Here is a 72,089-nt window from a genome sequence, read left to right as displayed (position 1 = left end):
GTCTATGATGGGTTGCAGCTGCCGGCGAAGGAGTTTATGGTAAAGCCCAGAACTGTTGTCGCGGTCGGGGTCCATCCTTAATTGGTGTAAGAGGACCGGCGAGGATCCAGGGTCGGGGTTTGCAACAAAGAGTGGGTGTGCGAGGTAGCGGAGGAATATGATTGGCTATGACCTTATACCGGGCCTCACACCATAGGAAGTGTGGACGGGAAAGCTGCCCGGTTGGCACCAAGGTTAAGATCTCTTATGGGTAAAGCAACACACCTCTGCAGAGTGTAAAGAACCGTGACCTGTCACTCCCTGTTCTGGGATATGGAACTGCGAACGCGGCCGGAAAGGAGCTCCATGAAGTTCTCGTAAACCGGTGAAGGCTGACGGACATAGTTCTTCAGAATAAAAGCAACCTCTTGAAGAAATGTTTACCAAAACTTGCATTGGTATTAGACTTTCTGGTCTAGTATCGTAGCTAGTGCATTAAACACCTCTTTTCTACAATGAACTTGTTGAGTACACTCGTACTCATACCACTCTTAAATCCCCTGCTTAGATTGTCTGAACCATCTGGAGGAGGACAACGACAACCTTGAAGGAGCCGACATCATCGTCTATGAAGAACCAGACCTCTCTGGAGGTGTCGAAGGTGTAGACTACCTTATAGTCTACGGAACCGGGGAGGGTTCCGGTGGAGAACAAGCTTAGACCGATAGAGAGTAGTAGTAACCGAGCAGTACGAACTTCTAGTACTTAACTGCTCGTTGAAATAAATGTATAACCTAGTGAAACTTCTATATTGTAAGTTAAGATGGGTTCGCCTCGAACCCAGGAGTATCCCTCTTAGGACCCAAGAGGAGCTCCGAGACGATATGTATATTATGCTTGTAATAATAAATGAATGAGTTATGGACCTGCTATGTTCTGTTGTACTACTCTGAGGGATGTAATATTTGCGGAATGGTACTTCGTGAATGTTATATCAACGACTGGCATACTACAACATGCAGTGGTATGCAGGGTCACCACAGTTGGTATCAGAGCAAAAGCTTTGACCTTAGGTTGGAACCTAGTAAATGGGACCGAACGTTAGGAGTCAAATAGGATTAGTAAAGAATTCTCTAAAAATATGGTGTATATTCAATTGAGAATACAACAATCATATGTTTTAGTGCTATAATTCTTTATTATCACTATTATGATGCATTATTACTAATCTTATATTCTTTCTATTCTACAGCCAACTATGGCAAGCTCACGCCCGGGGAGAAACGTGAAAGTGAAGCCGTCAAACTTGAGTGAATACGATGGAGGAGTCGCAGATATTCTTCGTGCCATGTTGCTTGAATTTGGGTGCGATCCCCAAATCCAAGTGATGAAATATTGGTACTATGATGGACCAGTATTGGCAAAGTGTAGGGTAGGGCTAAGACTTCCTGAATCCTTAGGAATGAGCGTAGTAATGCCAGCAGGTGAGGCTAGGACTATCAACACAGCCTACCACATAGGCGTTATGAGAGCCATAACTGATATCCGGGAGCATAACACGAAAGAGCTTATGGGTTCCGAATTCACACACATTCCTCATATGGAGGAGGAAGATGATCCTATGCTTAACCACTTCAAGTTTGCAAAACGCAAAACCAGTAGAAGCCGCTAAGTATATGGATAACAGCCGCAACCTACTGTCATTGTTCTATCAGCTGAACCGTCATTTGACGGGAGCAATTGATACAATGATAGAGGAGTTCACTGAGCCGAAGGAGGAGACCAAGGAGAGTGCACCTATGGAGAATGAGGTTCACACACCAGTTTATTCGGCTGGCGGTTACATTAGCATTGATCATACCGAACAAGAAACCACACCCATGACACCTAGGTATTTTCCTAGTAGTTCCCATGGAGGATATGAGGGTGGAGAGGAATCCAGAAACAATCAGCGTTCCATGACTCCTATAGAAAACTCCACGGGTTGGCGTTGGGGATCTGATACTGGAACCCATAGTACTTCAGTTAGATATGACGGGGAGATGAATGAGGACGCCACGACCCAGAACCAGAGTTATCCGTGTAATGGGGAAGATGATGGAGGGTATCCGATATAGGTTGAGTCGGATACGAATATTGGAAATACCTATGGTGGAGTCACAGGGGAGTACACCCGATGGGTGGACTATGATGCACTGAATGACCAGTTCGTGAACACCAATTTCTCCCTGGGATCATCATCTGATTCCGACTACCAGCCAACGGGAAGACCTTATGTTCCAGGTTTTGTCAGGAGGACGACACGTTCGACCGGATGGAAGCCTGGGATGTACCGGGAGTAAAGAACGACTAGAGACCACCAAGGGAGGCGAGACTATAATACACAAGTACCACGTGTATTGTAGCGTGTAATATTTGTAGAAATTTGTACATATACTTCAATAAGTGAGTTTGCATACTCACAACGTCACTGAGTATTGTAATAAGACCACTTAAGTATGTATATACATGGTATATGTTTTGTATGATTTGGATTTGCTTCTTGATTTCCATTGTGTGACTAGTTCTGTGCACAAAGTTGAGCTCAGAAAACTTGCGCATGGAGTAATTATGAGTATCATCTTGTGTTGCAGAACTAGGGGGATATGTCGGGACCGGTAGGTGAGGAGAGTGAAGCGCAGCGCATGGAGCGCGAGGCGAAGCAGAAGGAAGAGGCTGACGAGGCAGCCAGAAATCAGTTTCCACCACCACCACCCATGACGCAGCAGAACTTCCTCCAATACATGCAAATGTTGGAGGAAAGGCAACGTATAACGTTGGAGCAGCAGAACAAGTTCTTCCAGGAGCTACTGCAACAGAACAGGGTGGAGAGACCCGAGAACCAGGGAGTCACCTTGTTAGACTTCCAGAACACAAAGCCTATATCCTTCGCATACGCGCCCGAGCCTATGGATGCGGAGGATTGGCTGATGGATACTGAGCGAAAGCTCAACACCGTCGGATGCAATGACCTGGAGAAGGTCAGATACGCAGCACACTTGTTGTGTGGACCTGCCGCATCATGGTGGGACAATATAGTAGTCGTTTATCCGGCTGAGAAGGTATTCACCTGGGAGGAGTTTAAGCGGAAGTTCAGGGAATCCAATGTCCCTGAAAGCATTGTGGAGCTGAAGCGTCGAGAATTTAAGAGTCTCGAGCAGAAAGATAAGGCCATCCTGACTTATGTCAGGGAGTTTTTGAAGTTGTCTCGGTATGCTGTTGAGGAGGTCAACACCGAGGACAAGAAGAAGAAGAGGTTCTTGCGGGGGTTAAGTCCCCAGTTCAAGGTACAGCTCCGAATGATGAGAGCAACTGAGTTTCAAGAGTTGGTGGATGCAGCCATCACTCTTGAAGATGACTTCAAACAGCTGCAGGAGGAGAAGAGGAAAAAGGCCAAGTTTGAGCCTAAGAGATTTGTCAGCAACAAGCCCAATACCAGCTTGAGTTTCAAGCCAAGGTACAACAACAACAACAACAACAACAACAACAACAACAACAACAACAACAACAACAACATTAGCAACTACTACAAGAGCAGGAGGAAACAAGCGTTTCAGACTGCAAATCAAATAGTTTGCCGAAGCTGTGGACTCTCAGGACATTTTTCCAAGGATTGCAAGAAGCCAAAGATAATATGCTTTGGTTGTCGCTAGGAGGGGCACATGCTGAAGGACTGCCCCAAGAGAAATACTGGGGGAAGTCAATCTGGAGGAGGAGGAAGCCGAGGAGGAAACAACGGAGGGAATTGGAAGAACAAGAAACCCTTTGGCAAGTTAAACTGCACCAGCTTGGAGGAGGTGGTTAATTCCGAACAAGCAGTGATAGGTACGCTCCAGATACTTACTCATCCTGGCAAAGTACTTTTCGATACTGGTGCAACTACATCATTCATTTCTCAGCAATTCATCATCAAACATGGGATTAGTTGCACTAAGTTAGATACACCCATAACCATACTTTCCGCGGGGGGAACGATAGTAGTAACCCATACCAAACAAAAACAAGTCATCATGATCAATAAATGCGCGTTTGACGCAGACCAGTTCATTTTACCGATGAAGGACATTGATGTCATTCTTGGTATGAACTGGTTCGAAGCTAACGGAGCATTGATCGACTGTGTGAACAAGACTGTGTCTTTGAAAAGCCCCGATGGAAGTAGAATGATCTACCAAGGAGACAAGCATACACAGATCGAAGTAGAGCTACAATTAACAAAGATGAATGAGGTGAAGTTGGAAGATATACCTGTAGTAAATGAATTCCAGGATGTGTTTCCTAAGGAATTACCTGGAATGCCACCAGATAGGGAGATAAAATTCACTATCGACCTAATTCCAGGAATAGCTCCAATTGCTAAAGCACCATATAAGATGGGGCCTAAGGAATTGAAAGAACTTAAGGAGCAATTGGATGACTTGGAACAGAAAGGATTCATACAAGAGAGTGTTTCACCATGGGGATCACCTGTGATCTTCGTAGATAAAAGAGATGGAGGTAGAAGGATGTGCGGAGACTACCGGAATTTGAACAATGTCACAATCAAGAACAAGTACCCACTTCCTAGAATACAAGATCTATTTGATCAAGTTAGAGGCGCGGGAGTCTTTTCCAAAATTGATCTAAGGTCCGGTTATCATCAGATAAAGATCAAGAAGGAAGACGTTCCGAAAACCGCCTTTGTCTCAAGGTATGGACATCATGAATACCTTGTAGTACCTTTTGGATTAACCAATGCCCCAGCAATCTTCATGAATCTTATGAATAAGATCTTCATGCCATATCTAGACAAGTTTGTCATCGTATTCATCGATGATATCTTGATATACTCCAAAGATAAAACTGAACATGCTGAACATCTGAGGTTATTGCTGCAAACACTAAGAGAACATCAACTCTATGCCAAGTTCAGCAAGTGTGAATTTTGGCTAGATCAAGTAGAATTTCTTGGTCATGTCATTAGCAAAGATGGAATAGTTGTTAACCCGAGCAAGGTAGCAGCAGTTTTAGAGTGGGAAGCGCCCAAGACTGTCAAGGAAATCCGAGGATTCCTAGGAATGGCAGGATACTATCGGAGATTCATTGAAGGGTTCTCCAAAATATCAGGACCTATGACGAAGCTGTTAAGAAAGAACACACCATTCGTGTGGTCAGAGGAGTGTGAGAAGAGTTTTCAAACTCTGAAAGAGAAACTCACCACAGCACCGGTGTTAGCAGTTCCGGAAGTTGGCAAGGATTACACCGTGTACTGTGACGCATCCAAACATGGATTGGGTTGCGTACTCATGCATGATCGGAAAGTAATATCTTATGGATCGAGGCAACTCAGACCTCATGAAGTGAATTATCCAACACATGACTTAGAATTAGCAGCAGTCGTATTTGTGCTTAAAACTTGGAGACATTTTCTCTATGGAGCCAAGTGTGAGCTCTATATGGATCATAAGAGTCTCAAGTACTTCTTCACTCAGAAGGAACTCAATATGAGGCAGAAAAGATGGCTAGAACTAATCAAGGACTATGATTTGACCATCAATTATACTCCAGGAAAGGCCAATGTTGTAGCAGATGCCTTAAGTAGGAAGAGCACTGGAGGAGTGGAACAAGAGTTATCACCGGAGTTGAGGAAGGAAATAAGCCAAGCCCAAATACAACTTTGGGAGAAAGAAGCTCATGAAGGACTATCGGCTTTACAAGTAGCCGATGAGCTAAATGTTAACTTAAAGAATGAGATAATGATGGGTCAGTTGGACGATCCATTCATCGTGGAGGAGATGAGAAGGATAGATGAAGGTAGACCATCATAATTTCACCGAGGAGAATCAGGATCACTATGGTTTCAGAAGAGGATTTGCGTTCCAGATATTGCTGAGATCAAGGAAGTAATACTCCGGGAAGCCCATCAAACACCATACTCCATACATCCGGGAAGTACAAAGATGTACATGGATCTCAAGGACTTATTCTGGTGGAATAATATGAAGAGAGAGATAGCATAATACGTGGCGGAATGCCATACCTGCCAAAGAGTGAAGGCTGAACATCAGAGTCTGGCAGGAAAGTTACAACCTTTACCAATCCCAGAATGGAAATGGGAGGATATAGGAATGGATTTCATCACCGGACTACCCATGACCAATAAAAAGAAGGACATGATATGGGTAATCGTGGACCGGTTGACGAAAAGTGCACACTTCTTAGTGGTAAATCAGCAGGATAAAGGAGAGAAACTCATCGATCTTTACATCAAAGAGATCGTGAGTAAACATGGAGTGCCCAAGAAGATCGTGTCGGATCGAGGATCTGTGTTCACCTCAGCATTTTGGAAGCAACTACATGAAGCTTTAGGATCCAAGTTGGACTATAGTACCACCTATCATCCTCAGACAGGTGGACAAACCGAGAGAACTAACCAGATCCTAGAGGATATGCTTAGGGCTTGTGCCCTAGATTTCGGAGGATCATGGGAGGAGCATTTGCCACTTGCAGAGTTTTCATACAATAATAGCTATCAAAGCAGCATCAAGATGGCACCGTTCGAAGCTCTGTATGGAAGGAAGTGTAGATCACCCATATGCTGGTACGAAGCTGGAGCAAGCAAGGAGTTTAATCCTGATTATGTCAAGGAAAAGCAACAAATCATTGACATTATAAGAGATAGGCTGAAAATAGCCCAAAGTCGACAGAAGAGTTATGCCGATCAGAAGAGAAGGACATGGGAGCCACAAGTTGGAGACATGGTATATCTCAAGGTGAGCCCGATGAAAGGTCTTCAGAGATTTGGAGTAAAGTGGAAGTTAAGCCCTAGATACATCGGACCTTTCAAGATTCTGAGTCAAAACCGAGGGTTAGCCTTTGAATTGGAACTACCCGGGAGGTTATCCCAAGTTCACAACATATTCCATGTGTCACAACTCAGAAAGTGTTTAAAGACCCCAGATGAGCCAGTATCACATGATGAGATCGAGTTACAACCAGATTTGACATACATCGAGAAGCCAGCGAAGATTCTCGAGGAGAACTGGAAACAACTCAGGAATCGAGCCATAAAATACTGCAAGATACAATGGAAGCATCATCCCGAGAGGGAAGCCACCTGGGAAAAGGAGGAAGACCTGAGGAAAACATACCCCGAACTCTTCAGGTATTACAACCACAACTTCGGGACGAAGTTTTCTTTAAGGGGGAAAGGCTGTAATGTCCCAGGTTTAGAGACTATCGAGGGGTAGATTTTAGAAATTGATGTGCATTGCATCGTAAATTCTGGGGAAATTTCGCGCTTTTAAAACAAAACTGCATCGAAGGGGGACAAGTTTCTCTCTCGACACCTTACAGGGTTAGGGTTTCGAGAGTGCGACAAACTTGCTCTTATTCAACTAAACTAGGGTTTTGGAGAAGAGAGAAGGGATATTGCATCACAAACTTAAGTTGCATGATTGAATTCAAAATTAAGTTGCATGATTGAATTCAAACCTAAAGTTGAATTTGAATTTCAAATTCAAACATCAAATTGATATCCCATAATTCAAACTTGAGATAATTCAATAAACAATTATAAGTAATCAAGAATATAAATAGTACAACAATTAGATAAAGCTCATTAAGGAAAATTGGAACTTTATTGATAATCACACAAGATACATTGTCTTTACAATATTCAGAATTGAAATATAAAATATTACAACACATTACATGAATTGAATAATGGAAAAAGAGAGAAAAATAAAGAAAAAATACAACTTAATGAAATTTCCTAAACTACAAATTGATCTTCATGAAAGCTTGGATCAAGATGAGCTTGCACTTCATCTTGATCATCTTCTAGTTTTCCCTGCACATAAACACAACAAGGCACCAATTATGCCAAGTGGCATTGCCACTTGGCAGGTTAGTAATAAAATGGCATGTTGGAGTGGATATTACCAAACCAGCCGAGCTGATCCACTCTCAGCTCAAGTCCCAAGCCTGGTACACTCACACACACAGCAAAGACACACAAAGATGTGTGCATGCACAACAGCAACACACACACAGTGAGTCACCAAAGTGAACTGGTGGAGCTGTTGACCAGGGAAGCAAGGAGAGCTAGGTATAAAACCTTTTCACCAAGCCAAAACCCTAGCAGCTCCATCGGCAGAATCTCCAGGGTAAGAACACAAGCACAGCAAGAACAGGAAGAACAACCACTGCTGTTCAACCTATCCTCACAGCCATAAAAAGTAACCAAGTAGCATCAGCTTGCAAGGAGGAGAAGGGCAAGCACAAGCACATCACAGAAGCAATCCTCTACACCAACACAAATCACTAGGAGCTGGAGTGAGGTATACCAATAGCTCATGAGCAAGCAAAGTTTTGCTCATACAAATCCAGCATATGCATAAGTCACAGAAGCAAAAGAAGGGTAGAACCCTGTTTGTGTCATCATCTGGTTACTAAACCATTTGGTGTAAGCAAATATGGAAGAAGCCAATAGGTTAATCAACCAAGGGAACATTGGTTGGATCAAAACACTGAAACCACCAAGGAAATCCAGCAAGGGTTGATCCTATCTAGTCAACCATGAACACTTAGCACCTATAGCTAGCAATACCATCAGACAATTAGACAAACTTTTGTCTAAATAAATTCTCAGCATCAAAAGCCACTAGAAGTCCAGTTTTGGATCAACCAGTGAGCAATTATTCACCACAGCAAGCCACAGAGAAAGGGGAGCTACCATGACAGCACCAAAGGGCTGTCAGGGCCACCTCAACCCACAGCCAACACTTCCAGCCATCACATCATCACCCAAGAAGGTTCAGTATGAGCTAGGGTACCCAACCAGTGGTTGGCATCCCTCTAGCTACATCAAATCCATCCATAAGATCATTACTGCTAAACAGTTCACATCATTTATCCATCTAATAAAGCAGGGAAATACAGATAAATGAAACAGACAAGTAATCAAAGCACCAACATCTTGCCAGTGATCCAAGGGATCACTGCAAGCATCAATTGATGCTTGAGCAAGCATCAACACACACCAACACATGTACGTGTGTCACACAGACACAAGGATAAGCATCAGAAAGGCACAGGCAGTAGGATGGTAAGCAATCAACATGCACCTGATAATCACTGGATCATCAGAGCCTGCTAGGGCATGCAAGTGCTTGTCAGAGACAAGTCTAGCATCAATTCATGAACCATATAAATGAAATAGCCACAGTTAAGCAACAATTATATCACAGATAATCAAATCAAGCATATCCTGAATCAAACCATCCAGGGATGGAACTAACCAGTAGCAATCATGCTCAGCATGACCTTTCCAAAAAGCATAGCACAATGAATCACACACCAAGGGCACTGGTACTTGCTAAAAAGAAAGAATCACTCACAGTAGTGAACTAGGGGAGCCAGAGCATAGCACAGCACAAGCAAGCAAGCAACAGCAATGGCTAGGGATGCTCAGATGAGCATCTAGACAGATAATAGCATGTATAACCACAAGGGTGAGCAGAGACAGGAAACAAAGGAGGCATACGCCATAGTAAGATTTGCACACGCGCATCGACTAGGGCAAGCGTGGTAGTAGCAGCACAGCAAATAGCATAAGCAAAGCCGTAGCACAAGCACAGCAGCTTGCAGCCATGGCGCGTGTAGGAAGCAGCAACTAGCGCATCAAGACAGCACCAGGACTAGCATGGCGCAGAGCCCATCGGCAGGGCCAGCATCTCCATGGGGGAAGCAGGCCAGTAGATAGAGCTAGACGAAGAGGAGAAGGAGAGAAAGGAGGAGAACGAGGGCACTAACCTGGAGCAGCACCACGGCGTCACCGTGGCGGCACGGCGGCACAGCCTGGCCATGGCAGCGCCAAGCCACGGCCAAGCCAGGCGGTCGCCGAGGCGCAGGGGCTCCAGCGCAACCACGGCGGGGCACACGGCCACGCCACGGCACCAGGTTCGTCGGCAACGACGAGATCGCCGCGGAACCCCCACGGCCATGTCGCAGAGGTGTTGGGGGAGAGCGGTGACGGCGAGGAAAAACAGATCGGCGCGGACCGATCGGTGCGCCGTCTTGCGGCCGTTCGATTGCGACCGATCTCTCCGGCGGGGATGGCCGGTGGCGGCCGGAGTAATTCGGCGACGGCGCAGGCGACCACGGCGTCGCGAGAGAGAGAGGGGAGCTAGGGTTCGCGAGGGAGAAGGAGAAGGGGACGGGTGCGTCCGACCGAGCCGGATGTGCGGCTCGGGTTAGGGTTAACCGCTGGGCCACCCTGATAGGTGGGCCCAGTGGCATTTTTGCCATTTCACAATTCATTTAAAATACAGAAACTTTGGAAAAGCACAATAAATGTTTAATAGCTCTAAAAAATAATTAAAATATGAAAACCACTCAGTATAAAAAACTCTATCATAATAAAATATGAAATAGAATTTTTGAAGATAAAGAAGAATAAGTTCAAATTTGAAGATTAAAATAATCATTTAAATCACATATATTATTTTCAATAATGAAAATAAGTCCATAAATTCTTTTGGACTTTAAAAACACCTTGACAACATTTCAAGGTTGTATTTTACCCTAAACATAGTATTCCTAAATTATTCTTAGTAATAACCTCTCACATGAAATGATAAGACATCGGAAGGGGGGAACAAACCGTAAAAATGGAATCATGCATCAATGCTTCTTTAACCATTGCCCTTATCGGACAATGATGCTATTTTTCAGAAACAGAGGACAAGGGTCAGTCCACACCATCCAACTGCAAAACTTTGCAGTGTTCAGGCAAGTTCATCGCTTGCTCATGTCATTCGAGTATTTTTATCAAATTACTTACAAATTACTATGTTTATCACTATTGCATCAAAACCAAAACCACTATTTTCATAACTATGAATATGACTATGTGGTGGACAATGGAACCATGGATTGTGTTGACATGGTGGAGGTTCCATTGCAAGGGTTTATATCCATCTAGGATTAAACAACAAATGTCGTCCAGTGATTCTTGTGCCGTAATACCCGTGTTAACCATAAGATCTGGAGTGGGACGGAATAGTCAATCGTATTTCCACCTCTTGTACATCAACGGATGCGCTTACCGTAGCAGTTGTATCTTGCGAGAACAACCGGAGGGTGGGGATCCCATTCTAATTCCCCACGGTAATGCGGTCTATGATGGGTTGCAGCTGGCGAAGGAGTTTATGGTAAAGCCCAGAACTGTTGTCGCGGTCGGGGTCCATCCTTAATTGGTGTAAGAGGACCGGCGAGGACCCAGGGTCGGGGTTTGCAACAAAGGGTGGGTGTGCGAGGTAGCGGAGGAATATGATTGGCTATGACCTTATACCGGGCCTCACACCATAGGAAGTGTGGACGGGAAAGCTGCCCGGTTGGCACCAAGGTTAAGATCTCTTATGGGTAAAGCAACACACCTCTGCAGAGTGTAAAGAACCGTGACCTGTCACTCCCTGTTCCGGGATATGGAACTGCGAACGCGGCCGGAAAGGAGCTCCATGAAGTTCTAGTAAACCGGTGAAGGCTGACGGACATAGTTCTTCAGAATAAAAGCAACCTCTTGAAGAAATGTTTACCAAAACTTGCATTGGTATTATACTTTCTGGTCTAGTATCGTAGCTAGTGCATTAAAAACCTCTTTTCTATAATGAACTTGTTGAGTACGCTCGTACTCATACCACTCTTAAATCCCCTGCTTAGATTGTCTGAACCATCTGGAGGAGGACAACGACAACCCTGAAGGAGCCGACATCATCGGCTATGAAGAACCAGACCTCTCTGGAGGTGTCGAAGGTGTAGACTACCTTATAGTCTACGGAACCGGGGAGGATTCCGGTGGAGAACAAGCTTAGACCGATAGAGAGTAGTAGTAACCGAGCAGTACGAACTTCTAGTACTTAACTGCTCGTTGAAATAAATGTATAACCTAGTGAAACTTCTATATTGTAAGTTAAGATGGGTTCGCCTCGAACCCAGGAGTATCCCTCTTAGGACCCAAGAGGAGCTCCGAGACGATATGTATATTATGCTTGTAATATTAAATGAATGAGTTATGGACCTGCTATGTTCTGTTGTACTACTCTGAGGGATGTAATATTTGCGGAATGGTACTTCGTGAATGTTATATCAACGACTGGCATACTACAACATGCAGTGGTATGCAGGGTCACCACATACTTCTGCTATTTTTTTAAAATAAAAATCATAGTTATATGCTTCAAAAAGATAGAAAAAAAATCACTGTGTAGCCAATGAATTATCCCATAAAGGTGCAAAATTTAAATTTTAAATACAAAATATTCTAGGCTACACAAAAATGACACGTATGGATCTGGGTATGCATATTTCAAATCTCCAAATTTCAACATATTTTTTCTTTTTTGTGTAGCCTACAATATAAAGAATTTCATATTAAAATTTTACACGCTTGTAGGTTATGTCCAGATTTACTTTTTAGATTTTTTTAAACAAATATGTATGATTTTTTATTTTTTAAAACAGCAGGAGTATTGGGTGTCCAAGAGCTAAAGACACTTTTCGCATATGTTGTTCTTATGTGAGTGTTCAAGAGAGATTTGGAGATATCTTGTCCTGGCGATCGATTAGGGACTGCCGATTCTCGAGGAATTGATCTGTTCGGATAAACCGGGTGGTGTGGAATTGCGCGAACCAAATGCAGCTGTAATGTGATTATGGTTGCATGTTGCTATATCTGGTGGGAACGACAGTGGAATGTTAATGAAAAGAAGTTTGGGAAAACTTAAAGATCAGCCCTGTCCATCCGTGGGGTAATGGCTAAGAGCATCTCCAGTCATGTCTCCCAAATCGTCTCCCAAAGAGTGCCGGATTGAGCGTTTGGGGAACATGTTTTGTTCATGCCACGTTTGGGGGACGTCGTTCCCCAGCCACGTCCCTCAAACACCGCCCCCAAACATTAAAAATACTTCTTTTTGACATTTTTTTTCAATTTCCACAAACTAATGTATAATTGGAAACGTGGTTTACAGGAAGACACAGTTTGAAACATGGTTTTCCACAAACTAATACATAGTTTGAACCATGGTGGACACAGTCTGGATGCCGTGTGGGTCGCCCTTGAGGACGAGGACGAACTCGAACAACACGGGCCCCTCCACATCCATCTCCGGCGATGAAGACGACGGCGTGGCAGGCGACGGCGAGTGTGACGCTCTGCCGCGGCCATGACGACGACCACGGCCGCGAGCTCGATCTCCGCCTCTACCAGACATGGCGTCGTCTCTTGTTGAGATGGTGGCGGCTAGGGTTGGGGAGAGAGGCGCTAGGGTTTGTGTGTGATAGGGACAACGAGAGACGACCCTTTTTATAGGCCAGAGGGAGGCGGGGGAGCGGTGGCGCTCATTAACGCCGGCACGCAGAGCTAGGCACGACGAGACGCACCGCTGCGCCTCTGCGGGAACTGCACCGTCGCTGCGCGCCAATAACTTCCGTCGCGAGGTAGGCGACATTTAGGTTAAAATTTATTGTGCCGCTGACGGGTCAGCCCCGCCACTCTCTGCCTCGCTTTTCGATGTGTCCGACATCCCTGGTGCGTCCCCTGTGGAGCGGGGACGGACTCGGGGCGCCGGACACCGTATCGGGACGCGCCGGACAAAAATGGGCTTTGGGAAACGCGGCTGGAACCTTTTTTTGGTCCGGCGCGCCCCAAATTGCTTTAGGGGACGCTTTGGGGACGAGACTACAGATGCTCTAATGCCTTGGGCGAGGAAGAAGAAGACACCGGCATATCTCCCTTGCTTCGGGTGTTATAGAAATGAACGTTGATGCGGCTTTCGATGTGGATTCAGGCACCAGAGGTTAATTCGGGAATCAAAAGGTATGTTTATTGCAGCAAAAAGTGATTTCATTCAATCTGCGATGGATGTTCAATCGACAGAGGCGCCAGCTCTGCGGATGGGATGGGATGTGGCTGAGCATTTGGGCATCCATTCGATCGAGAGTGATTGGATGGAAGTGGTACAGACTGTGCTTAATCCGGTGGTGATAGATGATTGCCGAAAGAAGATGAGTGATTTTGGTGGGGCGACTATTGGTCATTGTAATGGAGAAGCTGTCGGTAGCTCGTTTTTTCGTGTAGCGAAAGGCTTGGGGAGCCTTGGTTTCAAACAAAAATTGGATTAATAATCTATACAATTCTTTACACGGGAAGAGCAATGGTATATATATCACCTTTAACTTTATGTCACCTGACGCAGCATACATAACCGAACTAGGCGGCTAAGCTTAAAACTGCTACGACTATAAACAAAACGCTGGTCACTTGGTCTCTGTATATCACCTTTAATTTTACGTCACTTGGTCTATGTATTTACACGATAAGCTTCCAAACTGCGACCAATTATCAATCAACAATTCAGCATGCCCATCCCGCTTAGACCTTCAGCCATCCGCCAGGGTACACTTCGGTTGTCTTCCCGTTGTCTACGTTCTTTGCCCTCGAGTCGCTCTGAACTGACTTTTTAGAAAGTGAAGGTAAAATTGCTGTAAAGCTTGCCCCCTTGGTTCTCCTGCAGCACAAATGGATTGTTTCAGAAGATCTACTAATGCCGCGCTTGTCAAGTCAGATTAATCTCTAATGCTCACATACCTTAGATGAGCTATGAAGAACACCACCCCGACGAGCGTGATTCCTCCAGCAACTGACTTTAGCACCCCATTATTCCCAGGTTTGCGAGCACTGTTCCCGGTCTTATGACCATCGGTGTTTTTGTTCTCAACTGTATCTTGCGGTTTCACCGTTTTGTCTTCAGACTTGGTAGAATCCTGAATGGTAAGAAATGCTTAGCATGTTTCCGTAGCATCTCAGATTTAGAAGTTAGTACTGTAAGAATAGTATCTAAAAATGTTTAATATATAAGGAGGTACCATGTGATCCCCTATGCTGATTTCATGTTTCAGCCCTTGGCCCGCGGCATCATCTTCAGAAGCTGCTGGCAATTGGCCACCCATAGTAACTCCTGGGGTTAAACCTGACTCTGAACTCAACCTCGACTCAGTTGGCTCTCCGTTTAATCCCAGTTTCGGTTCTTCACAGCTTGAACATACGGATTCCCTGTCACAGGCGGGAGCATCACACTGTTGATCAGTGGTGCTAGTATCCTTCTGGAGGTCGTTGTCACCTTCTTTCTGCAGATTATCAGCGAATCTTTCGCCACTTCCCTCAACAGAATAATGCGAAGGTTCGATATGTCCATCACGAATCATTTCAGAAACTTCTGCCGTAGGAGCATCCAGATCAATCTTGCTACTGTCAAACACTAAATGACCGTTTGTTGAAGATTCAGCAGAACAACGGCGCAGTTGGTCGTTCTGAGAGGGTGCTGAATCCACAGAATCCATGTCCATACCGCCAAAGTCAAGCGATCCCACTGATTCAGCTAGCGACTTCTCTTCAGGGATGTCATGACCGTTATCTCCATAGCCTTCACGTGCTTCCTTGTGGGCTTTTCCTAATTGCAGAAGCTCAGCAGCATTGTCTTCGCCAACAGAGTTCTGAGGTTCTAGCGGAAAGATTTTGCTCTCTGCTTCATCAGAGTCGTACTGTGTGTCCCCGTTCTGTTCTCCAAATATGCTCTGTCGAAAATGGCGATGAAACGAACAGTATTAATGTTAAGCACATGATTAGTCAGCTAGAGCATGCAAAGCAAAATAAAGAAATCGTATTCAGAGAGTTTGCAAGATGATGCCATACTTCAGAATTGGCACGCGGACTGTGTCCACTCGACCAGGATGAACTGCGCTGCGGTTGCTCCAGACTTTTGCGGATGCCTCCAACAATATAGTTGGGCATGGCTATTGTGCGAGTTACAATATCAAAATCAGGCACCTGCCACCAGGAAGCAGAAATATTCGTTTTAACAATACAGCTTGCATTGATCAACGGTAATTAGGCTGAAAGAACTGTTTAGATAGGTTGCATTCAAATCTAGGACTTACATTAAGGTGCATCATGCTAGCCTTTTTAGATAGAGAACGTATGCACATACAGACTTTCCGTACATTTCTTTTATCGACCACGTCGGAAGGTGTAAACAAATCAATCCCAGCTAAACCAAGAATCTGGCATATCTGGAAAAGAAAAAATATTATGATAAGATGCCCTTTCAGAAAAGAAATATCAAGCCAGTAAATGATATGACATTGCTTCTTTCTGGGGAAAAAGAGGGGGACTGCTAAACTGTGCGGTCGAATCTTTGGACAGGTCTCCAATTATGCGCGTCGAGGGGTACTAACCAGCATCAAAGGGACATGAAATTACCAATACCTTTAGAAACGAGTCGACCTTTGGATAGGGCATATATTTCCCATTGCTTTTACCAAAAGATGTTCTCTCATACATATAAACTTTTGATTGTTTGAGCTGTTCATTGTTCTTTCTCAGCAGCCTTTTCCATAATAATTTCGAAACTTGAAATCTGTCAGCATACATATAACAAGCAGAATCAAAAAAACGTTAGCGATAGTTAATGAAATAAAAGAAGTGTCAGAACATGGAACTACTTGGATTATTTCCATATAAAATAAGGTAGCTAGTATGACAATTCAGCTAGACAAAGAAAATGCATGCATAATTCAATACTATGGAAACCACATAATTAACTCGGATCCTAAAGGGAAATGTAGATGCACAAAGCTGATTTTTTAGATAAATATGGTGATAACAGATAGAGATAGTTTCGATCATCAGTACTCCAACTATAAATTGCTTCAATGCATCTCTGTAGGTTTTTTTGGACATCTACTGTCGGTAGTTGTTGATAGATGCAGCATCTAGTGAATCAGTGACCCCATGAAAAACTATTAGGTATTAGCTAAAGAATATCAACCACTGAGATCATAGATATCAATTTTTTACAAATATAGACATCATTAGTTGCACACGACAGCAGTGAAATTCTTACAAAATCCTATGAAGTAATACCGAGTTCCATGCTAGGAAGTGCTCTACATACTAAAATTATGCAGAGCATTAAGCATTTGTTCATATATGAAGGACTGGGGAAGAAACAAGAATCTTACAGCAACTCTCCATCACCAAGAAGGTCAGCGACCAAAATGTCTTCATCAAACCTAAGATGGAGAACTTCACCAAGCCAGATTTTTGTTTGTTTCTGAAACAAAAAAAAAGATATAAAAAGTAAATCCTACGCAATAAAAAAATGAACACGAAGTCAACAGGTAATAAGTGAAAGTAGGACAGACTGTGTTCTGATTCACAGTAGTGGGAGCAAAAAAAGTAGTTGGTGTAGAGGTATATGCATAACCAACTAAGAAAGATATTTTCAGTAAAAGAAGGGAACATCACTATGCAGGCTAGCATTGGATACTAAGAAGTAAGAAAGTTTGTGGTTGAGTTTTGGATCCATATTTAGCACTACAGACATAGACATTATATTTTATTTTAGGAGTTGTAAATCCATAGCAAGATACAATTAAAATTCGTGGGAAATGAAGGTAGCTATATTCCATTCAGCTTTGATGCATACTTTTAATAGAAATCTAATGGAATGTACATCTCGTGTTTTTTGCCGAGAAAATTTGCTGTCCGAAATGTATAAATCAACATTCTGACAAATGTAGAAGTTTGTACAGGCTTGTAGTACAGATGTACATCTGGTGTACCATTGTGCTAGTTATACAATCGGGAAGCAGCTAGCGCATCCTTGTTCATCACTAACCTCGTTGAATTTTGCCACACGGGTTGTTAAGTAGCAAAGCACATATTGTAACCTTTGTACCCATTCTATTGAGCACAAGGACTTAAGTTGAAATGTTGATACTTACTAAAAAATTCCAGCATAGTGACATTTTTTTTAAGCTTGTCGCCTTATCAACTGCATTCCAATCATGGAGACATGATAAATCTATCGAATTACATGTTACATGAATACCGGTTCCTCGACACGAGTTGTTCACATGGCAGCATAAGTGTAAAATTCCTTGTCTCATCTGAGACAGCCAGCACTCGGGGTTTTGAACGAGCAGTGATGACAATAGGGTAGCGGAAAACCGGCACAGAGGAGTGAATCGTCTTGTGTTGGAATGTGACATATTCATTTGTTGGATAAGCTTGTATGAAAAAGTAAGCACGAAAGTATTGTATAATATCTATCATAATCCATCCATTTCGATTGCGAACGCGGCAAAGAAGGCCTGCTTCGTTGCCGCAAAATTCCTATCCTAAACATCAGGTGTTAATTAGTTATGAGCCTGTGTTATTCACAAAGCATGCAGGAAATCTCCCGAGCGGCTGCAGTGCAAAGAAGCGTTCTCTAGTCTAGAAAGAAAAGAAAAAAAAGAAAAAAAAAAACTGCGGCGGAGTAAGTCGGGAACCCAGCAGGCGGCGGCGGCCCTGGGGAGGACGTGCACGAGCAGAGCGGCCAGGCGATGGAAGTGTGGAACGCCGGCAGAGCAGGGAAACCTCAGACGTAATACTGTTGGATTGATCCTCAGTCCCTACGACTCGGAAAGATAAAGCGTGGCGAGGTGATTTTTGTTCGGGTGGCGGGTGACTGACCTGCAGGAAGGCGTCGTCGAGCTGGCGGAAGCTGGAGGCGGGCGACGCCACCACCCCCGGCGCCGGCGACCCCTTACTCTCCTGCCCGTACTGCTGCTGCGCCTTCCTCATGGCGATGAGTGATGGCGCGCGCCCTCCTCGAGGGCTAGCTCCAGCTCAGATCCTCGGGCGGCGCGCGCGCGCCAGGTCGGCACCCCTTTCCGCCCTCGGCCTCGGTGCTTGCTTCGGCAGCGGTGGTGGAGTACACGCTGATGGCGCGGGTGGGCGGTGAGGGCATGCGGCAACCGCGTGTCTCGTCCTGCGCCGGAATAAGCGCGGCCGCTACAGCTAGCTAATACCCCGCGCGATTTACTCACGCGCTCGCCTTTTTTATTGCCCCCGGACGGACGGACGGAACGGGCGCGGCACACGTGATGTGCGCTGGGATTTCGCCTGGTTTGCCGTGCGGCGGCGTATACAGTAGTACAGCCAGGCCTGCGAAGCCGAGACGAGAGGCGCGCGCGCTTCGTGCCGCGTACTGGAGTACTAGTTTTGATTTCCGGGCCGGGCTGAGCCGATGCGGTGGCCGTTTGGGGTTTTACGTGCGGTGTCGCCGTCGACCGTCGTCGCGCGCGCTGGTGTGGCTGGCTCTCACGACTTCCACGAGCAGGCAAGACAAAACCGCGAGACGAAGCAGACGCGACCGACCGCGACAGGGCTCGAGGCCTGGGCGCCCAGTCCGTCATCCGTATCGTATGGCCACGTACGGGCCATGGCTACGTACGACTACACTCTGTAGCCAGGCTACAGGCACGCGGTTGCTCATCACTTGTGGTGCAGCAGAAGACGAGTCCCTTTGGCAGCAGATGTATTGCTTATCTAGCTCGAACCATTCTTCGGAGTAGATCTTGATACGGAATTGCTAGTTCTTGATGACCAATTTCGTGTTCAGCAGATTTCTGCAACGTCGGACTTGTATCGTAATTCATGTAATTCAGTTGTAAGTTGGGTTAAAACTGAGAATTGTTCAGTTACAAGTTGAGTTGCAACTCCCCGCAAAAAAAAAGTTGAATTGCATCTAAGAAAAATATATCTAAACTGTTAGATTTACTTTGATACGTGTTAATTATGAGTTGCAACCAATGTTCAATGACGTTAGAACCAAGTTAATTTTTGATAGACCGAGAACTAGACAGACCCATCTTGATAATCCAAACTGGTCTCTCCAGTAGACGTGAGGTGGGCGGCTGAAATCCAGCAATGATGCGAATGCGATTCATGAGCTTTTCATTGGGATGTGCTTACCCCTTGCCCGTGGTACACTACGTAAATAGCGAGAGCGCCACCTGATTCTGTGTTTACCTGTTTGCAGGCCATGTATCCTTCGAAAGAACGCTTCGGCAAATCTAATCTCAAACTCCACTCCACGAAATTCAACGAATGGAGTAAAGCACGCTCTACTTACGGAAGGAATTAACCGACACTGTCCCCTGTTTAGTCAAACCGCAGTTATGCAGCGGCCGACCACCATGTGCAAATTAGTGCTACTTATGGACAGGTTAATCACAGTAGTAAACCAAATGGGATCTTGATCCTCAATTCCACTATTCGCTCCAGGTTTCAGGGTACCCTACTACCTGCAGGGGACTGCTTACAGTTAGCATCTCATTCGATGATACATAAAGCAGATTAGCCAAACAAAATTGCGGATAAGTGATGACACCAGAAAATTGCAATTTTCCACTCACTATATGAGTAAAGAATACCAGGCAATATAATGCTCCGGTTGATTTCAAGAGCCACATGGGGTAAAGAATGATGAGGTCAAGCATTTACAAACACCAGGTCATCCTAACATAACCGCAATTCCAACTATTTCCTGCTAAGTTGTACAAAATCTATTGATTGTCCTCAAGAAAAAAAAAAGGCTTTGCCTATGGAAAAAAATACATAAACAATCCAAGAAACATGGTCAATGCTCGAGCTCACCAATCCTATTTAACTACACAACCTCCTAACGTATGGCACCATGACTGTAGATCTTGAAGATCTGCAAAACAATAGGCCATCAGCTATGTGATAAAATGGAGCAATAGGGAGGCAAAGTTGGTGCTAACATCTAGGAAGCTTATCCATTCGTTTCGCATAAATGAACAGCTTACCTATTCAGGAGCTGAGCCGAGGTTGCACAAACGGGGACACCACACTATCATACTATTGCCTATTGGTCGGAGGAGACAAAGAATCAAAAGAAGCTCGCAGTGGCCTGTTAACAAATGGGTGCGCCAAAAGTTCTGAGGCGGTAGGCCGCTCCTCTGGATCAACTCTTACACACTGGCCGATGAAATCTTGAGCTTCTTTTGACAAGTAGCTGGGCATGGGAGGCTGTTCTCCTCTTCCAATCATAAAGAAAGCATTTGTCTACAAGTAGCAAAGCAACATTAGTTCAGATCCAAGTTAAAATAAACACATAGCTGAGAGCCGAAGAACAATACCAAGGAGGTTAAATTTCGAAGAGTTACACCGAACACTATTTTGAGAGAAGTGCACTCCATACAAAGATAATCATACACACAGGTGCATACGCACACATTCTTATTTTTAGAACCAAAATGATCGCACACACTAATAATGTGCAACCTTTACTGCAATAATAAAAAAGGTAAAAAGAGACAATGGTTCAATCAGCAGCAGGTCCGGCTTATTTAATTAATAAAAATTTAAATGCGTAAGGTTATCATTGATATACGTGCCAAATACAAATTACAAGAGCTATCTTATAATGCTTCAGGCTTGGAAGGGGGAAAGGTGATGATTTCCCCATGTTCTGTAACAGCAAGTGCATGGACAGATCCCAAATCCCAACATCAATTTCTTTAAACAAAAAGGACAATGATCTGCTGGCATCCTACTGCATATTTAATACAAACTCATATAGGGAATTGCAATTTTTCTGCAACTTAATTTCGAAATTCTTTCTTTAATACTAATGTACAATTACAGCACAACATATTTTAAAAAAAATGCGGAAAGTCAAGTACCAAAGAATCAAAACCAATGAAGTTGAAATATGACATACCCACTCCACATTAGGATAAGGTATTTGGCGGGTTAGCATTTCTAACACAGTGCAGCCAAGGCTCCACATATCAGCTGCAGGCCCATATGTTTTTCTCGGATTTACAACCTGAAAGTGGGAAGTTGCATTTAGAACTTGTATTCTTAGTAAGAGATACCCACAATCACTACTGCAATATTGCAAAATAACATCAAAATTGGACAATTTGAATCTGGTAAGAATAGTTTTACCTCAGGTGCCATCCAATAAACACTTCCTTTGCATGATCTCAGCATATTGATTTTAGACATCTGAATAGCAAGAAAGTTGAATATAAGACAATTTGTCATTTGAAGAAGTACAAATAACATCATAGAAGCAAGAAAGCTCACCTCCTTTGCCAATCCAAAATCCGCAAGTTTTACCGATCCATTTGCATGAACCAATATATTGGCGCATTTGATATCTCTGCGTACAAAGAAATGTCTCAATTAATCAAAAGTACTGTATGACGGAAAAGTTGAGGATCATCCAAATATTTGACATCGATTTAAATGTAATTTTAGATTGGCCCCTCTAAAGACTGGTAATTCTATGGTCGACCTCTTTATTTCTTTCCTTTATGTTTTTTTGCTTATTTTTCACCTACCTTTAATACTGTCAACTTTGCCCTCTAGAGCTATATAATTCCTAGCATTGTACTAAAAACACGAGAGCCTTTTCAAAACAAAACCACAAGTGCTGAAGGTGTGGTTGCTGTGGTGCACCGTGCAAGTCAGGCTTGGCCAGAGCATAGGGAAGACGAGCTGCTGGCATAGATCACGGTGCGGTGATGCCTTGTTCAGGCCGTGAATCATCTTCATGTTGTAAACAGGGAGAATAACTATGTGATGCCGCTATTTTGAAGTGCAAATCCGAAGTGTTTAGCAGGCGAGCAGGGTGCATAGCCGCTCCAATTCTGGTGCTCGCCTTGCAGTCCTCAACAAGCAGATGAGGGTTTCTATTCATTTGTGTAGTTGTATGAAGGTCTAGAGTTATGTCATTTGGTGATCTGATCATTGCTGAACTGGGTTAGGCAATCGCAGTGCACATCTGCGTGTTCATATGCCAGCAGGCTTGAGGTGCTTAGGTGTATATTTCTCGAAAAAAGAAAAAGGCACTTCGTTGACATATATATAGCAAATTAGCATTTCAAAGGAAAAAAGTGATCCATGTCAAATCATAAAACCATAGGAGTTTAAAAACAGAAAATTCTCAGAAATGTTTGACTGGTGCATTCTCAATATTCCCTTGTAGTAAATGGAATCACAAAAATGGCATATCCAATGTAAAATAAAAAGAGACAAAAAGGGATGAGCTAAAAAAGACATCAAGCAGTCTCTGTATTTGACCAAGCAACGGCGGCCTTTTCCAGGGATCCAGTCAGAAAGTCAAGGTTTTACTGGCTTGTCTGAAGTGGAGTACCCAAAATGATTATAATGAACTAACTAGTTGATCTCTTCTAGCAGGACTAGACAACCAATGACCATGCATGATAACACTTGGCTTTCATGTAGGTTGTACTTCATCATTGTCTATGTTTGTTTGTGCTTCACAATCCCAAACTACAGTACAGAAGATACTCATACTGTCATACAAACCATGCAATGCAATAAGAAATGTCTTCAACAAAAACTTTGATTAACCTCGACATTTTACCCTCTCATGCGACCCAAAAAAGAACACAAAGAAAGCAGTTATAAGGTCCAATACAGGGTCTGGTCCAATATAAAAAGAGCTTTATTTGGTTATAAGCCCAAAGAACCTACTTAACCTCCAGGAGTCTATAGTGGATGGCTGGATGCCACCTTCTTAGGCCTTGTTTGGTACTAGTGTTTCAGTGGGGATTAGTGGGGATAATACTCTAGAGTATTGGGTGAATCACTGCTGTCACCCAATCCCCACAAAACCTCATCCCCAATCCACTAGGTAGGGGTAGAGTATTGGGGATTGAAAAAATTACACTAAAATTTGGGGAAAAGTGGGGATAAGTGGGGATTAAACTCGCTCATACTCTAGCACCAAACATGCATTGGGGATAAGTGGGGATTTAAAGTTTGGAGCGGATTATCCCCGCTTATCCCCACTAAAACTCTAGTACCAAACAAGGCCTTAAGAGGTGGAGCAGACACTCACTGTTGGAAAGCAGATTTGCTACCTTATATGTTGTGCTATTCACATTATAAGTGCATGACACATGGGATCAAAACCTCATATTTCCTGCTCCACATTATTCATTGTTGAAAACGAGGTTCAGAGGACAAAATTTATCGGCTATGGAAACAGGATTTTAAGCACTGATTATTTCCAACATAAATCAGAAGAAGAGCAGCAATATACCTGTGGACCACATTTCTGTCATGGAGATAGACTAATCCATTCAGAATCTGTCTTGTGTATGCAGAGACTTGTGAATCACGTAGTTTATACTTCTGATAGAGAGATGAAAGAGAACCTTGTGTAACAAGCTCAATAAAAATGTAGAGTTTCGATTCTTCCTGCATTTTAAGTTTAAACATTATTGCTAGCATACAGAAGTAATGATTACTTAAATCAAATAAATTCTAGAATCGAGATGCATAACCAAGTAACGTCAAAAGGAGTGTGGAATATACCTTGTCAGTTCCATAATACTGGACTATATTTTCATGTTCAAACTGACTAAGCAGAGCGATTTCCTAAGAAGCAAAAGACATAAAATCAGAGCTGTGCATGTACAGTGAAAAATAGAGCTTTTAATGATGTCAGAGCATGTGAAACGCGAGATACACAACAGCTGACATCACATGATTAAGTACAAAGAACAGCAGCTAACCTGTTCAAGTGCTAGAATAGACTGCTGCGCATTGCTTCCTTGGTCAAGCAAAGACACTTCCTTAACAGCAAAAAACGCACCTTCACTGCAGAAATATTCGACAACAGATAACAATCAATATATTATGTTAAATATTTATCAATGGTACAGCAGTGTTCAAAAAAAAATCAATGGTAATTGGTACAGCAGGAAAACTTCTTTGTAGACCATGGCAGCATATTAGGGCTACTGGTGCCAAGAGTTGATATGAATCAAGCTTGGTTAGTAAAGGTCAAACTACAGTATTGTCATTTATAAATACCATACTAATTCTCTGAAGCCCATCTTAGTTCTCCCTATATCAGTCAAACAGTAATAACAATATAAATCATTATGTAACCACTACTCATGATAGGACCGCACAGAAATCAGCGATCCATGTAGGAAGGAGAGGATGAGGCCAAGTCATCATGCCCCTTATGCCCTGGGCGACACACGTGCTACAATGGGCGGGACAAAGGGTCGCGATCTCGCGAGGGTGAGCTAACTCCAAAAACCCGTCCTCAGTTCGGATTGCAGGCTGCAACATGGTATTTTTCCAAGAAATCTCTAGCCAACCTTCCCGCCGGAATCTTAGTTTACTTGTTCTTTTTTTTTTCTCTCTCTCCTTGTTTTGGTTTTCTTATGTTTCCCTTGGGTTTCATATATAGCATACCCCAACTAGCTTGGGAAAAAGGCTTTGGTGTTGTTGTATGTAACCACTACTCATAGTACTGTACAAGTCATGTAGGTAACAGACTCCATCCCAAGTCTGCCCAGATTACTGTGAGCTTTATAACTTATCAATAATCATGGTCAGAACATGTAGAGATGTATGCCATCAGCAAATCAGCATTTGTTATACCAGTACCAGATTAATTACTATAGCAGTAACACTTCCAGTGCTCTGCTCACTCGCATGGTCGCTCTAAATTACAGAACAGGCATTATTGTACAACTCTGAGTGTTCCTACCCCCAGAAGCTAGTAAGGTGTGTAACTGTGTATAGTACATATGTAATGTTTGAAGGGCCTAAAGTCAAGTGTTGTCCATGTTATATTTTTAGTACTCCATGCTCATGTGTGTGAGGTAAATGCTTTTTTACGAAATGAACAGACCAGCGCATATCAGAATTGCTCTGAGCACCACACCCCCATACCAAGCAACAACGTACATACTTACCCAAATAGATGTTTGGTACTCTACTTGTAGAATGACCATGATATAATGATGTGCACTTGTAAACACTGTCTACATACTAAATGATGAGCTGTCTGGCTGCACCAATGTCCTAGAGACAGTATACCAGAGCTGTTTGAACTAGCTAAGCTTATCTTTAATCAAATTAACTATAATGTGAGGAGAATAACAGGTCGACTTTTATGTTATCCCTAAGCTAGACAGAAGACTGCAGTACCTCCATGGATCCATGAGAAAGAAAAAACGCACAGGATGCACGGACAATCAAATGTCAGCTAAGAATTTGGTACTTACTCACTGATCCCCTCGTACACGGTCCCGAACGAGCCACTCCCCAGAAGCGCACCACGCATCCATGACTTGATGTTCCGCTTGAACTTGCCATTGGGCGAGATGTTGAACACGGGCTCCGTATTCGTGCTCGATGCATCATCATCGTTCGTTGTCGACAAGGAGGATGTCCCAGTGAACCCTTCAAATGTCTCCCCTACCCTCCACTCTCTATGCTCCCCATCAGCGCCTGTGAATCCTTCATCGGCCTCTGTGTCCGACACGTGAGGTGACTCGACATGTTGATAAGACATTCGTAGTTCACTGTTATTTCCTTCGCTTGGAGCAAACGAGTTGACGATGTCCCAGGCCGATCCGCTCACGATCGCAGCCACAGACGGCTGCCTCACCGGTGGCGGTGCGAGCCCCGTGATCGGTGGAGGCGGGGAGAGCAGTGGCGGCCGGACGCCCCGGATCCCGACCTCCCCGGTCGTCTTTCTCGGCGAGAGGAGGGACAGGCCCGCGACGTGCGCCGTAAGAGCAGCCGTAGGGGTGGGCTTGGGGGATTCCGCTGGCGGTGGAAGGGTGAGCTCGTCCACCGAGCCGGTGGCGGTGGCGGTGGAGGTGGAGGACGAGTGGATGGATTCCTCGGGAATGGGGTCGGGGAAGGAGAGCGGCGCGGGCCAGGGGCCCTCGGGGGCGGAGGTGGTGCGGACGACGGGGGCGGGGTCTGCCAAGGGGGGATTGGACGCGTCAGCGCGGGCGCGGGAGAGGAGGTCGTTGCTGGAGCGCGCCTTGCGGGCCTCCCATGCGGCGACGGGGATGGCGAAGTCCTCCGGGCCCGACAGCCCCAGGCTGCGGCAGAGCTCGTCCACCTCCCCCTCCCCGCTGCCGCTGATTCGGAAGTCCGTGCCGCCCCTGGCCGCCAGGTCGAGCGAGCGCGAGGGGCGGGCCCCCGGGGAGCGCTCGGCCGACGAGGCCGAGGCGGAGGAGGACCAGGACGCCGACACGGACGTCGGCCCCGCGCCGCCCGCCTCGTACTCGATGTGCTTCGCGGCGTTGCGGCGCTCCAGCCGCGGGCTCCGTCCGCGGCTCCCGCTCCCGCTGCCGCTCCCGCTGCCGCTTCCGCGGCGGCTGCTGCCGCCGGAGTCCATGGGGGCGTCCCCGCCGCCGCGGCGGCCGGAGGAGGAGGCGGGCGAGGACTGCTTGCTACGGCCCCACGAGAACATCTGGATCCATGCGACGGGCCGAGCCGCGCCTAGATGGTGAGCTCCATGGGGGTCGGATTTGAGCTTGCGTCTCGCCGTCGGTCGGAGCGCGCCGCAGGATTTGGGGATTGGGGCTGGGCGCTCGCTCGCGTCACCGTCGTCGGCTGCTTGCGTTGCGCGGAGGAGGGAAGTGGCGTGCGCGGTGGCGCGGTGGCGAGTGATTTTCAATACGAAAGTGGGGCCCCGCGCGTTCAATGCCAGGTGGGGCCACGTGGGACTGGGGCCCGTGGCCAGTGAGGCGGCGATGGTGGCCGCTCTGTTGATCTGTGTTTGGATGTGGGGCTGGCTGGACGCGGGTTGACTGCGACGACCAGGAGGTGGAGTGGCCCCGCGGTAACAAGGAAGGGGTCGATGCGGCTTCGTGCGGGCCCCGCCTGTCAGTGCGAGAGCCCATGGGTAAAACCGAAGCCGAATGGCTGCCGTTGGCGTGGACGTGAGGGCAGTGGAGAGCGTGTGAATGCGCGGCGTTTGTCCGTCGTACACCGCCTGTCAACGGCACTGGCGCGGCTCTCGGCGGTGGCCGGCGGCGCCGCCGCGCAGGCAGGCAAAAAATTTCAGGGACTCACCTCCTAGTAAACAAGCCGGTGTACGAGTAAAACTGAAAGAATCAACAGTTCTTGTTGGATAATTAGGCATAATTTCCATGATTAATTCCAGAATATAAAACATGATGGCAGTAACTAGTAACATGTGAAACTCAAACATACTAGATGCATTAATCAACATGAGTAGCGAAGCGAACGGTACAAAGATCCATCGCTAAGCAGATCGATATATGTTGCACGTACCGATCTGGTGGAGGTGGCGGTGGAGGTGTAGCAGATGATGTTGCGGCAGTAACGTTGTTGATGACAACGTTGTTGACGACGGGGACGACGGGTCGAAGTAGACGGCGTTGAAGACGACGGTAGGCAGCACCGTCCGACTTGGACGGAAGGCGACCCGTGATGAAGAGCTTGAGCAGTCGCGCAGAGCGCTTCCCAAAAACCTAATTCGCCCTCTCCCGTACAAGATCGCAAGGACGAGTGGTTCTGGAGACCTGCTCTCCCGTTCGCCGATGCACGTCGGCGAGCGGGATGGAGTAGGCTACGATGGCGGCGCAAGCAAAGAGAGGTGGAAACCCTGACTCGTGTATTCAGTATATTTCTGCGGTAGCCGGGCAAGAGATTATATAGGCTCGGGAAACCCTAGGCAACGTGGGCCACGCCCACGTCGCACGAACGTTTCGAGTCGGTTACAGATAGCCCACGATCAGGGAGCGACCCGAACCGTAAGGAAAGTCTCGGCTCGAGGCTCAATCCACTCACCACGAGCGCGGCGCGCACGTCGTGACGTGTCGAGTCGAGTCGAGTCGAGTCGAGTCGAGTCGAGACGAGACGAGCGAGCGAGGAGGAGGAGGAGCGCGCGCGTGTAGCACTCCTATTCTCACTCACTTACTAGTGGTGGAACAACTCACCTTATAAGGTGGTCTAACTTCCTCCCAACTTTCCATGTGGGACTAAACTTCCCACCTCTTGCCACTCCCTAGTGAGCTGCCACCAACTTGGGCTCAAACTCACAAGGCTTCCACTATGTGGGCTTTGAGATTTATAGGGAAATCTGAAATCTAGTATGAGCCACTAAGTGTAGGCCCAATATTTCAACAATCCCCCACCAGATCTCAAATCCCATTTAGAGATTTACCAATACTCACTGCTTGTTTATATACCAGTGTTTCAGCGGAGACTGTTAAGTTGAACTTCCGCCTAGAACCTTAAGCTACATCCATTCACACTTGAACAATGGACTAAGCCTTGAATTGCAAGTTTTGCGTGAACTGGGTTTCACTCAAAGTCATGACCAGTACATGGCTGCCAGTAGCCTACCCCGCGGGTGAAGCATATGCGTCATACTTCGTGGTCTCTTCATGAGTTTACTAGAGATCACCCAAATCTCATAGATTGCGACGTTTAACAATCGGACTCATATAGGTGTGTTATTTCAAGAATGCTCTGTAGGACAGCATCTTTGCTAATATAGCCAACATAAACACATTAAGGCTTGTTGCCAACCTGCCTTACAGCAATTGAGAGTTGTGCATCTTCACATAGAGAGGGTTACATAATACTCTCCTCAATTAAACCACTAGTTTGTTCTTCCCAGGTCCTAATTCACGGGATCTCCGATCACAAAGGTTGGGTTACCACTATGGTGTAACATCAACGGGTCTCAAACCCATCTCCCTCGATGCACTTTCTATCACATTACGTGATAGTCCCTTTGTAAAGGGATCTGCCAGGTTTTTGTCTATTTGAATATATGTAACAGTTATTACTCCGGAGTTTCGCAATTTCCTGACAGACTTCAAACGTCTCTTGACGTGTCTTGATGACTTCGCGTTATCCTTAGAATTGTTCACTTTGACAATTACAGTTTTATTGTCACAATTCAAAAGAATTGCCGGTACAGGTTTTTCAACCACAGGCAAGTCCATCAAGAGCTCACGCAACCATTCTGATTCAACAGTGGTTGTGTCCAAAGCAGTAAGTTCTGCTTCCATAGTTGACCTCGTCAATATGGCTTGATTACAAGATCTCCATGACACTGCGCCACCTCCAAAGGTAAATACATACCCGCTAGTGGCGTAGAGATCAGCTACATCAGAGATCCAATTCGAATCACTATATCCTTCAAGCACAGCTAGGTGCCCTGAATAGTGAATCCCATAACTCATTGTACCACATAGGTAGCGCATGACCCTATCAAGTGCATGCCAATGATCAGTACCCGGGTTTGACATGAACCTACTCAACTTGCTAACAGCAAAAGAGATGTCGGGTCTAGTCGCGCTCGCTAAGTACATGAGTGAGCCAACGATCTGAGAATATCTCAATTGATCTATGGCAATCCTCCGGTTCTTGCGTAGTGTCACACTGGGATCATAAGGTGTTGAAGAAGACTTGCTATCAATATAGCCGAACCGGCTCAAGATCTTCTCAACATAATGGGATTGCGTTAGAGTAATCCCACTCTCGTTCTTAATCAGCTTGATGTTCAGAATCACATCAGCTTCTCCCAGATCTTTCATATCAAAGCTCTTTGACAAGAAAGACTTGATCTCGTGTATTACTCTCATGTTTGTACCAAAGATCAGAATATCATCCACATACAAACATAGTATAACACCTTCGCCCCCACCATAGCGATAGTAAACACACTTGTCAGCCTCATTGACAACAAAGCCTACAGAAGTTAAAGTTCTGTCAAACTTCTCATGCCATTGCTTAGGTGCTTGTTTCAGGCCATATAAAGATTTCAACAACTTGCACACCTTTCTTTCTTCACCTTTTACTACAAACCCATCAGGCTGATCCATATAGATTTCCTCTTCCAACTCTCTATTAAGGAAAGCTGTCTTTACGTCCATTTGATGAACGATAAGACCATAGGAGGCAGCCATGGATAGTAGTACTCGAATGGTGGTAAGTCTAGCGACAGGTGAATAGGTGTCGAAGTAATCTTTACCTTCTCTCTGTGTGTAGCCTTTCGCTACAAGTCGCGCCTTGTACTTTTCAATAGTACCATCAGGTCTTAGCTTCTTCTTGAACACCCATTTGCAGCCCACAGGCTTGCATCCATTGAAGGAGATATGCCCTAGAGGCAATAATAAAGTGGTTATTATTTATATCTTTATGTTTATGATAAATGTTTATATATCATGCTAGAATTGTATTAACCGAAACATTAGTACATGTGTGATATGTAGACAAACAAGAAGTCCCTAGTATGCCTCTTAAACTAGCTTGTTGATTAATGGATGATTAGTTTCATAATCATGAACATTGGATGTTATTAATAACAAGGTTATGTCATTGTGTGAATGATATAATGGACACACCCAATTAAGCGTAGCATAAGATCTCGTCATTAAGTTATTTGCTATAAGCTTTCGATACATAGTTACCTAGTCCTTATGACCATGAGATCATGTAAATCACTTATACCGGAAAGGTACTTTGATTACACCAAACACCACTGCGTAAATGGGTGGCTATAAAGGTGGGATTAAGTATCCGGAAAGTATGAGTTGAGGCATATGGATCAACAGTGGGATTTGTCCATCCCGATGACGGATAGATATACTCTGGGCCCTCTCGGTGGAATGTCGTCTAATGTCTTGCAAGCATATGAATGAGTTCATAAGAGACCACATACCACGGTACGAGTAAAGAGTACTTGTCAGGAGACGAGGTTGAACAAGGTATAGAGTGATACCGAAGATCAAACCTCGGACAAGTAAAATATCGCGAGACAAAGGGAATTGGTAATATATGTGAATGGTTCATTCGATCACTAAAGTCATCGTTGAATATGTGGGAGCCATTATGGATCTCCAGATCCCGCTATTGGTTATTGGTCGGAGTGAGTACTCAACCATGTCCGCATAGTTCTCGAACCGTAGGGTGACACACTTAAAGTTGGATGTTGAAATGGTAGCACTTGAAATATGGAATGGAGTTCAAATATTTGTTCGGAGTCCCGGATGAGATCCCGGACATCACGAGGAGTTCCGGAATGGTCCGGAGAATAAGATTCATATATAGGATGTCATTTTATGTGAAATAAAATGTCGCGGAAGGTTCTATGGAAGGTTCTAGAAGGTTCTAGAAAAGTCCGGAAGAAACCACCAAGGAAGGTGGAGTCCACAAGGGACTCCACCTCCATGGCCGGCCAGCCCTAGATGGGGTGGAGTCCCAAGTGGACTCCACCATAGGGGGCCGGCCACCCCCCACAGGGGAGGGGGGAATCGCACCGTTGGGTGGGAGTCCCTAGTTGGGCTAGGTTTCCCCCTCCTATGGAAGGTTTTGGTTTCGGGTCTTATTCGAAGACTTGGACACCAACACTTGGGATCCACCTATATAATGAGGGGCCAAGGGAGGGGGCCGGCCACCCCAAGACCACAAGCTGGCCGCCCCCCATAGAGTGGTCGGCCACCCCTCCCAAACCCTAGCCAAGCTCCTCCACTCCATATTGCCCGCGTAGCTTAGCGAAGCTCCGCCGGACTTCTACACCGCCACCGACACCACGCCGTCGTGCTGTCGGATTCAAGAGGAGCTACTACTTCCGCTGCCCGCTGGAACGGGGAGGTGGACGTCGTCTTCATCAACAACCGAACGTGTGACCGAGTACGGAGGTGCTGCCCGTTCGTGGCGCCGGAACCGATCGTGATCAAGATCTTCTACGCGCTTTTGCAAGCGGCAAGTGATCGTCTACCGCAGCAACAAGAGCCTCATCTTGTAGGCTTTGGAATCTCTTCAAGGGTGAGACTCGATACCCCCTCGTTGCTACCGTCTTCTAGATTGCATCTTGGCTTGGATTGTGTGTTCGCCGTAGGAAATTTTTTGTTTTCTATGCAACGTTATCCTACATCCATGGGGTCGTTCTGATAGCTCCCAAGTTCCATTAGAAAGAATCGAGTCCATCTCGTTATGGACAGCTTCTTTCCAGTCATCTGCATCTGGAGATGCATATGCCTCTGCAATGGACGCGGGAGTATCATCCACAAGGTACACAATGAAATCATCACCAAAGGATTTTTCAATCCTTCGTCTCTTGCTCCGTTTAGGAGCTTCATTGTCATCCTTCTCAGTAACATTCTCATGTGATTGTTCAAAATACTCATTAGATGTACTGGACTCAGGAATTATCTCAGTAGAAATTCTAGCAATGCTATGCATATCTTTCATAGGAAACATATTCTCAAAAAATGTTGCATCACGAGATTCCGTAATAGTATCAACATGCATATCAGGTACCTCGGATTGAACTACTAAAAATCTATATCCTACACTCTGAGGAGCATAACCTAGAAAGATACAATCCACTGTCTTTGGTCCAAGTTTGCGCTTCTTAGTAATTGGAATATTGACTTTCGCCAAACATCCCCATGTGCGCAAATACGAAAGTGATGGTTTTCTCCCAGTCCACTCCTCGTAAGGGGTTTTATCTTTATTCTTGTTAGGAACTCTATTCAGGACATGACATGAAGTCAACAAAGCCTCCCCCCACCATGCCTTTGATAAACCAGCAGTGGCTAACATGGAATTCACCAAGTCAGTCAGCGTGCGGTTTTTCCTCTCGGCAACCCCGTTTGATTGGGGTGAATAGGGAGGCGTCCTCTCATGAATAATGCCATGTTCCTCATAGAATTCATCAAAGATTTTAGGAAAATATTCACCACCATGATCCGACCTGAGACGCTTGATCTTTCTCTCTAGTTGATTTTCAACTTCAGCCTTATAAATTTTAAAGTAGTCTAAAGCTTCATCTTTAGTTCGCAACAAATAAACATAGCAAAATCTAGTCGCATCATCAATCAATGTCATGAAATATCTCTTTCCACCTTTTGTCAACACACCATTCATCTCGCATAGATCAGAATGTATGAGTTCTAGAGGTGCCAAGTTTCTCTCCTCGGCCGCCTTGTGAGGCTTCCGAGGTTGCTTCGATTGCACACAACTATGGCACTTAGAACCTTTGGCAATAGTGAAATTTGGAATTAAACTTAAACTGGATAGCCGAGACATTAAACCAAAATTAATGTGACATAAACGAGAATGCCAAACACTGGTATCATCACTAACATTGCCACAAATATGGTTCACAGACTTATTACTGAAATCAGAAAGCGAAAAGCGGAACAAGCCTCCGCACTCATAGCCTTTACCAATAAATTGTCCAAACTTGGAAACAACTACTTTATTCGACTCTAAAACAACCTTAAACCCATCTCTGCATAGAAGGGAGCCGCTAACGAGATTCTTGTTCATAGTAGGGACATGCTGCACGTTCCTCAGCTGCACGATCTTCCCCGAAGTGAAATTCAGATCTACCGTGCCAACACCACGAACAGAAGCATGTGACCCATTCCCCATCAAGACGGAAGAATCCCGGGCGACCTGGTAAGAAGTGAACATGGATATGTCAGCACACACATGAACATTAGCACCTGTATCAATCCACCAACATGGAGATTGAAATACCGAAAGAACAGTAAAGAGATTACCGTACCCATCAGCATTGCTAGCGGTCACCGTGTTGACTTGCCTCGCCTTTTTCTTGCGGTCTGCCCTCTCTGGACAGTCCTTAGAAAAGTGGCCAGTCTCTCCACATGTAAAGCAGCTCAGATCTGCTTTGTTTATCATCTTCTTCTTCTTGAAGGTTGTAGTCTTCATAGGCTTATTGAAGGAGGGCTTGTTATTCCCTTTGTTCTTGTTGTAGGGTTTCTTCTGCACCATGTTGGCGCTAGACTGACCCTCTCCTTTCTCAGTATTATCCTTAGCCCGAGCTTTCTCCTCAACATCAAGAGATGCTATCAGATTTTCAACTGATATCTCCTGTCTCTTGTGTTTGAGAGTTTTGGTAAAGTTCCTCCATGAAGGGGGCAACTTAGCGATGATGCATCCAGCCACAAACTTGTCAGGTAAGGCACACTTAAGGAGTTCAAGCCCTTTCGCAATGCACTGTATCTCATGAGCTTGTTCGACTACAGAACGGTTGTTAACCATCCTGATGTCATGGAAGCTCTCCATGATGTACAGTTCACTGCCTGCATCGGTTGCACTGAACTTAGCATTCAGTGCATCCCAGAGCTCTTTACCATCTGTTATGTGCATGTATGATGACGCGTAAAGCACACGCTCGTTGGGAACCCCAAGTGGAAGGTGTGATGCGTACAGCAGCAAGTTTCCCTCAGTAAGAAACCAAGGTTTATCGAACCAGTAGGAGTCAAGAAGCACGTTGAAGGTTGATGGCGGCGGGATGTAGTGCGGCGCAACACCAGGGATTCCGGCGCCAACGTGGAACCTGCACAACACAACCAAAGTACTTTGCCCCAACGAAACAGTGAGGTTGTCAATCTCACCGGCTTGTCAGAACAAAGGATTAACCGTATTGTGTGGAAGATGATTGTTTGCAGAAAACAAGAGAACAAGTATTGCAAGAGATTGTATTTCAAGAAAGAGAATTGGACCGGGGTCCACGGTTCACTAGAGGTGTCTCTCCCATAAGACAAACAAGATGTTGGGTGAACAAATTACAGCTTGGGCAATTGACAAATAAAGAGAGCATGACAATGCACATACATATCATGATGAGTATAGTGAGATTTAATTGGGCATTACGACAAAGTACATAGACCGCCATCCAACTGCATCTATGCCTAAAAAGTCCACCTTCAGGTTATCATCCGAACCCCTTCCAGTATTAAGTTGCAAAGCAACAGACAATTGCATTAAGTATGGTGCGTAATGTAATCAACAACTACATCCTTAGACATAGCATCAATGTTTTATCCCTAGTGGCAACAAAGACAACACAACCTTAGAACTTTCTCATCCTTTGTCCCGTGTGTCAATGCGGGCATGAACCCACTATCGAGCATAAGTACTCCCTCTTGGAGTTACAAGCATCTACTTGGCCAGAGCATCTACTAGTAACGGAAAGCATGCAAGATCATAAACAACACGTAGATATAACTTTGATAATCAACATAACAAGTATTCTCTATTCATCGGATCCCAACAAACGCAACATATAGAATTACAGATAGATGATCTTGATCATGTTAGGCAGCTCACAAGATCCGACAATGATAGCACAATGGGGAGAAGACAACCATCTAGCTACTGCTATGGACCCTTAGTCTAGGGGTAGACTACTCACACATCACACCGGAGGCGACCATGGCGGCGTAGAGTCCTCCGGGAGATGATTCCCCTCTCCGGCAGGGTGCGGAGGCGATCTCTGGATCCCCGAGATGGGATCGGCGTTGGCGGCGTCTCTGGAAGGTTTTCCGTATCGTGGCTCTCGGTCTTGGGGGTTTCGTCACGGAGGCTTTAAGTAGGCGGAAGGGCAAGTCAAGAGGCGGCACGGGGGCCCACACCATAGGCCGGCGCGGCCAGGTGGGGCCGCGCCGCCCTAGGGTTTGGCCACCCCGTGGCCCCTCTTCGTCTCGTCTTCGGACTTCTGGAAGCTTCGTGGAAAAATAGGCCCCTGGGCTTTGATTTCGTCCAATTCCGAGAATATTTCCTTACTAGGATTTCTGAAACCAAAAATAGCAGAAAACAAGAATCGGCACTTCGGCATCTTGTTAATAGGTTAGTTCCAGAAAATGCACGAATATGACATAAAGTGTGCATAAAACATGTAGATAACATCAATAATGTGGCATGGAACATAAGAAATTATCGATACGTCGGAGACGTATCAGCATCCCCAAGCTTAGTTCTGCTCGTCCCGAGCGAGGTAAAACGATAAACACGAGATAATTTACGGAGTGACATGCCATCATAATCTTGATCATACTATTTGTAAAGCATATGTAGTGAATGCAGCGATCAAAACAATGTATATGACATGAGTAAACAAGTGAATCATAAAGCAAAGACTTTTCATGAATAGCACTTCAAGACAAGCATCAATAAGTCTTGCATAAGAGTTAACTCATAAAGCAATAATTCAAAGTAAAGGCATTGAAGCAACACAAAAGAAGATTAAGTTTCAGCGGTTGCTTTCAACTTATAACATGTATATCTCATGGATATTGTCAACATAGAGTAATATAATAAGTGCAATAAGCAAGTATGTAGGAATCAATGCACAGTTCACACAAGTGTTTGCTTCTTGAGGTGGAGAGAAATAGGTGAACTGACTCAACATTGAAAGTAAAAGAATGGTCCTCCATAGAGGAAAAGCATCGATTGCTATATTTGTGCTAGAGCTTTGATTTTGAAAACATGAAACAATTTTGTCAACGGTAGTAATAAAGCATATGCATCATGTAAATTATATCTTATAAGTTGCAAGCCTCGTGCATAGTGTACTAATAGTGCCCGCACCTTGTCCTAATTAGCTTGGACTACCTGGATTATCACCGCAATACATATGCTTTAACCAAGTATCACAAAGGGGTACCTCTATGCCGCCTGTACAAAGGTCTAAGGAGAAAGCTCGCATTTGGATTTCTCGCTTTTGATTATTCTCAACTTAGACATCCATACCGGGACAACATAGACAACAGATAATGGACTCCTCTTTTAATGCTTTAAGCATTCAACAACAATTAATTCTTTTCTCATTAGAGATTTGAGGATGTTTGTCCAAAACTGAAACTTCCACCATGGATCATGGCTTTAGTTAGCGGCCCAATGTTCTTCTCTAACAATATACATGCTCAAACCATTCAACTCAGTGTAGATCGCCCTTACTTCAGACAAGACGAACATGCATAGCAACTCACATGAAATTCAACGATGAAAAGTTGATGGCGTCCCCAGTAAACATGGTTATCGCACAACAAGCAACTTAATAAGAGATAAAGTGCATAATTACATATTCAATACCACAATAGTTTTTAAGCTATTTGTCCCATGAGCTATATATTGCAAAGGTGAATGATGGAATTTTAAAGGTAGCACTCAAGCAATTTACTTTGGAATGGCGGAAAATACCATGTAGTAGGTAGGTATGGTGGACACAAATGGCATAGTGGTTGGCTCAAGTATTTTGGATGCATGAGAAGTATTCCCTCTCGATACAAGGTTTAGGCTAGCAAGGCTTATTTGAAACAAACACAAGGATGAACCGGTGCAGCAAAACTCACATAAAAGACATATTGAAAACATTATAAGACTCTACACCGTCTTCCTTGTTGTTCAAACTCAATACTAGAAATTATCTAGACCTTAGAGAAACCAAATATGCAAACCAAATTTTAGCATGCTCTATGTATTTCTTCATTAATGGGTGCAAAGCATATGATGCAAGAGCTTAATCATGAGCACAACAATTGCCAAGTATCACATTACCCAAGACATTTATAGCAATTACTACATGTATCATTTTCCAATTCCAACCATATAACAATTTAACGAAGGAGAAACTTCGCCATGAATACTATGAGTAGAAACCAAGGACATACTTGTCCATATGCTACAGCGGAGCGTGTCTCTCTCCCATAAAGTGAATGCTAGGATCCATTTTATTCAAACAAAACAAAAAACAAAAACAAACCGACGCTCCAAGAAAAAGCACATAAGATGTGATGGAATAAAAATATAGTTTCAGGGGAGGAACCTGATAATGTTGTCGATGAAGAAGGGGATGCCTTGGGCATCCCCAAGCTTAGACGCTTGAGTCTTCTTAATATATGCAGGGGTGAACCACCGGGGCATCCCCAAGCTTAGAGCTTTCACTCTCCTTGATCATGTTGCATCATACTCCTCTCTTGATCCTTGAAAACTTCCTCCACACCAAACTCGAAACAACTCATTAGAGGGTTAGTGCACAATAAAAATTAACATATTCAGAGGTGACACAATCATTCTTAACACTTCTGGACATTGCATAATGCTACTGGACATTAGTGGATCAAAGAAATTCATCCAACATAGCAAAAGAGGCAATGCGAAATAAAAGGCAGAATCTGTCAAAACAGAACAGTTCGTATTGACGAATTTTAAAATGGCACCAGACTTGCTCAGATGAAAATGCTCAAATTTAATGAAAGTTGCGTACATATCTGAGGATCATGCATGTAAATTGGCTTAATTTTCTGAGCTACCTACAGGGAGGTGGACCCAGATTCGTGACAGCAATGAAATCTGGAACTGCGCAGTAATCCAAATCTAGTACTTACTTTTCTATCAACGGCTTTACTTGGCACAACAAAACACAAAAATAAGATAAGGAGAGGTTGCTACAGTAGTAAAAAACTTCTAAGACACAAAATAAAAACAAATTACTGTAGGTAAAAACATGGGTTGTCTCCCATAAGCGCTTTTCTTTAACGCCTTTCAGCTAGGCGCAGAAAGTATGTATCAAGTATTATCAAGAGACGAAGTATCAACATCATAATTTGTTCTCATAATAGAATCAAAAGGTAACTTCATTCTCTTTCTAGGGAAGTGTTCCATACTTTTCTTGAGAGGAAATTGATATTTTATATTACCTTCCTTCATATCAATGATAGCACCAACAGTTCGAAGAAAAGGTCTTCCCAATATAATGGGACAAGATGCATTGCATTCAATATCCAAGACAACAAAATCAACGGGAACAAGGTTATTGTTAACGGTAATGCGAACATTATCAACCTTACCCAAAGGTTTCTTTGTAGAATGATCAGCAAGATTAACATCCAAATAACAATTTTTCAGCGGTGGCAAGTCAAGCATATTATAAATTTTCTTAGGCATAACAGAAATACTTGCACCAAGATCACATAAAGCATTACAATCAAAATCTTTAACCTTCATCTTAATGATGGGCTCCCAACCATCCTCTAGCTTTTTAGGAATAGAGGCTTCACGCTCTAGTTTCTCTTCTCTAGCTTTTATGAGAGCATTTGTAATATGATGTGTGAAAGCCAAATTTATAGCACTAGCATTAGGACTTTTAGCAAGTTTTTGCAAGAACTTTATAACTTCAGAGATGTGGCAATCATCAAAATTCAAACCATTATAATCTAAAGCAATGGGATCATCATCCCCAATGTTGGAAAAAATTTCAGCAGCTTTATCACAGGCGATTTAATGAGCTTTAGCAGTTTCAGTGCATTTTCGCGCTTTGCATTAGAAGTGGAAACATTGCTAACACCAATTCTTTTATTATTAGTAGTAGGAGGTGCAGCAACATGTGTAGCATTAGCATTACTAGTGGTGGTAATAGTCCAAACTTTAGCTACATTCTTCTCTTTAGCTAGTTTTTCATTTTCTTCTCTATCCCACCTAGCACGCAGTTCAGCCATTAATCTTATATTCTCATTAATTCTAACTTGAATGGCATTTGCTGTAGTAACAATTTTATTATGATGATTATCATTAGGCAAAACTTTTGATTTCAAAAGATCAACATCAAAGAAGAAGACTATCGACTTTAGAAGCAAGTATATCAATTTTCCCAAGCTTTTCTTCAACAGATTTGTTACAAGCAGTTTGTGTACTAATAAATTCTTTAAGCATGGCTTCAAGTCCAGGGGGTGAACTCCTATTATTGTTGTAAGAATTCCCATAAGAATTAGCATAGCCGTTGCCACTATTATAAGGATATGGCCTATAGTTGTTACTAGAATTGTTCCGGTAAGCATTGTTGTTGAAATTATTATTTTTAATGAAGTTTACATCAACATGTTCTTCTTGTGCAACCAATGAAGCTAACGGAACATTATTAGGATCAATATTAGTCCTATCATTCACAAGCATAGACATAATAGCATCAATCTTATCACTCAAGGAAGAGGTTTCTTCGACAGAATTTACCTTCTTACCTTGTGGAGCTCTTTCCGTGTGCCATTCAGAGTAGTTGATCATCATATTATCAAGAAGCTTTGTTGCTTCACCAAGAGTGATGGACATAAAGGTACCTCCAGCAGCTGAATCCAATAAATTCCGTGAAGAAAAATTTAGTCCTGCATAGAAGGTTTGGATGATCATCCAAGTAGTCAGTCCATGGGTTGGGCAATTTTTAACCAGAGATTTCATTCTTTCCCAAGCTTGAGCAACATGTTCAGTATCTAATTATTTAAAATTCATTATGCTACTCCTCAAAGATATAATTTTAGCAGGGGGATAATATCTACCAATAAAAGCATCCTTGCATTTAGTCCATGAATCAATACTATTCTTAGGCAGAGATAGCAACCAATCTTTAGCTCTTCCTCTTAATGAGAAAGGGAACAATTTTATTTTAATAATATCACCATCTACATCTTTATATTTTTGCATTTCACATAGTTCAACAAAATTATTAAGATGGGCAGCAGCATCATCAGAACTAACACCAGAAAATTGCTCTCGCATAACAAGGTTCAGTAAAGCAGGTTTAATTTCAAAGAATTCTGCTGTAGTAGCAGGTGGAGCAATAGGTGTGCATAAGAAATCATTATTATTTGTGGTTGTGAAGTCACACAACTTAGTATTTTCAGCGTTGGCCATTTTAGCAACAGTAAATAAAGCAAACTAGATAAAGTAAATGCAAGTAAACTAATTTTTTTGTGTTTTTGATATAGTGAACAAGATAGCAAGTAAAGTAAAACTAGCAACTAATTTTTTTGTATTTTGATTTAGTGCAGCAAACAAAGTAGTAAATAAAACTAAGCAAGACAAAAACAAAGTAAAGAGATTGAGAAGTGGAGACTCCCCTTGCAGCGTGTCTTGATCTCCCCGGCAACGGCGCCAGAAATTTATTGCTGGCGCAAAGTTGACGTGGGAGTTAGAGATCCCTGTGATGTAACTTTTCTTCAGTTCCCCGGCAACGGCGCCAGAAATTTAGCTTGATGACGCGTAAAGCACACGCTCGTTGGGAACCCCAAGTGGAAGGTGTGATGCGTACAGCAACAAGTTTCCCTCAGTAAGAAACCAAGGTTTATCGAACCAGTAGGAGTCAAGAAGCACGTTGAAGGTTGATGGCGGCGGGATGTAGTGCGGCGCAACACCAGGGATTCCGGCGCCAACGTGGAACCTGCACAACACAACCAAAGTACTTTGCCCCAACGAAACAGTGAGGTTATCAATCTCACCGGCTTGCTGTAACAAAGGATTAACCGTATTGTGTGGAAGATGATTGTTTGCAGAAAACAGTAGAACAAGTATTGCAGTAGATTGTATTTCAGTAAAGAGAATTGGACCGGGGTCCACAGTTCACTAGAGGTGTCTCTCCCATAAGACAAACAGCATGTTGGGTGAACAAATTACAGTTGGGCAATTGACAAATAAAGAGAGCATGACAATGCACATACATATCATGATGAGTATAGTGAGATTTAATTGGGCATTACGACAAAGTACATAGACCGCCATCCAACTGCATCTATGCCTAAAAAGTCCACCTTCAGGTTATCATCCTTACCCCTTCCAGTATTAAGTTGCAAAGCAACAGACAATTGCATTAAGTATGGTGCGTAATGTAATCAACAACTACATCCTTAGACATAGCATCAATGTTTTATCCCTAGTGGCAACAGCACAACACAACCTTAGAACTTTCTCACATCGTCCCTGTGTCAATGCAGGCATGAACCCACTATCGAGCATAAGTACTCCCTCTTGGAGTTACAATCATCTACTTGGCCAGAGCATCTACTAGTAACGGAAAGCATGCAAGATCATAAACAACACGTAGATATAACTTTGATAATCAACATAACAAGTATTCTCTATTCATCGGATCCCAACAAACGCAACATATAGAATTACAGATAGATGATCTTGATCATGTTAGGCAGCTCACAAGATCCGACAATGATAGCACAATGGGGAGAAGACAACCATCTAGCTACTGCTATGGACCCATAGTCCAGGGGTAGACTACTCACACATCACACCGGAGGCGACCATGGCGGCGTAGAGTCCTCCGGGAGATGATTCCCCTCTCGGCAGGTGCGGGAGGCGATCTCTGGATCCCCCGAGATGGGATCGGCGTTGGCGGCGTCTCCGGAAGGTTTTCCGTATCGTGGCTCTCGATTGGGGGTTTCGTCACGGAGGCTTTAAGTAGGCGGAAGGGCAAGTCAAGAGGCGGCACGGGGGCCCACACCATAGGCCGGCGCGGCCGGGGGTGGGGCCGCGCCGCCCTAGGGTTTGGCCACCCCGTGGCCCTCTTCGTCTCGTCTTCGGACTTACGGAAGCTTCGTGGAAAAATAGGCCCTCGGGCTTTGATTTCGTCCAATTCCGAGAATATTTCCTTACTAGGATTTCTGAAACCAAAAACAAGCAGAAACAAGAATCGGCACTTCGGCATCTTGTTAATAGGTTAGTTCCAGAAAATGCACGAATATGACATAAAGTGTGCATAAAACATGTAGATAACATCAATAATGTGGCATGGAACATAAGAAATTATCGATACGTCGGAGACGTATCAATGTACACATCACACAGACGATCAGCAAGAATACTTAGAACGCATCCGACGAAGAGATTATTGTTTTCCTTGAACTTGTTCTGATCTTGGTCAGATATAGTTCCTTCAGGTAAACCATCAGTAACTTCGAACACTTTCAGATGAGTAAGCCAGAGCATGGCCTTATACTGCCACCTCTTAAAGTGCACACCGGTAAACTTATCCGGCCTCAGTGCATCAGCAAAACCAGCCATTGTTAACTCAGGAAATTGCCTACAATTAGGTTTTTGGATTGTTGGATAATTAGGCATAATTTCCATGATTAATTCCAGAATATAAAACATGATGGCAGCAACTAGTAACATGTGAAACTCAAACATACTAGATGCATTAATCAACATGAGTAGCAGTAGCGCAAACGGTACAGCATCCATCGCTAAGCAGATCGAGATATGTTGCACGTACCGATCTGGTGGAGGTGGCGGTGGAGGTGTAGCAGATGATGTTGCGGCAGTAACGTTGTTGATGACAATGTTGTTGACGACGGGGACGACGGGTGGAAGTAGACGGCGTTGAAGACGACGGTAGGCAGCACCGCCCGACTTGGACGGAAGGCGACCCGTGATGAAGAGCTTGAGCAGTCGCGCAGAGCGCTTCCCAAAAACCTAATTCGCCCTCTCCCGTACAGGATCGCAAGGACGAGTGGTTCTGGAGACCTGCTCTCCCGTTCGCCGATGCACGTCGGCGAGCGGGATGGAGTAGGCTACGATGGCGGCGCAAGCAAAGAGAGGTGAAAACCCTAACTCGTGTATTCAGTATATTTCTGCGGTAGCCGGGCAAGAGATTATATAGGCTCGGGAAACCCTAGGCAACGTGGGCCACGCCCACGTCGCACGAACGTTTCGAGTCGGTTACAGATAGCCCACGATCCGGGAGCGACCCGAACCAACTAACTGCGACGCGTCCGTCTAGGACTCTGTTCGTTTTCCTGAGCTGCAAAAAGTAAGGAAAGTCTCGGCTCGAGGCTCAATCCACTCACCACGAGCGCGGCGTGCGCGTCGTGACGTGACGTGACGTGACGTGTCGAGTCGAGTCGAGTCGAGTCGAGTCGAGCGAGCGAGTAGCACTCCTATTCTCACTCACTTACTAGTGGTGGAACAACCCACCTTATAAGGTGGTCTAACTTCCTCCCAACTTTCCATGTGGGACTAAACTTCCCACCTCTTGCCACTCCCTAGTGAGCTGCCACCAACTTGGGCTCAAACTCACAAGGCTTCCACTATGTGTGGGCTTTGAGATTTATAGGGAAATCTGAAATCTAGTATGGGCCACTAAGTGTAGGCCCAATATTTCAACAGTTCTAATTTATTTCAGCGGCTCTATACATTCAAACTCGATGATACGATAAAACCTAAATTTCGACACTTCTTGGTTCGATTGTAACCTAATACTTTGACAGCCACCTATCTAGAGATCACCCTAGTCGCCGGAGGAGGATGCGTCGAGGGCATTTCAGTAATCCAACTCCAACTCGGAGGAGGAGTTCGGCGATACGGCGGCGGTGTAGGGGCTAACCTCTGACTCCGCATTGGCCTTCCTCTTCGCGGCTTCTCTTGTTGTATAGTGCTACACCTCGAGTTGCACGGGCTCTGGGTGATCACGGTGCAGCAACCCCATGGCCTCTATGTCAGACTTGTGAGCACGACCGTGTGGCATTTCGGTGACGGTCCGCACCTCCAGGCGAGAGGAATTGCGCCTCCATGAGGCTCTCCGCATCGAGGAAGTTCATCTCCGCCCACGGTGGCACCTTGACGCGGCGCAACTTGATTTGGTTGCGATTCAGCACAAATCTGCAGGAAAAAACGTGTCTCGCCTCGGCGGTAGCGGATCCCGTGGCTCTTTGGTGGGGCGGTGGCGGGTACGCAAGGAATCGACGATGATGACTGCACGAAGAAGACGCGTACGCAGTGGATTTGTTTTACATCAGCACCTGCCCCAAAATTATATCACCAATTCACCATATAGGCCTGCATCACCTGTTGGAGAACCCTTTTTCGCCCAATGCGATGTATTTTTTTATATAGGAGGCACAAAGTGTCTAGCTTTAAATTAATAAAGCCTTTACGATCAGTACATAGGTGTTGAAGAACAGCATACAACACATCGACAAAACAGCAGATAGCACGCTAAGAACACCTTGAAGAGTCTAAAAAACACCTGCGGAAGGAGCCAACAAGATTGACAGTCTTGGATTGCCCCTAGGCACTGAGAAGCATCAATCACAATGCGATGTATCAGTTTTAGCATCACTTCACCGTAGAGATTATCTTATCGCTTGTCATTGCCAAACCTGCGAAATGACCGGCGTAGTAAAAAATGCAAGTAGATTAATATTAAGATACATTCTATCCCTCCGATTTAAATTACTTGACTTCACTTCGTCTAGATACGGATGTACCTAGATGATGTTGTTGACTAGATACATTCGTACACCATAAAGTGAAGTCGATTAATTTTGATAGAAGGGAGTGCCATTTTTAGTTTATATTTAAACTAAAGAGGTTAGAGGGTAACTAACAGTGATCTACTTGCATTTGAGTAGGAATATCAGTGCAAGCTTGCAACAGACCAGCTCCATTTCAGTGATCTGGTTAAGGTAACTTAACTCAGTCTATTAGCTGGCTTAATTAGCTTTATCGCTGGCCTCTCGCTCCCTTTTGCGCCGGAACAGATCCACTGAGCTTTCTCCGGCGGTGTTGGTAGTATATGCGTGCGTATCTCATGTGCTCCAGCTCGACGGCGACGTATGTGCGTGCCAGCGCGCGTGCGTTCACACTCGTGGAAGCGTCCAGCACTCCAGCGCCAGGTGTGGACGACGGCATCGACGTGGAAGCGTTCACCGTCATGCGCGCATACGGCCGTGACGGTCCGTCCTTTTCTTCTTTTTCTTTCCTGAAACGGTCGGATCTGTTTCTGATGACGCTGCTGGCGGCTACGCAGTAAGCCAAGAAGGCCCCTGGATTTGTTGTGGCTTTTTCTTTGATGAATCATGTACTATATTGCTTCAACTTGGGTTGCCTCGATGACAAAATTGAAGTAGTCCTGGTCCATTTTGACGAAAACTTGACCGGCAATCTTTGTTTTGGACCGTGCTAGCTTTTAGGTGAGAGTTTGAAGCAATGTCCTAACCTCTCCCAAGTGTGTACTACAAGAATAGTTTTTCTTTACATGTATACTAGTATACACTACGAGAATGTTACTCTTTAGTCCTTCTCGATCCTTCTGGTTTCTTCGTGGAGATAAATAAGTAGCTTCTACTTGGTTTACCTCCATAACAAATTGAGGTAGTCCTGGTTCATTTTGACGAAAACTTGACCGGCAATCTTTGTTTTGGACCGTGCTAGCTTTTAGGTGAGAGTTTGAAGCAATGTCATGATCTCTCCCAAGTGTGTACTACAAGAATGGTTTTCTTTACACTTGTCCATATACTAGTACAAGAATGTTTACTCTTCAGTCCTTTTCGATCCTACTCGTTTCTTCGTGGAGATAAATAACTAAGTAAGTAGCTTCCTTTCAGATTAGCGTCACATAAGGAAGTGATTTATTCGCACAAAAAGGAAGGTACCAAAGAACGTTGACGAGATACTATATTAGTGGTGTATTTTTCTCAACACTAGTCAATGCATTCCATAAAACCGGTCTTTCTCCTCACTGTAGTAGTTGCCTTGCACGTCCCTGTCATATGTTAAGAACAGCTATAGCAGCCTCTTTCAGTCGTTCATGTGTGTTGAGACTTGAGACCGACGACCGAGCTGAACTTGTTCTGAACTTCTGCTCCTGCATGGCTTGGCCTGGCCGCGCCGCCTGCTAATTACAGTCGCGGATCTGCATCTGCATGCGCGATCGGGGTAGCGGCCGAGGCTCTCGCTTGATCGCCCCTTATATTGACCCTGTCCGCCCGACCATACGCGGTCCGGTCTCCAGGCGCCTTAGGTCAATGCCGACGCCGACGCAGGCGAAGACGCCCATGGATGCCGCCAAGAAGGTGGTCGTGACCACGTACGAGGAGCTGCCGCGCCGCCGTCATGGCAGCCACGGCGCGACGTCGTCAACGGCCGCTCGAGCCAAGGCGAGCGGGCCCACGCGCGCGGCCGTGGGCGGCGGCTACAACCGCCGGGCGATGCTGCTCGCGTACGCGCAGCACCTGCGGCGGCGCGGCGGCGGGCAGCGATCGGCGTCGGTGCCGCGGGCGCTGGGGTGGGGCGAATGGAAGCGGGCAGATCCCGGCGCCGGCAGCGACGACGGCGATCGCAAAGTGAGCGCGACAGATGCGCAGAACATTTCTTTTGATGCGTTCGCGCGACAATGTATGTCTGGATTCGTGCTCCTCCAATAACTTTGTGTGTTGGTGTCCTCGATCAGCAGGTGGTGATGGGGAGGATCAGGAGAAGCTGGTGCTCCAGGTTCCGGCTATGGGTACGGCTTTGGATCGCCACGTTTTTCCGGCGAGTTCAGACCATCAGGGAGAACGCCTCGTGCAAGAGAGGAGATTGAACAGATTAGCGTCGCGATGTGCTGTGCTAGACTCGTGCATCTCCACAAGAATGATGCGTGTACCTTAATGAAAGTGATCATGCATAGCAAACAGAGCTTGGCTCTGATGGTTAGCGAAAATCATGGTCTACATATATGTGGGCGTCCCGGGTTTATTCTGCGCGTCCACACTTTTACTATAAGATCTGTGCTGTCAGTTTGGAATATTCTCAAAAGCACCCCTCCTTACATCATATTCCAATAAGCCAGTCCTCCCGTGCTTCTCCTTTATCAGTACGTGAACTGGAGCATTGCTCAAGGAAAGAGGAATTCGACGAATGATTTCACAAAGATCCGATTCTTGTACCCCTTGAAGTAAATTTGAGACCGTACATGAACTGGAGCATTGCATTCATTCAAAAAGAATCTGATTTCTTGAACCGGTTGAGCATGTTCAGATTCGATTCTGATGCAGCCAGCGACTTCCAGTTTCAGTAGGTCATGGACAAAATATAGATTCCATTTCCCATCAAGAAACCAATCTGAATCCCTTTCCAGGTTTCCCCATTCACAAAATGAAACGGAAAAATATCAATAATCCACCAATGAAAACGAAAATGAAACAACAACCTCCAGGCATCCATATCCATGGAAATGAGGAAGAAATCCAAGAGATGGGGAGGGAGAGGTGGCCGGGCTGGAGGATGTCGCTGCTCGTGCTCATTGGATCCGAGAGAGCTGAGTGCTTACTTTTCGTCCATGGTGACGGCGGAGCACGGATCTGAGGGCATGGTGGAGGGTGGCGGCGTCTTCACAGGAGAGATCGAGCAGAGGAAAAGAGAGAATCGGGGACAGTTTGAAGGTGTACATGTCCAATTCGGCTGCCTAGATAGAGTGGATATGTACAATGTACATATTCTAAATGAAAAGTATTCTGGCACGAATCATAACAGTCTCACTGCCGTTGGATAAGCCCGGAACACCCACACCATTGTAGAATCGCGGGCTCGTGATGGTTAGTTTCCTTGTGATGGAACCAGCCGTTTGCATTTACCTGGACTTGGCATGGGTATTTGCATTTACCTGGATTTATTCCAGGATTTAACCGGCGCTATACTTTCAATGGTAGGTGACGTGCCCGTCAACAGCGAGGCGCCAGTGGTGACTTCGTCAACCTCAAGATATACCGGCTCAGTCCCTCGGAGGTGCTCATAGGGGTAGGATGTACGTGTGGGTGTTTGTACGTGCGTGTTTGTGAGCGTCTGCGTTGTACTGTGTTCTAAAAAAAGAAAATGATCATACATGGATAGCTGGAGCTTGCCAACTCGTTGGTTTAGGCATGAATTGAACGTCCTTGCTCACGATTTGCTAGCTATAATACACCCGGTCTCTGCATAACTACAAGCTCGAGGCACTAAGCTTTACGAGGTTTGGCGAACTTCGATAAGCCATGCTAGGAGGCGTAGGTGTGCACGATTGCTCGATTCATTCTGTTGCAAAGGTTTTCCTGAAACCGCTCATTCCAAGCGATGAAATGCAGTGTTTTATCACCATATTAGGTACAGAAGATGCTGGAGGAAGAAACATAAAAACAAAACGAACAACATGCGGCTTGAACTGAGAAGAGAAGGCTATGCACACGAAGGAGGCACACCGGGACGGGAACGCACTCCCTTAAATATGCATAGCCAGAGGCGAACGCGAGTGACGTGTTGGCATGAAGTGGCAACTGACCTTCCTTAAATATACGCTCCCGGTCTTATTCAAGGGTTCTCCAGAAAGTTGTTGCGTGTAATCAGGAAATTAAAATCTTTGATCGTATTTAAAAGTATCTCATTCAATAATTAATAATTATTGCAAAACTATTAAGTTAAAATACTACCTCTGCCATAAAAATAATATTGCAAGTTTGTCTAAATTAGATGTATCTAGATGCTTAATGTATAGATACATCCAACTTTAGCTAAATCTCCATTATCTTTTTATGGACGGAGTGAGTATGTGAAACAAAATCGTACTACTTGTATTGTAAAATAGTTATGGACATGTAAATTTTAAAAAGGTTTGCAGTCTACATTTGGTCAGGTATGGTTTGGAAAAAATAGAAGATAAAATATTTTTTGAAAAACAGAAGAAAAAAACACGGTCAGATTTTCCTTCTTCACACGGGCAAACGTCAACTTCCAGGGAAGTAAAAAAAATGTCCATAACAGTTTCAACTCCATAGTCATCAAACCGTTGAATTTGAGTAGGTGAGAACAGACACTATAGCGTACAATTCCTGATGGATAGTTACTAACTGCAAAGAGCGATTTACCATCGAAGATCACAAGCTTCAGAATCTCTGTGGTCAAACCAGAAAAAACACTCGGTGCTTAAATTTTGCTCAAACAATGAAAGTAAAACTGCAGGTGCAACACACAGAGAAGTTTCAAAGTCTTGCACACACTAGCTAGATTTATGCACAAAATAGAACGAGTAGCCCAACTAAAATTACAAGACAAAAACAATTAAGACATCTCCCTGAATCTTGCAATGGCCTTCTTCTGGATTATGGTTTTATAACTATCGCCAGCTTGAGCCTCGAGAGATGGATCAGCTGCTTTCTTCTGCTGACTACCAAGCCCAGCCCTCACGTCACCAGACTTAGCCTGCACCGGCTCCTTGATGCCACTACCGTTCTTTCCAAGACCCTGGGTATTTGCAAAGTAGTTGCAAGGGGAAAAAATACCAATACATACTCACATCAGAACGAATGTACAGGTCACGCAGTTCCCATTCTGTAGGAAATATTGGCAAACTGATCCATCTGCAGTCAGATAAACTTTCTAGACCTGACAGTTTATGTCCACTTAAAAGTTTTTCAAGCAAATTTTCTAATTCTTCATTGCTAACAAACAAAAGATGTAAATGAAATAAGATGAATCCAAAAGAGTAAAAACCCCAAAATGACAAGTAACATCCCACAGAAAGTCAAACAGACAATCATCAAAGAAACCAAAACGAACATTGAAGAAATTAGCATGACAAGTCATATGCAAGTGGTTTTTAAATAGCAGCAGCAGAATGGTCCTAAAAATATATAGAAACAGTAACAGAGGTACTAAGAACTTGTGATCGAATGCAGGCAGCAGTTCATGCTAATAGGAGAAGAAAATTGCAGCTAATTCATCCAAAGAGGATAAAAACTGAGAAATATGTTTGAGGTGAACATACCAGTCCTTCTTGCCAGCCCATATTGCGCAGAATACGGTTGCCCACATTGTTTTCATCTATTGCTCTATCAGCAGTGATCACCTCATAATTTTCAGTGTTCTCAATTTCACCAATAGAACGTTCACCCACCCCTGGAGGAAATGGCATGGATCCCATCTCACTTGAACCCTTTCGAGACGGATAGTCACCAGCTTAACAAGGAATTCCCAGAAAATTAATACAGATCTTAACAAGCACGAAGGGAAACATTCCTATAATGCATAGTTGTGTAGGGATCAAGAAACACAAATTCCAGATCATATCAGTAGGGGCAACCAAATCCCCATTCACACTATGTTGGGCATAAATTGATACTACCTTCGTTCCAATGAATAAGGCTTATATTTTTTTCCAAAAGTCAAAATACGTAAAGTTTGACTAAGTTTTTAGGAAAAAATATTAATATGTACAATCCAAAATCAACAGTGTTAGATAAACCATGAAATAAAATTGCATATGATATCTATATAATATTGTGGTTCTTGATAGTTCTTTCTAAAAGTTTGGTCAAATTTTACTTAGCTTGACTTTTCCAAAAAAATATAGGCCTCGCTCATTGAAAGAGGGAGTACAAAACTGGATATACTGTAAGTGGAACTCATAAATGAGATTGCAAAAATCTAAAATAAAGCAAGGATGCCCCAGAAATGAGGCTAGGGAAAAAAAAGAATTGTACGAGTCATGGTCAGAAGTAAAGAAATTTCTTACTTGTATCCAGTCCATCACCATTGGGAAGCGATGAAGATAATCCGTATAGACTTCTTCTCTCTGCAGCCCGATCTCTATACTGGGATTGTCCTGGTGCCTCAGAAAACCGGCGTTTAGCACTCCCAGAAACTCCAGACGAAGAATATGATCCTAGAGAGCATAAATCTGTTTTGAAGGGTGCAGAAGTAGTATGCATCTCAGCATTTGTCATTATCTCACTTGTGCTGGTGCTTATATTAGTTGAATAATTGCTTCCACCATCAGATGATACATGAAATGTGGTATCTGACTTGATTGCTCCTCTGCCAGAGCCTCTTATGACACCCATAATAGTAGTTCCTAGGCTATTACTGACAGGTCTAGGCTTTATGTCAGAATCCAGTACTTGAGAGCCAGCAGATCCTCGTCCAAGAGAATTATATCCAGCAACCAAATTCATATCCCTAGAATTTCCAGCATCAGACTTAGGCTTGGGTTTTAATGAGAACCCAACCCCACTGGCTGAACTGTTCAATTTATCAGCAACAGACCTGGTTGATTCCTTATCATCAAAGGCACTATTTGCAGCCTGGCCTTCTTGATTTCTTTGCTTCCACATTGCTAGGACATTGTTCATCTTCTTCTTATTGGCCAAGAGACTAATTTTTGAAGCCAACTTTATCTCCTTTGCTTTCTCTTTTTCTTTCTTTTCAGCAGCCAGCGCTGCATTGGCCGCAGCTTGAACAGCCTCAGGCAATGAAGTTTTCTCACTTAGTTTAACTGTAGCTGCAGGTGCAGAAATCACCACCTTTTTACCACTGTTACTTTCTGGGATCTTCACACTTTCGTTGACCGTGTCCCCAGTTGTCTTACTGTTATTGCTTTCGTTACACGGGACATACTGTTGACTTTTTTGATCATACGAATACCAAACTCCAACATTGCTGTCATAGTAAAGACCTGAAACAAGAAAATTTTAATAAATTTAGTCATAAATGAAACACATGTCCAAAAGCAAACGATGAGTAGCAGAACTGGTTCAGCTGCAAAGCATTTATGAGGTGTAAGACTACAACAGCAATACTCCCTCCATCTCTAAATACTTGTCGCAGATTTAGTCAAAGTGTATGCTAAAATATGTCTAGGTTCATTGAACCTGTGACAAGTACTTAGGGCCGGAGGGAGAACGATGTGTAGCAGAACTGGTTCAGCTGCATATAGCATTTTAAGGCCTAAGACTATGATAGTAATGGCATATTTGCATACTTACCAGTATTTCCATCATAATAGAATCCAGAAGAAGAATCAAAGTAATAGCCCGATTTTTCGTCCCAAACAAATCCTGACTGTGGAGTAGAATCATCTTTCTGAGATTCTGTATTGCTGTTTGGTTTGTCCTCAGCATTGTACTCTTTTGGAGCCCAGCCCACAGCATCATACTGATAATAATAAAGGTAAATAAGGGAATAAATAACGAGACTGTACAATCAATAAAAACTATGCTCGAAAATAATAGATACAGATTTAGAATGTGTCAGATTATTACTCTTCAAAATTTAGAGTCTGCAAAATGTAATAACAGCTAAATGTTTCTTAATTAACCAGAATAGAACAAACATCTAGCTGCAGGGTAGTATGGTTTTGTCTCATCGATTGTGACAGAAACTGCATTACAGTAACAGACCTGCTGGGCAAATGATGCAGCCTCGATGGCTGCTGCAGCAAGATTGCTTGACTGTGAAGACCCCGATACAGGTCCATGTGTGCTTTTAGCATAGGCTACACGTAGCACCTGACCATTCTTCTCGTGTCTAATTCCATTTGTAGCTTCAAGGGCTTTCGTAGCATCTTCGACCTAACACAAATGGTGTATAGCCACTGTGAACAACTCAAATAAGAGAAAACCTAATCTTAGCGATCCAGTATACTTACCGAATGAAAATGGACGAATGCGAAACCTCTAGACACATGAGTAAATTTGTCACGAACAAGCCGGATATCCTGCAGAGAATTGAGTCAAATTGAGATGTAACTCTGTAGGAAGGAAACAATTGTCACAAGAGTTAGCTTTTGTCCACCTTTATTGGTGCATGCTTAGCAAATTCATATCGAAGCATTTCCTCGTCAGCATTTTCTTCCAGGCCACGAACAACTAAAACATGAGTTGGACCTGCAAATGGCAGCATGATAAGGCAATGTACTACATATTCCACATAATTCTACAATCAAGGGATAAACTTGCCTAATTCAGATCCCCGTTTTCCAAATGGTTGAGTGGAAGATGCTGCATCAGCTGGTGGAGCATCGTCCGTGCGTGGCTCATTGCACTATGAGAATGCAAGTAGACATGCAGTTAGATAGAAAAGGAAAGCGAGAGAAACAGAGAACTTCAAGTAGAGAAATAGTTATCCAACAGCTGCTATTTGTCAGCCTTTAGCCTCTTACGACGTATTAAGGCGGCATGGGACAGGAGTTTTTCTCAAATCTGAAAGTTCACTAAAAGTTGGCTTCAATTTTGACATCATTGGTGCTATTCCCAGATTTTCAGAAACCAGAACCCAGTAAAGCAGAGCAAAAAAAAGGAGTCACATTTTTAAGGCAATGTTTTCCCAGTTTCTCGAACTCTATTTTGCCTTCTATTTTTTTATAACCCCATATGACATCACCCTCAAGCATGCAAGCAGCAGCAAATGCGTGTGTTATATACATGTTGTTTAGATTTGGGCAACTGGATGGTCAAACTGGATTTATTTATTTCTTTAGAAGATAATTTCAGTTGGAGTGGACACGATTTGTCAAGTGGATGGTCCAACTGAATGTGTTTCTTTCTTTAGAAGATAATTTCATTTGGAGTGGACACAACATAGCATTGCCATTATACATATTGAAGTATTGAACTGGATATTTAGATAATTCCCACATAGATATGAACAGGACTCCAATATCAAGTCCAGGCAAATCCATCCAACATCTAAGTGATGTAATTAGTAATTTGTCCAGGAGTGAAAACACATGGAAATTCTAAACTGGCCATTCAAAGTTCAAATGGAGATATTATCAGCACATTGATACAGGACTCTTGAAGCAGGTTCAAACAGTAACAGATCATGGAACTGCTACAGCACACTGATTTTGACTAGGTTTTGCAAGAGATATGTGAAGATTAAATGGAAAAACCAGAAAAGGTGCACTCAGCTAATAAACTCATGCTAAGAGGAGGTGCATTGCATTTGGAAGGAAGAAAGTGTAAACCACACCATTGAATGGGAAAAAATGAAGCAAGCTAGATTAAGAGTGCTAATGCAGCTTTCTGATAAATAATTAGTACTCAATTAAATGAGACTAAATTATACCTGAAAACAGGAGATTCTGCGGGCAAAATTCATACAGCCACATATAGTACATATCCAGTCACATGGTGCGGATATGCTCCTGCGCCCATATGCAGGCCTCGCAACATGTTCAAGAGAATCCCCACCAGTTGGCTTACTACTGCAGTGACGACAGTCGGCAGATATTGTTAGGAGTACAAACAATAGATAAGGAATATAACTATGAGCACAAAAAAGAGTACGGTATATGATAAGCAAAGATATTTGAATGAGAGACTATAGCGACTCGACAAAGTCATTTCTGTACAAGTTAAAGTTGATGTTTCTATTCAATTTCCTCATATTCCCTTTGTGCTATAGTTATTATGTGCAACTATAATATAAACTGAGACAATACAATAATAGCATTTGAAAAAATGAACAAGCAGTGAAACAAGTCTGCGTTGTCAAACTATAGCGACTCGACAAAGTCATTTCTGTACAAGTTAAAGTTGATGTTTCTATTCAATTTCCTCATATTCCCTTTGTGCAATAGTTATTATGTGCAAATACAATATAAACTGAGACCATACAATAATAGCATTTGAAAAAATGACGAAGCACAAGTCTGCGTTGTCAATCTGTAACGCCGTCAGATAAACCGTAAGTTATTGCCCTGTTTGGTTTCACTGACATCATATGCAATTTGCCTCAGTAGATGCCAGAGCAGACAGAGTTTGTTTTAATGACCAGTTAGAGCTCCCTAATAGCGCTAATAATTCGTATTTCATTTATCGTAGGTTTGCTTAATGCGTAGGATGCGTAGGAGCCGATGTCCTTTCCACGGAGCCTAGCATTGCTAGTGGTACTTCCGCTAGATACGATGAATCCTCTCTTCTATTACTTCCCAAGTAGTGGATAGGTCCCGCCTCGAAAATACGAGGTTGAGCTATCTGACAGTTTGACATATCAAGGCAAGCTCCAGTAAGAATTACTAATACAATGCTTGCGGGACAAAAGAAAATCAGTGGTTCCTCAAGAATGGATTACTACAGACTACAGAAACAAACATGGGGTCCATACTAATTGATTCTACCAGTATACAAGCTTTGATATTCTTACACTTATAAAGCAATTGTATTAACAATACTTAAGAATGCTCAATAGGCCAACTCAGAAGTTACAATCAATTAACATTTCTTCAGATAGATAATTTACAACACGTCATAAAGAGGACACATACCTGTACTCGAAAAATATCTGCCTACCATCAATTAGAAGGCCATTGTCTCCAGTACTTTCCATCATTTTGCGGGCAGCTTCCTGTGGGAGCACACTAATCTCCGTGAGCATAACAGCAAATGACATTCTACTCGGTAATGTAGAGCTCAGATCACTTTATGGTTAGTACCACAGTAGGGAAGTCAATAAAAGCAAATCCCCTGGACACGCCAGAGGGTCGTTCCTTGATCACACGCACACTACGAAGAGGGCCCCACTCAGCCTAAAAGAGACCAGACCCAAATGATTAAAATGAACGAGACAATACACTTCCAACCAGTTTAACAGTTATGACGAGGAACTTGTACAAGAATCTGATATAGGTCATCTTCATTGGTCTTCTGGGACAGACCCTTAAGAACAACAGTCGCAGATGGTGTCTGCAAGTATTCATGCAAACGTAATTAGCTTTATATGTTGAAAACAGACAAAAAAAAATAGAAGTATGTCCTCACCACTATATCATCATGCCTTCTTTCATCCCACTCCTGTTCTCTTCTTCTGTCAAAGCGATTATCATCATAAAAGCCATCTCTTTGGCTCCGACTATGACTTTTGCCGCGCGGAGACCTTGACCTTGACCGAGATCTTGATCGGTTATCACGCTCACGTGATCGAGAACGGCTATGAAGAGCATATGGGCTACCATCTCTTTCATGGCTTAACCCCTTTCTTTCACGTTCATGCTCAAACGAATCATGCCTTCTCCAGCTACTCTCTCTCCTGCCCTTCTCATAGTCTGAATCACAGCTGCGACGGCTGTATTGATGATCTCTTTCAAAGCTGTCTTCTCTGCTTTGGTAGCGGTCTTCAAACTCAGCACCGAACTCCCCTCGGTCTCTACTTCCAATCCTTTTGTTCCTATCAACACGAAAATCACGACAACTACCTGATTAACAGTCATTCTCAGTAACACGATAGTCTTTCAACTCCTACAGGAATCAAATTCATGATATTTTCCATCACTGCAGAAATCAGAGGCATGCCTTCTGTAATCTTTGGCAGTTGCAAATTCCTCGTCAAAATTTCTTCGAGGCTGAGACCACATCGTGCCACCAGAGGGTGGTGGTGGATACATATTCCTATCATGTATATCTTGACCAAATGCACCCCTTCGGTCGCTGGGAAATCCATCATCCACATATCTCCTACCACTGTAGGATCCACCAGCCCTGCAAATTGAGTTAGCAGGAGAAATATGGTAATATGACAAAGCACTTTAAAGCGAAAATGTGTTCGAACATAAATGGACATATATTGCAGCTACTTTAAGAATAGAAGGTAGCATAGTCAAGTGTAGAAATAGAAATAAAATATACAGCACTAATTGTGAAAACTGAATACGAGCATTTTAACAGGAAGCAATATGCTTACCTGAAGTCTGGCTCATTAATGACACCATACCCATCAGGTGCCTGTAGATTCAACAGAATAAGTTGAGTCAGCAACAAAGTCTATGGAACAGGCAGGTAAATCCATTCCATTTAAGCAACGTCCGCTTCTTGAATTTGTTTACAACATAACGCTTGTTACACGGAAGCCAATCACATTGCCAATAGATCTGCTATCTTCAGCACCCTTGGTAGGTAATAAAGGAAAGGCTGCAATTACACTGTTGTTCTCCCATCCATGATGTGGACCATAACGCCCACGGTCCATTTCTCTATCTGATCTTTCAAATTTTGGGGCGTAGATATTTTTTGGTGTATCCTGTAAGAGAAGCATGACACACTGCAGTTAAGCACGAACAAGGAAACCACCATAATGCCATGCCTCACTAGATCTTTAGAACAAACCAGGAGTACTATAATCATCTCAGGTTCAAGCTGTCTAACCAACTCACGGGCATTTATTGCTGCTAGATATGCCCATTCCTCGAGTTACTTCTTATTGCGGTAGAATTTTTAATATTTATACCATACACAGGCCGGCTGTGAATGCATGAATTATGCACGAAACAGAACAATTTGCCCAGAATTCCGTGGGATTCCAAATGGGGCCAACGCATAGGTGGAGAAAAACAAAATTTATATGCACCTTGCGAATATAGAGCAGGAATTCAGCAGCACGACTACAACCACATGAAGATTCAACTGCAGACACGGTGCGCGCCAGCTTATGGCTTTTTCCCATGGAAGACTAAGCCTAGGCATGTTTCTACAATATTCCTGATAGAAACTACAAACCAGCACCAAACCAGCACTACAGAACTAAATATCCCCCCAGCCCCACCGCAACCCCGCAGAGGCCAAGCGATCCTAATCGCTCCCTAGTCAGAGACTAACACTTTGAGTGGCGCGACTTACTCGACGAGTTGAGCTGCTGCAGGTAGCCACCCTCCCTGCACGGGCTAGATGAGTAGCTGGCGATTAGACGGCAACCCGAAAACCATGCTGCCATGGTATAACTACCAAATTCTCACTATCATACCGTACAATACATCACGGAATAATGACCCGCTACGCACAAACACGGATTGCTCACCGTGAATACAAATACCGCCGCGAACATCTTCGATTCATACGAAGCATAACTTCTCCGATTAACGCCATACACACTTATACAATTAACGGCACAGAAGACTCCGTAGCAAAGCGTCGCAGTAATTGATTAAAAGTTACCTTGCGCTTGCGGACAGGGAGGGTGAGACGATCTCGCGCGCGCGTGCGAATCGGGAGCCGTAGGCGAGTTGGTGAGCGAGCCCACGGGACGAGCAGGCTGGAGTCGTGGCGGACCACGGGTGGAGTCGGACTGTCGGAGCAGAGGGCAGGGCGGAGGGAGGCGACGGGATGGCCGCAGTCGGGGCGGACTGTCGGAGCAGAGGGCAGGGCGGAGGGGGACGACGGGAACGGGATGGCCGCAGTCGGGGTGGACCGCCGGATTTGGACAGGGTGGCGGGGAGTGGAGACGAGGCGGACGGGGACGGCTACACGGGAGAAGGGGATGAGGCGGACGGGGGCTGGGCGGGTGTTGGCGGCGACGACAGAGCGAGCCGAGGCGAGAGGCGCGGCTCGGAAGTCACGACCAAGGGGACGGGTCGAGCGGGTGCTCGTGGCGGTTGGATCCTAAACCCGACCGACAAGTTCCAGGGAAATTTATCTCAACGGGAGTCGGTTTAACCCGATCGGTTCCGCGGGTTTCGATTTATTTCTGTTCTCAGAAATTGTTGACACCTTGTTTGGTACTAGAATTTTTGTGGAAATTAAGCAAACAGCAAGCCGCCTCATTAAAAACCTTCCAGTCCCCTTAGGTACCCTGGTAAGGAAAAGAGTGTGTCTGGAACTTGCTGCTGCGATCACAGAATAGTTACATCGTTTACAATCGAGTTTAGTAGAAAGCTAGGGGGATCATCGTCCCAGGTACAAGTGATCTTATTCTGAAAGCAAAACCTAGCTATATCATCAGCAACCTTGTTGGCTTCTCTTGGACAGAATTGATAGGTGACATTCCCTATGGAAGATGCAAAATCCACACAATCAGCAAGGATGGCCGAAGATTCACTCCACCATCTGTCGCTCCCATTACATGCTTCAACAGTTTCGAGTGAATCAGATTCCGCTATGACTCTATTGAACCCCAATCTGTTAGCAAGTTCGAGGCCCGCTCTCATTGCCATTGCTTCAGCCATAGCCACCGAAGATACATGTGGGATAATAATCCCTGAGGCTGCAACAAATTTTCCCTCATAATCCCGGATGATCGCTCCTGCCGAGCCAGAGCAAGATTGTTCATGAAAAGATGCATCAACATTGACTTTAACATATCTAGGCATTGGTTTTAACCATTTATCTGATCCCATTGTACCCCTGCTATTGTTTATCTTTGCAGCATTTGCTGTTATTGCCAGAATTGAAACCTTGCATTTAGATAAAGGTGGTACGTCCTCATTGTGTGTCCGACGTCGTCGGATCCACCACAAATACCAGCAAGCCACGGCGATCGTCTCTTTTAATTTGACTATCTGCATACCAGGGAAAGAATTAGTTGAGGACCGAAACAAGTACTCCAGGATACCTGAGCCTGCTCGGTCCACTGAAGTAGCATCATCGATGATATATTTGATCCCGAGTTCAGTCCAGAGTTCGACTGCAGTAGGGCACATAAATAATAAATGTCGAATATCTTCCGCTCCTTGATGACAAATAGGACATTCACCGCTGGTACCAATATGGCGGTTAGCCAATACGCACTTAACCGGGATGATTCCGTGCAGAGATCGCCATATAAAAAATTTCACCTTGGCCGGCACCTTGAGTTGCCATATAATCTTCCAAACTGGATTTGTTACTGCTTGTCCTGGTAGCGCTAGTTGCCCTGCAGAAGGTCCGAATTGGTGTTTCCATTGGAGATGGTACGCCGATCGAACAGTAAACCGGCCATTCTTGGTAAAATTCCAGGCTATAAAATCATGGAACCCCTGATTATTTAATGGTATCTGAAGCACACGCCCAACATCCACTGGATTCAAAATAGACCGCAATATCTCTTCATCCCATTGCCCAGAAATTGGACTAATGAGCTCACAAACCTTTGTATATAGGGATTTCTAGTTTCGTGCCCCTGGTTCGTTAGTTGTACTCAGTTTTCCCCAGTCTCTTAGTTTTTCCTCAGTTTTCCCCTCCTCTAGTTTGAAACACGCACAAGTGCTGGAACGGCCGGTAGCCGTCAGGTCAGAGGCCTTGACCGTTAGTCTGACCGGGTGGGGCCGCACAGGGGCAGTGATACGTCTCCAACGTATCGATAATTTCTTATGTTCCATGCCACATTATTGATGTTATCTACATGTTTTATGCACACTTTATGTCATATTCGTGCATTTTCTGGAACTAACCTATTAACAAGATGCCGAAGTGCCGCTTGTTTTCTGCTGTTTTTGGTTTCAGAAATCCTAGTAACGAAATATTCTCGGAATTGGACAAAATCAACGCCCAGGGTCCTATTTTGCCACGAAGCTTCCAGAAGTCCGAAGAGGAGACGAAGTGGGGCCACGAGGTGGCGACACCATAGGGCGGCGTGGCCCAAGCCCTGGCCGCGCCGACCTAGGGTGTGGGCCCCTCGTGCCCCATCCTGACCTGCCCTTCCGCCTACAAATAGCCTCCGTGACGAAACCCCCAGTACCGAGAGCCACGATACGGAAAACCTTCCAGAGACGCCGCCAACGCCGATCCCATCTCGGGGGATCCAGGAGATCGCCTCCGGCACCCTGCCGGAGAGGGGAATCATCTCCCGGAGGACTCTACGCCGCAATGGTCGCCTCCGGTGTGATGTGTGAGTAGTCTACCCCTGGACTATGGGTCCATAGCAGTAGCTAGATGGTTGTCTTCTCCCCATTGTGCTATCATTGTCGGATCTTGTGAGCTGCCTAACATGATCAAGATCATCTATCTGTAATTCTATATGTTGCGTTTGTTGGGATCCGATGAATAGAGAATACTTGTTATGTTGATTATCAAAGTTATATCTACGTGTTGTTTATGATCTTGCATGCTTTCCGTTACTAGTAGATGCTCTGGCCAAGTAGATGCTTGTAACTCCAAGAGGGAGTACTTATGCTCGATAGTGGGTTCATGCCTGCATTGACACTGGGACGATGTGATGTAAAGTTCTAAGGTTGTGTTGTGCTGTTGCCACTAAGGATAAAACATTGATGCTATGTCTAAGGATGTAGTTGTTGATTACATTACGCACCATACTTAATGCAATTGTCTGTTGCTTTGCAACTTAATACTGGAGGGGGTTCGGATGATAGCCTGAAGGTGGACTTTTTAGGCATAGATGCAGTTGGATGGCGGTCTATGTACTTTGTCGTAATGCCCAATTAAATCTCACTATACTCATCATGATATGTATGTGCATGGTCATGCTCTCTTTATTTGTCAATTGCCCAACTGTAATTTGTTCACCCAACATGCTGTTTATCTTATGGGAGAGACACCTCTAGTGAACTGTGGACCCCGGTCCAATTCTCTTTCTTGAAATACACCCATCGCAATCTTTGTTTTATCGTTTTTCTGCAAACAATCATCTTCCACACAATACGGTTAATCCTTTGTTACGGACAAGCCGGTGAGATTGACAACCTCACTGCTTCGTTGGGGCAAAGTACTTTGGTTGTGTTGTGCAGGTTCCACGTTGGCGCCGGAATCCCTGGTGTTGCGCCGCACTACATCCCGCCGCCATCAACCTTCAACGTGCTTCTTGGCTCCTCCTGGTTCGATAAACCTTGGTTTCTTTCTAAGGGAAAACTTGCTGCTGTGCGCATCATACCTTCCTCTTGGGGTTCCCAACGAACGTGTGAGTTACACGCCATCAAGCATATTTTCTGGCGCCGTTGCCGGGGAGATCAAGACACGCTGCAAGGGGAGTCTCCACTTCTCAATCTCTTTACTTTGTTTTTGTCTTGCTTAGTTTTATTTACTACTTTGTTTGCTGCACTAAATCAAAATACAAAAAAATTAGTTGCTAGTTTTACTTTACTTGCTATCTTGTTTGCTATATCAAAAACACAAAAAAATTAGTTACTTGCATTTACTTTATCTAGTTTGTTTTATTTACTGTTGCTAAAATGGCCAACGCTGAAAATACTAAGTTGTGTGACTTCACAACCACAAATAATAATGATTTCTTATGCACACCTATTGCTCCACCTGCTACTACAGCAGAATTCTTTGAAATTAAACCTGCTTTTCTTGAATCTTGTTATGCGAGAGCAATTTTCTCGTGTTAGTTCTCGATGATGTCTTGCCCATCTTAATAATTTTGTTGAACTATGTGAAATGCAAAAATATAAAGATGTAGATGGTGATATTATTAAGCTAAAATTGTTCCCTTTCTCATTAAGAGGAAGAGCTAAAGATTGGTTGCTATCTCTGCCTAAGAATAGTATTGATTCATGGACTAAATGCAAGGATGCTTTTATTGGTAGATATTATCCCCCTGCTAAAATTATATCTTTGAGTAGTAGCATAATGAATTTTAAACAATTAGATACTGAACATGTTGCTCAAGCTTGGGAAAGAATGAAATCTCTGGTTAAAAATTTCCCAACCCATGGACTGACTACTTGGATGATCATCCAAACCTTTTATACAGGACTAAATTTTTCTTCACGGAATTTATTGGATTCAGCTGCTGGAGGTACCTTTATGTCCATCACTCTTGGTGAAGCAACAAAGCTTCTTGATAATATGATGATCAACTACTCTGAATGGCACACGGAAAGAGCTCCACAAGGTAAGAAGGTAAATTCTGTCGAAGAAACCTCTTCCTTGAGTGATAAGATTGATGCTATTATGTCTATGCTTGTGAATGATAGGACTAATATTGATCCTAATAATGTTCCATTAGCTTCATTGGTTGCACAAGAAGAACATGTTGATGTAAACTTCATTAAAAATAATAATTTCAACAACAATGCTTACCGGAACAATTCTAGTAACAACTATAGGCCATATCCTTATAATAATGGCAACGGCTATGGTAATTCTTATGGGAATTCTTACAACAATAATAGGAACACACCCCCTGGACTTGAAGCCATGCTTAAAGAATTTATTAGTACACAAACTGCTTTTAACAAATCTGTTGAAGAAGAGCTTGGGAAAATTGATATACTTGCTTCTAAAGTCGATAGTCTTGCTGTTGATGTTGATCTTTTGAAATCGAAAGTTTTTCCTAATGAGAATCATCATAATAAAATTACTACTACAGCAAATGCCATTCAAGTTAGAATTAATGAGAATATAAGATTAATGGCTGAACTGCGTGCTAGGTGGGATAGAGAAGAAAATGAAAAACTAGCTAAAGAGAAGAATATAGCTAAAGTTTGGACTATTACCACCACTAGTAATGCTAATACTACACATGTTGTTGCACCTCCTACTAATACTAATAAAAGAATTGGTGTTAGCAATGTTTCCACTTCTAATGCAAAGCGCGAGAAACTGCCTGAAACTGCTAAAACTGCTGAAACTGCCTGTGATAAAGCCGCTGAAATTTTTTCCATCATTGGGGATGATGATCTCATTGCTTTAGATTATAATGGTTTGAATTTTGATGATTGCCACATCTCTGAAGTTATAAAGTTCTTGCAAAAACTTGCTAAAAGTCCTAATGCTAGTGCTATAAATTTGGCTTTCACGCATCATATTACAAATGCTCTCATTAAAGCTAGAGAAGAGAAACTAGAGCGTGAAGCCTCTATTCCTAAAAAGCTAGAGGATGGTTGGGAGCCCATCATTAAGATGAAGGTTAAAGATTTTGATTGTAATGCTTTATGTGATCTTGGTGCAAGTATTTCTGTTATGCCTAAGAAAATTTATAATATGCTTGACTTGCCGCCGCTGAAAAATTGTTATTTGGATGTTAATCTTGATGATCATTCTACAAAGAAACCTTTGGGTAAAGTTGATAATGTTTGCATTACCGTTAACAATAACCTTGTCCCCGTTGATTTTGTTGTCTTGGATATTGAATGCAATGCATCTTGTCCCATTATATTGGGAAGACCTTTTCTTCGAACTGTTGGTGATATCATTGATATGAAGGAAGGTAATATAAAATATCAATTTCCTCTCAAGAAAGGTATGGAACACTTCCCTAGAAAGAGAATGAAGTTACCTTTTGATTCTATTATTAGAACAAATTATGATGTTGACACTTCGTCTCTTGATAATACTTGATACACACTTTCTGCGCCTAGCTGAAAGGCGTTAAAGAAAAGCGCTTATGGGAGACAACCCATGTTTTTACCTACAGTACTTTGTTTCTATTTTGTGTATTGGAAGTTGTTTACTACTGTAGCAACCTCTCCTTATCTTAGTTTTGTGTTTTGTTGTGCCAAGTTAAGTCTTTGATAGAAAAGTAAGTACTAGATTTGGATTACTGCACAGTTCCAGATTTCTTTGCTGTCACGAATCTGGGTCCACCTCCCTGTAGGTAGCTCAGAAAATTAAGCCAATTTATGTGCATGATCCTCAGATATGTACGCAACTTTCATTCAATTTGAGCATTTTCATTTGAGCAAGTCTGGTGCCATTTTAAAATTCGTCAATACGAACTGTTCTGTTTTGACAGATTCTGCCTTTTATTTCGCATTGCCTCTTTTGCTATGTTGGATGAATTTCTTTGATCCACTAATGTCCAGTAGCATTATGCAATGTCCAGAAGTGTTAAGAATGATTGTGTCACCTCTGAATATGTCAATTTATATTGTGCACTAACCCTCTAATGAGTTGTTTCGAGTTTGGTGTGGAGGAAGTTTTCAAGGATCAAGAGAGGAGTATGATGCAACATGATCAAGGAGAGTGAAAGCTCTAAGCTTGGGCATGCCCCGGTGGTTCACCCCTGCATATATTAAGAAGACTCAAGCGTCTAAGCTTGGGGATGCCCAAGGCATCCCCTTCTTCATCGACAACATTATCAGGTTCCTCCCCTGAAACTATATTTTTATTCCATCACATCTTATGTGCTTTGCTTGGAGCGTCGGTTTGTTTTTGTTTTTGTTTTGTTTGAATAAAATGGATCCTAGCATTCACTATATGGGAGAGAGACACGCTCCGCTGTAGCATATGGACAAGTATGTCCTTAGTTTCTACTCATAGTATTCATGGCGAAGTTTCTTCTTCGTTAAATTGTTATATGGTTGGAATTGGAAAATAATACATGTAGTAATTGCTATAAATGTCTTGGGTAATGTGATACTTGGAAATTGTTGTGCTCATGTTTAAGCTCTTGCATCATATGCTTTGCACTCATTAATGAAGAAATACATAGAGCATGCTAAAATTTGGTTTGCATATTTGGTTTCTCTAAGGTCTAGATAATTTCTAGTATTGAGTTTGAACAACAAGGAAGACGGTGTAGAGTCTTATAATGTTTTCAACATGTCTTTTATGTGAGTTTTGCTGCACCGGTTCATCCTTGTGTTTGTTTCAAATAAACCTTGCTAGCCTAAACCTTGTATCGAGAGGGAATACTTCTCATGCATCCAAAATACTTGAGCCAACCACTATGCCATTTGTGTCCACCATACCTACCTACTACATGGTATTTTCCGCCATTCCAAAGTAAATTGCTTGAGTGCTACCTTTAAAATTCCATCATTCACCTTTGCAATATATAGCTCATGGGACAAATAGCTTAAAAACTATTGTGGTATTGAATATGTAATTATGCACTTTATCTCTTATTAAGTTGCTTGTTGTGCGATAACCATGTTCACTGGGGACGCCATCAACTATTCATTGTTGAATTTCATGTGAGTTGCTATGCATGTCCGTATTGTCTGAAGTAAGAGAGATCTACCACCTTATGGTTAAGCATGCATAATGTTAGAGAAGAACATTGGGCCGCTAACTAAAGCCATGATCCATGGTGGAAGTTTCAGTTTTGGACATATATCCTCAAATCTCAAATGAGAAAATTATTAATTGTTGTTACATGCTTATGCATAAAAGAGGAGTCCATTATCTGTTGTCTATGTTGTCCCGGTATGGATGTCTAAGTTGAAGAATAATCAATAGCGAGAAATCCAATGCGAGCTTTCTCCTTAGACCTTTGTACAAAGCGGCATAGAGGTACCCCTTTGTGACACTTGGTAAAAACATGTGCATTGTGATGATCCGGTAGTCCAAGCTAATTAGGACAAGGTGCGGGCACTATTAGTACACTATGCATGAGGCTTGCAACTTATAAGATATAATTTACATGATGCATATGCTTTATTACTACCGTTGACAAAATTGTTTCATGTTTTCAAAATCAAAGCTCTAGCACAAATATAGCAATCGATGCTTTTCCTCTATGGAGGACCATTCTTTTACTTTCAATGTTGAGTCAGTTCACCTATTTCTCTCCACCTCAAGAAGCAAACACTTGTGTGAACTGTGCATTGATTCCTACATATTTGCTTATTGCACTTATTATATTACTCTATATTGACAATATCCATGAGATATACATGTTACAAGTTGAAAGCAACCGCTGAAACTTAATCTTCTTTTGTGTTGCTTCAATACCTTTACTTTGAATTATTGCTTTATGAGTTAACTCTTATGCAAGACTTAATTGATGCTTGTCTTGAAGTGCTATTCATGAAAAGTCTTTGCTTTATGATTCACTTGTTTACTCATGTCATATACATTGTTTTGATCGCTGCATTCACTACATATGCTTTACAAATAGTATGATCAAGATTATGATGGCATGTCACTCCAGAAATTATCTGTGTTATCGTTTTACCTGCTCGGGACGAGCAGAACTAAGCTTGGGGATGCTGATACGTCTCCAACGTATCGATAATTTCTTATGTTCCATGCCACATTATTGATGTTATCTACATGTTTTATGCACACTTTATGTCATATTCGTGCATTTTCTGAAACTAACCTATTAACAAGATGCCGAAGTGCCGCTGTCTTTGTTTGCTGTTTTTGGTTTCGTAAATCCTAGTAACGAAATATTCTCGGAATTGGACGAAATCAACGCCAGTGGTCCTATTTTGCCACGAAGCTTCCAGAAGTCCGAAGAGGAGACGAAGTGGGGCCACGAGGTGGCGACACCATAGGGCGGCGCGGCCCAAGCCCTGGCCGCGCCGACCTAGGGTGTGGGCCCCTCGTGCCCCATCCTGACCTGCCCTTCCGCCTACAAATAGCCTCCGTGACGAAACCCCCAGTACCGAGAGCCACGATACGGAAAACCTTCCAGAGACGCCGCCAACGCCGATCCCATCTCGGGGGATCCAGGAGATCGCCTCCGCACCCTGCCGAGAGGGGAATCATCTCCCCGAGGACTCTACGCCGCCATGGTCGCCTCCGGTGTGATGTGTGAGTAGTCTACCCCTGGACTATGGGTCCATAGCAGTAGCTAGATGGTTGTCTTCTCCCCATTGTGCTATCATTGTCGGATCTTGTGAGCTGCCTAACATGATCAAGATCATCTATCTGTAATTCTATATGTTGCGTTTGTTGGGATCCGATGAATAGAGAATACTTGTTATGTTGATTATCAAAGTTATATCTACGTGTTGTTTATGATCTTGCATGCTTTCCGTTACTAGTAGATGCTCTGGCCAAGTAGATGCTTGTAACTCCAAGAGGGAGTACTTATGCTCGATAGTGGGTTCATGCCCGCATTGACACCGGGACAGGACAGAAAGTTCTAAGGTTGTGTTGTGCTTTGTGCCACTAGGGATAAAACATTGATGCTATGTCTAAGGATGTAGTTGTTGATTACATTACGCACCATACTTAATGCAATTGTCTGTTGCTTTGCAACTTAATACCGGAGGGGTTCGGATGATAACTTTGAAGGTGGACTTTTTAGGCATAGATGCAGTTGGATGGCGGTCTATGTACTTTGTCGTAATGCCCAATTAAATCTCGCTATACTCATCATGATATGTATGTGCATGGTCATGCTCTCTTTATTTGTCAATTGCCCAACTGTAATTTGTTCACCCAACATGCTGTTTATCTTATGGGAGAGACACCTCTAGTGAACTGTGGACCCCGTTCCAATTCTCTTTCTTGAAATACAATCTATCGCAATCGTTTTACCGTTTTCTCGCAAACAATCATCTTCCACACAATACGGTTAATCCTTTGTTACAGCAAGCCGGTGAGATTGACAACCTCACTGTTTCGTTGGGGCAAAGTACTTTGGTTGTGTTGTGCAGGTTCCACGTTGGCGCCGGAATCCCTGGTGTTGCGCCGCACTACATCCCGCCGCCATCAACCTTCAACGTGCTTCTTGGCTCCTCCTGGTTCGATAAACCTTGGTTTCTTTCTGAGGGAAAACTTGTTGCTGTGCGCATCATACCTTCCTCTTGGGGTTCCCAACGAACGTGTGAGTTACACGCCATCAGGCAGCTCCTCCCTGACCGTCTCGTGCTGACGGGTAGGGTCAGGAGACACGTCGGAGCAGCCATCCATCTATCGCTGACGTGTGGGCCGTTTTATTTCATGATTTTATACGCGGTGCTGCCAATGACAAATGGGGCCGCTCTATAGGGCTGCCGCAGCCAATGACCAGTGGGGTCGTCTATTTTTCAGGAAAAGACATATATTGCCGCTCTGTGGGGCTGCCGCAGCCAATGACCAGTGGGGTCGTCTATTTATTTAGAGAAACTCATATATTGCCGCTCTGTGGGGCCTCCGCAGCCAATGACCAGTGGGGTCGTCTATTTTTCAGGAAAAGACATATATTGCCGCTCTGTGGGGCTGCCGCAGCCAATGACCAGTGGGGTCGTCTATTTATTTAGAGAAAATCATATATTGCCGCTCTGTGGGGCCTCCGCAGCCAATGACCAAGTGGGGTCGTCTATTTTTCAAGTAAAAAACCCATATTGTCGCTACGTGGCTGCCGCAGCCAATGACCAAAGGGGATCGTCTACTTATTTAGAGAGAAAAAACATATATTGCCGCTCTGTGGGGCCTGCGCAGCCAATGACCAGTGGGTCGTCTATTTTTCAGGAAAACTCACATATTGCCGCTCTGATATATGTCTTTAGAGAATATCATAGAGAGAAGCAACAAGTTCGCTAATTAATTAATCTTAAGCTAGACCGGAGAACCGCTGGCAGCTCCGCGCCGGCGATGGCTGCTCCGTCCGACGGTGGGGAAATGCGGCGTTGCACGTCAACCACGGCTCCAGCACTTGTTTCGTCCGCACGCATTGTACCCACCGCAGGAAAGTCCGCCGCAAGCAGATCCGCCGCCCACGACGACCGGGATTTGTTCCGCGCACCAATTGGTATAGCTTGGTAAGACCTCCGCTTCTGCCTCCCCCGCCCCCTAATCGATTCGGTTCCCGTAATTTATTGGAGTTTGCAGGTACGAAATAGTCCTCAATGTCTGGTCGTAGCGGGTACACCGGCGAGGGTGGGGATTCGATCATGTCGTGGCCACGTTCTACTTCTCCTACCTCGTCGGAAGTGCAGGTATCTAGCTTCAGCTCTCTGTACTACCGTTGAATTTGAAGTTCCGCCATGGCCTGTTGGGGTGATTTCAGTTGTTCTTTTTTCCATTATTGTTACAGTTAGCCAGGCAAGCCGATGATCCATGGTACATTGCATACCAAGATGAATCAACCCAGTGGTGTAGCCAGAGGATGGATTTGGAGGAGAAGGTGGCCAATTTAGGTGATGAATTGGCCCGTAAAAACCTGATGATATTCGAGCTGAAACGTATTGTGGAGGAAGAAAAGAAGAATTCAGAGCTTATTCGCAAGGAGAAGTTGAGAGTTGAGACAGATCTTGCCGTATTTGAACATGAACTTAAAGTGATGGGAGAGGAGAAAAGTAGATTCATCTGTGCAGTTTTATTAGGTGTCATCCCTGTCCTAGCAGTTATGTGGTTCTGGTAGACGATTTAGTATAGAATTGTTATTCAGTAGATGGCTCTAACCACTGTATTTTGTTGTGGCTCTAAGCACTGTATTTTGGTGTACAATTTACTACTTGTGCTAAGTAATGCGCACGATAATTTTAGAATGCATGAACATTTTATTAAAGTGAAGGGATCCCAAAAGTGAAAGCATGTACCAGCCTCCGGATCAAATACATATCAATATCTTCCCAATCAAGTTGGGATAGAATTCAAATCATACATACGGATGTACATGGACACATCAAGAACGTGGAGAAGCTTTTTTTGAGACGGAGGTAGTAGTTCGAACAATTTTATCCCATTTGGAAATTGAAAAATACAAATTTATCATAATTTATCCCAATTTGCGGCGTCGAACACGGTCATCTGCGCCACCAAACGTTGAAGCGATGTTATCGGCGATGGCTTCAATGTTCGTGGCATCGATGACCAGTGTCGGAACCGCCGCTGTCTTGGTGTACTTCATCAGCGACGGATCTGCGGAGGGCTGGATCGGCGGCTTTGCAGCGCGGTTGTAGACGATGGCTTCAATCGTCTTGGCATCGATTCGCACTCTCGGCACCGGAAGTGAGACATCAACAGGCTTCGACATTGAAGGCTGGGTCTGCGCCGTCGGCGATGTTGTAGGCGATGGCTTCAATGTTCGTGGCATCGATGACCACCGGCCGGCACGGCCGCCGTCTTGGTGTTCTTCATCATTCAACAGATCTGAGAATAGAATCCTCACCGGTTAGAGACAGAGAGAGACAGAGAGAGACATTTCAACTATTTCTGACGGTTAGATCCTCACCGGCACTCTTAGATCCACGGCGCACGCACGGTTAGATCCGCGCCGCCGCACACACGGTTAGATCCGCGCCGCCGCACGCACGGTTAGATCCGCGCCGCCGCACGCCGCCGCACGCACGGTTAGATCCGCGCCGCCGCACGCACGGTTAGATCCGCGCCGCCGCACGCACGCACGGTTAGATCCACGCCACCGCGACCGCCGTAGTAAGAGAGGAGGATGCGACTGGAATATGCGACTGCCAGGGTTGGTAGGTATGTGCTCTGCTCTTGTCTCCGTATGCGTCCATCGTGGTAGAGAGAGAGATACAGGCCGTCCGATCATAAATGATCGAACGGTGCAAGCGTTCGTTGAGCTTTCAACTAACCAAGATCCGTGTGACATACATCTCGACCAATCAGAGATCAGCCAGTGAGTACAAGTTAGGAAAACTGAGTAGAACTAAGAGGGGGAAAAATGAGGAAATGTTTATCGGAAGGGCAAAACTGAGTATGACTGAGTAAAACAAGTGGGCCCGGAGGGGGAAAACTGAGTAACACTAAGTAAAACAGGGGCACCCAAATAATAAACAGACTAAGGGAAATTGAAGCTTTTGGCATAAAAATTGTAAAATTGTGTTATTTGAACAATATATTACATTTTGGCCGACTAGATATTGTTTGCAACTCAAAGATACACAAGTGTGACGAATTTGGACTCATTTGGACAAAGTTTGTAAGCATAGTGGGTATTTAGGAGGTGTATTGAG

General features: G+C 44.0%; 2 protein-coding genes across 6 annotated transcripts; both read right to left on the bottom strand.

The window, feature by feature from the left end:
* Positions 1–14,159: 14,159 nt before the first annotated feature.
* Positions 14,160–27,350, bottom strand: LOC127346985 (uncharacterized). Its single transcript, XM_051373221.2, has 16 exons — positions 25,981–27,350; positions 24,469–24,553; positions 24,269–24,331; positions 23,994–24,151; positions 22,007–22,082; positions 21,866–21,925; positions 21,636–21,743; positions 20,772–20,977; positions 18,578–18,731; positions 17,080–17,171; positions 16,325–16,475; positions 15,997–16,128; positions 15,752–15,886; positions 14,926–15,633; positions 14,648–14,823; positions 14,160–14,567 (listed from the first exon to the last, which is right to left on the bottom strand). Exons 1-16 carry the CDS (start codon positions 27,183–27,185, stop codon positions 14,432–14,434), a joined length of 3,645 nt encoding a protein of 1,214 aa, XP_051229181.1. The 5' UTR covers positions 27,186–27,350; the 3' UTR covers positions 14,160–14,431.
* A 22,635-nt stretch (positions 27,351–49,985) lies between these two features.
* Positions 49,986–59,195, bottom strand: LOC127293252 (SUPPRESSOR OF ABI3-5). 5 transcript variants are annotated; one of them, XM_051322836.2, is made up of 17 exons: positions 58,789–59,195; positions 57,779–57,877; positions 57,542–57,582; positions 57,154–57,339; positions 56,623–57,028; positions 56,476–56,547; positions 56,298–56,390; positions 56,130–56,209; positions 54,929–55,067; positions 53,818–53,902; positions 53,654–53,745; positions 53,508–53,576; positions 53,260–53,430; positions 52,846–53,014; positions 51,597–52,535; positions 50,850–51,040; positions 49,986–50,326 (listed from the first exon to the last, which is right to left on the bottom strand). In XM_051322836.2, exons 2-17 carry the CDS (start codon positions 57,824–57,826, stop codon positions 50,144–50,146), a joined length of 2,964 nt encoding a protein of 987 aa, XP_051178796.1. In that variant the 5' UTR covers positions 57,827–57,877; positions 58,789–59,195; the 3' UTR covers positions 49,986–50,143. The 5 variants fall into 5 exon arrangements, with proteins under 5 accessions (XP_051178796.1, XP_051178797.1, XP_071674789.1 ...); XM_051322837.2 differs by lacking the exon at positions 58,789–59,195 and adding an exon at positions 58,474–58,493; XM_071818688.1 differs by lacking the exon at positions 58,789–59,195 and adding an exon at positions 58,474–58,493 and having other exon boundaries at positions 54,929–55,064.
* Positions 59,196–72,089: the final 12,894 nt, after the last annotated feature.

This window comes from Lolium perenne, chromosome 4 (genome assembly GCF_019359855.2).
Source record: "Lolium perenne isolate Kyuss_39 chromosome 4, Kyuss_2.0, whole genome shotgun sequence".
NCBI lineage: Eukaryota > Viridiplantae > Streptophyta > Magnoliopsida > Poales > Poaceae > Lolium > Lolium perenne.
The sequence above is the reverse complement of the archived record's forward strand: the minus strand, read 5'-3'. Positions and strand labels throughout refer to the sequence as shown.

What these genes read in the sequence shown, in the direction of transcription:
- LOC127293252 (XM_051322836.2), bottom strand. Translation starts at nt 57,826, where the DNA reads ATGGACCGTGGGCGTTATGGTCCACATCATGGATGGGAGAACAACAGT. An exon ending in AAAACGGGGATCTGAATTAG is followed by an intron (nt 53,746 to 53,817) that starts GCAAGTTTATCC and finishes TGCCATTTGCAG; the next exon opens with GTCCAACTCATGTTTTAGTT. An exon ending in CTATTATGATGGAAATACTG is followed by an intron (nt 52,536 to 52,845) that starts GTAAGTATGCAA and finishes TTCTTGTTTCAG; the next exon opens with GTCTTTACTATGACAGCAAT.
- LOC127346985 (XM_051373221.2), bottom strand. Translation starts at nt 27,185, where the DNA reads ATGTTCTCGTGGGGCCGTAGCAAGCAGTCCTCGCCCGCCTCCTCCTCC. An exon ending in CTTGGTGATGGAGAGTTGCT is followed by an intron (nt 16,476 to 17,079) that starts GTAAGATTCTTG and finishes GTATGCTGACAG; the next exon opens with ATTTCAAGTTTCGAAATTAT. An exon ending in TTCTTCATAGCTCATCTAAG is followed by an intron (nt 14,568 to 14,647) that starts GTATGTGAGCAT and finishes TTTGTGCTGCAG; the next exon opens with GAGAACCAAGGGGGCAAGCT.